General features: G+C 36.2%; 1 long non-coding RNA gene across 2 annotated transcripts; it reads right to left on the bottom strand.

Annotated features, from left to right (window-relative positions):
- Positions 1–29,554: 29,554 nt before the first annotated feature.
- LOC109119146 (uncharacterized) lies at positions 29,555–38,365 on the bottom strand. Of its 2 annotated transcripts, XR_002026364.1 has the most exons (4): positions 38,068–38,365; positions 31,336–31,400; positions 30,815–30,903; positions 29,555–29,752 (listed from the first exon to the last, which is right to left on the bottom strand). It is a non-coding gene; the product is annotated as an uncharacterized lncRNA (long non-coding RNA). The 2 variants fall into 2 exon arrangements; XR_002026363.2 differs by lacking the exon at positions 30,815–30,903 and having other exon boundaries at positions 38,068–38,358.
- Between the last annotated feature and the right edge of the window lie 33,724 nt (positions 38,366–72,089).

Raw genomic sequence — 72,089 nt, 5'->3', positions numbered from 1 at the left:
ATTCATGTCATAGTTCTTCAACAGATCCAATAATCTCTGCCGATATAAATTCTTCTCTCTTTATGTGAACACGTACAGGAGACTCTTATGGTGTATGAACACGTTAAAATGCACCCCATACAGGTAGTGCCTCCAAAACTTCAGTGCAAACACCACGGCTGCCAACTCCAGGTCATGAGTGGTATAATTCTTTTAATCGACCTTGAGTTGTGGTGACGTATAATATATAACTTTACCACATTGCATAATAACACAACCAAAACCAACCCTAGATTCATCACAATAAAAAGTGTAATTTTCACCATAATCAGGCAAAGTAAGCATTGTGGCTGAAGTGAGACTATTAGTGAGCTCCTGGAAAATCTTCTCACAAGCCTCCGTACATTCAGACTTGCCCTTCTTCTTAGTCAAACGTGTCAATAAGGCAGCAATGGAAGAAACCCCTCCACGAACCTGCGATAATAACTAGTCAATTCCAAGAAGCTATGAATATTTGTATGAGTAAGAGGTTTTAGCCAGTTCATAACAACATCAGTCTTCCTGGGATCTACCTCTACACCTCTGTCGGACATTACATAACACAAGAAGGACACTGATCAAAGCCATAATTCACACTTTTTGAACTTGGCATACAACTGTTGTTGTTTAAGTACCTACAGGGTTAGTCTCAAATGTTGTTTATGCTCTTTTTTGGTCATAGAAGAGATGAGAATATCATCAATGAATACTATGACGAACGAGTCAAGGTTTTCACGCAAGACCCTGTACATCAGATCCATATATGTAGTAGGTTCATTGTGAGACCAAATGACATAATTAGGAGCTCATAATGACCACAACGGGTATAGAAGATTGTCTTTGGGATATCTCCATCCCTAACCCTGCGTGGATGGTACCCTGAAAAAAGATCAATCTTGTAGAAGAAACTAGACCCTTGGAGTTAGTCTATCAAGTCATATATTCTGGGAAGTTGAACTTATTCTTTATAGTGACATTGTTGAGCTGCCCATAATCGATACACATTCTAAGGGTTCCATCTTTATTTTTCACAAACAAAACTGGAGCTCCCTAATGGGATATGTTGTGCTGAATAAAAATCTTATCAGTGAGATCTTTTAATTGCAACTTCAACTTTGTAAGTTCAGCTGGAGCCATTATATAAGGAGGAATTGAAATTTGTTTAGTATCGGGTTCTAAATGGATACCAAAGTCAATCTCTCTAGGGGAGTAACTCTAGGTAAATCATCAGTAAAATACATGTTGGAACTCACCAACTACAGGCACAGAGTCTATGGAAGGAATGTTACTATCTAAATACTTAACACTCACAAGATGACATAATAACCCCTTTGACACCATTTTTGGCACTAAGGTTCTAAATCAAGGGATTATGACAACTCGAGTTGTACCCCTCCCAGACAAGCTCTTGTTCATTAGGGAAACAAAATTGTACAACCCTATTACGGTAATCCATATAAGCATAACAACTATGAAGCCAGCCTATACCAATAATAACATCAAAATCCTACATGGGTAAATCAACAAAGTCTGCACAAATACTCTTAGCACTTACACATATTCGGAAATCCTTGTATACTCTATAAGTTCTTACATTTTCTCTTAAAAATGTACTAACTACTATAGGATCATGCAGAACTTCAAGCAATATCTCAAAAGTGAGAGCAAGAAAAGGAGTTACAACGGAAAGCATAGACCGTAGATCAATTAAAGCATAAACAAAAGTCTAGAATACATGAAACATACCAATAACCACATCATCGGACTTCTCCTACTCCTCTTTTCCCTTATGGGCATAGAACCTATTCCTTTTAGAAGGCTCTGTTGTTGCTTCATCCTAGTGATTAGTCCTATGCTTTGCATTACCTCTAGCCTAATTTATTTTCTGTGGGCAGTCCTTTACCATGTGGCTGCTCTTACTGCAACCGAAATAGGAATTAGTGTCATGTGTGCACTCTCCACTGTGAGCACCATCGCACATAGCACAGTCCTTTCTGGGACGCTGCATCTCACTACCGTTGTCCTTCTTGGGCTTGGGCCTGACTTCTCTAGGCACTTTACTCCTATGAAAGTTAAGACTTCCCTGAATTTTATTGCCCCTTTTTAAATCTGGGCTGCTCACGGACACCAAAGTTATTCTTGTTTCTCCCATTTCTAGGACCATCCTGATCATTAGGCTTAGACCTCCTAGCATCATGAACACCTCTGTTCTTCCGGATGTCCTCTACTTTCTGGACATGCACCATCAACCTAGAGAGGTCCATGTTAGCGTGGAGCATCGCATACCGACACACCTCCGTGAAATCTCCATTGATTCTTGTAAAGAACGTTCTCATATCATCCAAGGTTTTAGATACAAGGGAAGTAGCATACCTGGACAGTTCAAAAAACATGAGGAAATACAGCTCGACATTAATGGATCCTTTCTTATGGTTGATAAAATCCTTAATCTTGGCCTACTCGTCTCTTTGGGAAATAATATCTTTAGAAAGACTGTCTTAAACAAAACCCAAGTGTCTAGAACTCTTCTCGCAAAACTCGACTGTCATGCCACATCTTGCACCAAGTTTGTGAAACATCCTTCAGTTGATAGGAAGCCAACTCTACTTTAACATTATGTGTGGCCCCCATAAACACAAAAATGTTATGTAACTCATCAACAATGGGATCCTTTGATGTCTTAGACCCAATAAAAAAATGATGTTTTATCCTAGTAAAGTCGCTCAGCCTGTCAACCATACTGCGAACAGGTGGGTTCTCCTTTTGAACATTCTTCCTATTCACCTGATCAGTCATGGGCTAGGCCTGCATAGTTATAGCCTGTGCCATCTGTGCAAAAGAATCCCGCACCTCACCATTTGTCAACCATACAGTGTTAACCGGCATAGTCTCTTCTTCAGCTTGAGCCTGGGTGAAACCTTATTGCCCCTAGCAGCTACTCCTCCTCTTCTTTGACCAATTGTTCTTCTAGTATTCATTCATTGAAAAAAAAGGATTGATGTTAGACACTTATAAAATGAACAAAATCAGACATTAGGAAAGGCACGATAAGATGAGAAGATGGGAAATATTCCTACGCATGATGTAGTCTCTAATCCAGGATAGTGGTGCACTTCACTACCTTGACTTAGAAACTAATGAATGTGGTTGATGTGAACTAATTATACTGAGAATTTAACTTAGGGCATTAATACCTACATTGTCACGACAGGAATCTAGATCCCAAACGAGACCGACGTCGTTACCTCTTAAAGGTCGCAGACAAGCCTACAAACGTCATTCTTACTTCATGTTGGTTATTTTTGCGGAAAATTTGAACTTTTTGTTTTCTTATTTCATGATAATCATTTTAAACTTAACATCAAAGGTTTTCACAAATAAACCATCTAATATAGAGATAATCACATGTTGACACAGTTCATAATTGCATTAAACGTATTGTGCCCATGAAGGGACCAATACAAAATCTGAAATTAAAGTAGAAATAATCACTATGGGAACATGCTCCACTAGCTATGGCCTACATCTAAGATATATAGTAAAAGTTGACTTCCTCAAAAGCATGAGGGCTTACCATGTCAGTGTGAAAGCACCACGTTTGGATAGTTCTAACGTCAACTTGTAAGCTATAGCGTCTACCTATGCCTTCTCCTAAAATTGTTGGATTGTATGGGATAAGTACACACTTTTACTAATGATGGATATATGAAAGCATACACCAAGGACATGCATGAGTAAGAAAAACACTTTTATAACAACATGATATATGGAAAGACAAGTCAATAGACTTGCCAAATTTTGATCAGGAAAGTTAGTGGACCAACCAAATTATTATTAGGAATGTCATAAGACTTGCCAAATTTGATTAGGAAAATCATTCCATAATAGTAACATGCATCATCATAGTATCATATTGCACACAACACATAACGTCTTACACATAGCACATATCGTTTTGCATGTAGCACGTAACATCTTACACATATCACATATCGTTTTGCATATAGCACATAACATCTTTCATATTATTCAGTCATATGCCATGGAACCTTGGAATCATGGACTTGAAATTAAGACTTCCCATGACAAGGTTTCAAAATATGGGACATCAACTAGGGAGTATTCTTTAGCAAACACAGAGTCTGCTTTATTCATTCATACTTCATTTCATTTAATTCATAGGCTAGTGTGAACACCAGTGATGCCTAGGATGTAGTTTAACATTTTCATCGGGTTCTTTCTGCAACGATCGAGAATAACCTAGTTCCATTACATAAGTCTAGCTCACCTCTTGATTATCTTATCGTAAAACCTTTGGTATTATTCTTCATTTAATTATGTTCATCATTTAAGGTTGGCCTTATTTATTCGTTGGTAACTTTAACTTTAACCAACATAGATCATATGAGCATCATGAAATCCAGTGTCTCCTCCACACCGAAAAGAGGTGGAATCATCGTCCAAAGTGACTCAAAACATGCTAGCGTACATTTATATGCTCAAACTTACTTCTCAAATAAAAAGTAAAGCGGTCGTGTCAAGTAAATAACCAAACTAGTGAAGTTGGGATCATTGCCACGAGGAAAATAGTCTATACTTAACTTCAACTTGTTATTACTATTGCTTGGTCAATGACTTCCTTGGAAAGTAAAAAACATAAAAATGGGGGTTTCTATTTTGTAATGAGTGGAAATAAATAACAAACTTGAAAGAGACACTTAACAGCTTTGACAGTTGGATTTTAATCAATTAATCAAGGTAACTAGGGTTTACGTGTTCCCACAGGTTCATAACTTGATAATTCTAAACAATTCTTTCCTAGTATCTTGCATGCAAAGTGATAAGTTATGTATTTCTAAATCCTTGGTCCGGCATCTAGAAAATCTCACTCCGTACCTTGGTCCGGCTACATGTGTTGCTATTCTAACCCTTATCCTTACCTTATATTAAGCATCGTATTCGATATTTGACTAAGTTATTACCTTGTACAAATCAATACTAGCCTATTAGATAGTATAAATTAAATCTATGTTAATAATTCTTTTCCTATTATCTACCTCCTTGGTCCGGCAAGTAGCATTAAGGCGAGTTCTAACGTTTGCCTTCCGTTAAAATACTTTTAAGCGAAAGAATTATTAATACATGCAAGACACTAATCTAGACTTGTTATTTTAGTTAGGGTTTATCTCATTATTTTCCTATGGTTCCCAACACCCTAGTTATGGAGTTTAGTTACTCATAGCCATAAACACAATATTCAAATATATTAAATGCGAATTCATGTACTTACTTCAATGAGAGCGAATAAAATCCAAACTTCGCATGATTAATATCCAAAAATCACTTGCAAGAATCTAAAAATCTAACACTAATACACAAAGTCTAAAAATTTGATGTCTAATCTCATAGAGTCTAACCTCAAAAATGAGGTTTTTCAAACTATTTATAAAAAAACAATAACCGAATTAAACAAGGATTCTAATTGCTGGAAATCTGCCAAAACGCGGCTGGGTCGACGGACCACGCGACCGACTGTCGTGGTCACGACGGACCGTCAAGGACTCCGTCGTCCCATACTTATGCAATTTCTTCTACTGCTACCTTCATTCCCCTCGACGGCAAGTATGACGGACCTTCATAGGAACAACGGTCGATCGAGGGTCTCATTCCAAAACACTTCAACTCTTGTAATCTGGTACTGGGATCACATCTCTGAACTTCACGACGAACCTGCAAGACAGACCGTGATAGCCACGACGGATCGTCACAAGCTTCTAATCCCACACTTTGTCAGACTTCCCCAACTTCCTTCAGCAGCTGCACTACGCTGCAACCCACGGACCGTCACAAGCACGATGGACCGTCATCAGCTCCGTAGGTTGTCTCTTCTGCAATTCTTCACTCAAAATCTCCACATTCAGCTTTGGACAGATTTCCTGCAAAACAAAGAGAAACTTATATAAAAATTAGCACAAAAAGGATTTTGGATACACTAAACTTAAAGAAAAAGTATTAATAATACCGTGAAATCACGGTATATCAACACCCTCAACTTAAATTCGTTGTTTGTCCTCAACCGATGCACTATGGCGCACTACACAATCTTTGTACAATAGTATCCATGTTTTATCCTTTGCAATTATTTGGCTATCAATCCCGATTTATCTTATCACATCTATGCATGCTATCACTGTTAGGCTTGAATTTTGTGGGATCAGAACATGACACAGACTCACCACACACTAACACTTATCCTCTTCAATTTCTCACCGAGGTGCTAACAATTCTGGTATTGTGACTAGTGTCCTCACTTTAAAATAAAATCCTCCTTTTTCACACAATGATTTCAGTTTGAGTATAAGGATTACTTTTCAACACTCACTCTCAGAACAATGTCACACTCATTCATACCTTTTGCCATAAGCTTGCAATTATTTTCAGGTAAGGTATATTTTAGTATACTTTTGGTGACTTTTTGCCCTCCTTGACATATCGGCTAAACCTTTCACTGTCTCTCATTTCATTTTGCCAAGTTTCTCATATTCTTTCACCTTGCTATTTTCTCTTCTTTCTTCATTTGTGTAAGGGACACTCTTCTTTTCTTGCTTGTATTTCTTGTGTATTTTTCATTTTCTTGACTTATCTTTTCATCTAATTCTTGAGTCACTTTACTTTTGTTCTTTCTCTCTCTTCGTTCTTTCAATTCCACTTTCCAGAGCATTCCTCATAGTAGCCACCCTCAACTCATGGCTTTGCCATGGGTCAAGGTACACAATACCCAAAGTCTGGTTAGGGCCATAACGAAGGTTGTTTATGCATTAGCCACCCTCAATTTATGCTTTTGGCATAACATGAGGTGAACATGTCGAAGGAGGGACCAGGGCCAACAAATTGTCCCAGAAAAGATCAGTTAGGGTGAAAAAGAAAGGTCAAATTTTAAGTTGAGATTATTTGGATCAAAGAAGGATAAATTTCATTTGGTTTCTTTTCTTTAGGCTAGAAATGGGCTATATCGAATAAGGGCCTATGATCCTTTCCTAATTGTCTATTACAACTTACTTTTAGGAGGACTAACCAGGCAAGTTCTACCTCAGTACCAATAGTGGACTATTAAAATTTCCTCACACTCACTTGACATCTCATCACTATACAAGATTATCAGACACCTAGTTCGAATTTAAGAATTATGGTAATGCAATGGTGTAACTCTGTTTCATGCTTAGAGCCACACAACTATTAGTTACTATGCCTAGTCACGCATTATTTTCCAGTTTATCAGTATATCATTTTAGCCATCATGCTTCATACTTAAACTATGTATGAAAGATATAAACATGCTGGTTAAACAGAAAAAGTAATTAGTCTTTTGGGCTACTCAGACTTCACCCTAACACTCACTATCCATTTACCCCACCCCCAACAAAAAGGCATGCAATTGTCCCCAATGCATAAAAATCTAAATACAAGAGTGGTAGGTGAAGCAAACCTGTGGCGCAAAGCGCCGTCGATCAGCAAGATGGTGGGTCCGGTTCCTAGGAACCCACGTCCTCTGCAATCTGGACACCCTCTGTGGTGTCTTCTGAAACAACCACACCATCAATAGTGCCTCCTACTATCTCCATAGTGCGGGAGCTAGATGCCCCAGCCGCTAACTCAGATGCTCTCATGCGGTTCGCCTCCTCCTCAGCAAGGGAGGCTCTCCGTGCAGCCTCCATCTCTGGGCGCTCCTTCATCCTTGCTTGCGCCTCGTCCTCTACTTGACTCCTACGCCTCTTGGAACTCTCTCGAGGAGGAGGTGGTGGAACTTCTGAAGTAGCAAAAAGGGATGCCAACAAGGTGTCCTCAGCAGGATTGACAGAAGAGGAATCAGGCTCAGGCACCCTAGCCTCTAAGATCCTGTCGATGTCAGCACGAAGACTGTCGACTGCAACCTGAAGAGTCGACATATCCACCGGAGGGGCTGGTCGGGCTAGCACTCTCAACTCAAAGGCATCCAGACGCTTGTTAACCTCATCGATCTTCCACTTTGTAAATTGCATCATCTTCCTCTCTAGACTTTCTTCAAACTCAGTGATCGACCTCTGCATCAACGGCTGGATATGATGCAGAAGAGTGTCCATTTGTGCCTCTAGTTTTTGGACCCTTGCAAGTGGGTCCAGTGTCCGTAGAGGGGCTGTGAAAGAGAAGCTCGGGGCTCTGCTACTACTCGGGATAGACTCCACTGGGGTAGTGTCAGTGGATGCCTGTGTAGCTGTGTGGGCCTGGGCTACAAAATCAGCTAGATCATCATAAAGTGGGGGCAGCTCTTGACGGGGCCCTCTGCGTGGAGCAAACTCATTGGCCTCGTCTCTGATGAGGCCGACGTCTACAGTTCCCTGCGGGTCTTAAGTTGATCTACATGCCATATGGGCACACCTGTGGACCTGCAAAGGGCAAATATCATGCACGGGAAAGGGTAGGTAGTAGTGACCTTGAATGCCCTCTCCTGCATGACTGCCTTGAGAAGGCATGCGAAGTCCACCTCGAATCCGGCTATCATCGCCGCCATCAACACTGCTCGATCCCAGGTAACTATGTTATCAGCAGCTGTGGGGGAAAGGCAGTGACAGACTAGCAGCCACAAGAACTTTACTGTGAATGTGAGGTTGGCCTTCTTGATGGCCCCCTTCGGCTCAGTCACCCAATCGGCACCCTCTCAATCTACTGACAAGTGCAGGGCCATCCACCTCTTGGTGGTCTCTCTTAATGTTGTCTCGTGCAAGCACTGTCTATCCTTTACTATCTTTCAGCGGTAGTCAAAATCGGCAGTGATGGGGGTCCGAGTTGCATCTGCACACTCGCCGTATAGAAACCGGCGGATGGCTAGCAGGGAAATGTCAACCGGCACACGACGGACTCGAACCAGCTCCAGTAGGGCCTGATTAGCGGGGGCAGCCCGCCTATTTATTTGTGATCAGAGAGTATCTATGTAGGATGCGTAGAACTGTCAAACAATTTCCTTACTGAATCGTCCCAACGGACGTGTTGTCCACTCTTAACGATGCCTGGTGAAGAGGTTGTGGATCTCCGGCATCGTTAGGAGACTCCCTGCAAGTACCCGCCGCTCCAAGGTGATTGTTCGAGTCATCACTCCTTTATCAGTCAGGAACTTGGCGTCGGAGTAGACTTTAAACTGCGCATCAACACACCACCGGTTGGGCTGGTCAGTGGCTGGAGTTGGGACCTGAGCTGGAGAGCCGGATGTAGAGTCTGAACAGTCAGCCTCATCAGACGAGGCCGACGCTGCAGCAGTGGCGGGGGAGGGAACCTCAGCAGAGTCAGAGGCTTCCTCGGACCAGGATACTCCCAAGGAGCAAGACGCTACTTCATCATTTGTGGCTGACCCAAACGTTGTGCCGGTCAGTGTGCGCTCCTCATTAGACTGGGAGGCAGTGACTAAGCCGGACGCCACCTTTTTGGGTGTCGCTTTGGGAGCACGTGCAGCACGGGAAGGTGTGTAAGTGCCTGGTGGCACATACTCAGGGTCCTTCTCATCATCAGAGCCGATGATCATGCGTGCAGACGGGGCGACAGTCTTTGATCGCCCGCATGCGTAGCTTCTGTCTTGGTTGGGTTCCATAGTAGATAGTACCTGCAAAGGATCAATATTAGTACGAGTAGTGGCAAACAAGAAAAATGAAACCATACGAAATAAAACATTAAAAATAGTATGTCATTGCTGTAGAAGCAGTGACACACGACGGGCCAGGTGACGGCTCATCGCGACTATGTCGGATTGTCGTGAGGTCCGTCGTGTTTTACTTAGACTATATATATATATATAAAGAACCGTGAAGGAGAGTTTCTGACTAGCATGACGGTATATGCAAGACGGACCGTCAAAGGTACGATGGTCCGTAGTATATGTCCGTCGTAGGACACTTGAGAAAAAAATGGAGACCCTTAGGAGAGGGGTCTCTGACCGTTATGACGGTCATGCAGGATGGACCGTCGTGGGCATGACGGTCCGTAACATGTGTCCGTTGAAGAACACTTGAAAAAAAAAAGAGACCCTTAGAAACAGGGTCTCTGTCAACAAGAACGGTTTTGCAGGACGGACCGTTGTGAAGACGACGGTATGTCACGTGTGTCCATTGGGGAACACTTGGAAAAAAATGAGAGACCCTTAGAAACAGGGTCTCTGTCTAGTATGACGGTTGTGTAGGACGGACCCTCGCACGTACGACGATCCGTCATATGTGTCCGTTGGGACAAGGGTGCTAGGTATTTTGCAACGGACCCTACGACGGTCCGTCGTAGGTACAACGGTCCGTCATCGGGGTCTCGTTCTAAATAACACTGAGAGAATTAAGGGTATCCTAAGAATCCCCTATGATCCCACATCAACCTTCTAGTGTTTTGGACTTACATGTGACTAACCCAACTACCTTGGAAACTAGAAAAGCAAAAGCACCTATGTCGAGGGTGGTAAACATGGAAATTTCAAACATTTGTGACCTAGGTTAGAGAGAATAGTCTAAAGTAAACAACATACGATGAAGAACTCAGAATAATACTAACTAGTAAACAACAAGTCAAGATAAATGAGTATAAATTTTGAGACATATACCTTAGAAATGGAGAAAAAACAAACGCACACGTAATCGGTGGCAAGGTAGACACTCACAGCAGCAGTTTCCACTAGTAGATAACAAATTAGAGCTTTGGAGAATTTTGAAAGGGCAATGATCGGTGGTTGAGAGAGTGTGGAAGTTGAAAAGAGAGGGGAGATGAGAGGAATAAGGAAGTAATAGGGTGAAATGAGGTGTTGAGGGGGTTTAAACGTTCTAATTTTTAAAAAGGGTTACGCCGGGTCGGGTCGAGTATACCTCATTAATCACGCGACGGTTCCATGACGACGCACTGTCCCAGTTGTGACGACCCATCGTTTGTTCCGTCGTGTGTGCCGTATTTTCAAAATAACAGAAAAACATACCTGGTACTATTGATACATACGACGGTCTGTCGATGTCTCTGTCATTGACTGCTGCGTAGTAATTTTCTGCAGAATTTACTGGTGATGTGCCTGCAAATTTAAAACCCATTATTAGAGAATGCTACCATTACTAAAAAGACTGTAAGTATTGGGTTGCCTCCCAACAAGCGCCTGATTTAATGTCACGGCATGACTGGGGACCCTCGATTACTCAAACTTCATCAAGTTGGTATGCCTCTATATCTTTATTCCCCGATGCTTTTTGCCCAAAGTAGAGTTTTATTCTATCTATGTTCCTCTTAAACCGCACTCCCTCCTTTGCTTTTAACTCAACTACTCCGTGAGGGAATACTTGGGTAATCAAGTAAGGGCAAGTTCATTCAGACTTGAGCTTGCCTGGAAGACAAGACACCCAGAATTGTCTACAAGAGCCAAATCCCCAACCATAAACTCTTGTTTTGCATTTTTGTATTCAGTCTCCTTCTTCATCTTTTCTTTGTGGGATACGGAAGATACCGATTGGAGCTCACCACTCTGCCTCATAGTCCTACAAATGTTGAAGGTCGCTTCTTCATTATTGAACCTAAATGTCATTTGTCCTTTCTCCATATCAACTAATGCTCTACCTGTAGCAAGGAATGGCCTCCCAATAATAATAGGCACTTGAATATTAACCTTACAATCAAGAATAACAAAATCAGCTGGAAAGATGAATGACTCCACTTTTTACTAGTACATCAAGGAGAATCCCTATAGGCCGTTTCACTGTGCGATCAGCCATCAGTAGCCGCATCGCAGTGGGTTTTGGATCCCCCAAACCCAACTTCTTGTAAATTGAGAAGGGCATGAGATTTATTCTTGCCCCCAGATCACACAATGCTTTCGCAAAATGTAAAGACCCAAGTGTACAAAGAATAGTGAATTAACCAGGATGTTCTTTCTTTTGAACGAGGGATCTTGTAGTAATAGCACTATAAAGCTGCAGTCTATCATCATCCTCAAAAGTGACCGATCTTTTCTTGGTGACCAGATCTTTCATAAATTTGGCATAACTGGGCATTTGTTCTAGACCTTCTACCAAAGAGACATTGATAGAGAGATGCTTCAACATTGTCATGAAGCGCCGATATTTACCATCCTCGGTCTTTTTCACAAATCTCTGAGGGAAAGGTGATCGTGGCCTAGGCATGAGAATTACCTTTATAGGTACTTCTGCATCTTTTCCATTACTCCCCTCTGCTTCACCACTATCCTGTACCACATTATCATTATCCTTTCTCACATTTTCCTCAGTAGATGGCATAGGTGGTTCAATGGTTTGCCTACCACCCCGAGTAGTGATTGCCATACAGTGCGCATCATTCTTTGGATTTTGGACAGTGTTGCTACGAAGAGTGCCCGGTTGCCTTGTGTTCACTGTCGCACATAATTGGGCCACTTGCAATTCGATCTGTTTAATAGAAATTGCATGTGTATAAACCTTTTGCCCAATACTATCTAAATCACACCTCAACTCTTTAACGTGTTCATCACTAGTGCCAAACCTCCTCATCATTTTGTGCAACATATCCTCAACTCGTGCCATACTATCTCCACCATCCCTAGGAGTAACTTCACGATTTTGAGGAGGGACATAGGGCCCATTCATGTCGTTTCTATTTGCATAGTTACCCCTGTTAAAGTTGTTGTCGGGGTTGTATTTTCCATCTCGGACATAATGACCCTCACGGTTGTAGTTACCATAGTTCTGACCTTGGAGCTAATTATCCTGATATGAGCCTTGGGCGCTTGGTCGGAAACCCCCCGTCTGCTCATTTACTGCATAAGTGTCCTCTGCATAATAGCACTCATCATTAGGAGGTGGTGGCTTAGCAAAGTATTTGACTTCATTTATCTTTTCTGCACCCCCTGTTACATGTTTTAGTACCAACCGAAGCTCAGTTCTCATCTGAGCCATTTCTTCTCGAATCTCATTTGTGGCTGGGTTGTGAGTGGACTGCTCTGCGAAGGTGTTTCTCCCTGTATCAGACTTCCTAGTACTCCAAGCTTTGTTATTCCGGGAGATTTTTTCTAATTTTTCGGCGATCTCAGCATAAGGGCATTCTCCATAAGATCCACTATCTATTGTGTCCAACACAGATTTGTTGTTGTCATCCTGTCCAAGATAGAAGTATTCCTTCAGTGACGCATCATCTATACGGTGATTTGGAACACTTCTCAAGAATGAGGTGAATCTATCCCAAGAACTACTAACTGACTCTCCTGGTAGTGCCACAAAGTTGTTCACTCTGTCTTTGTGGTTTAGTTTCTTGGAGACCGGATAGTAGCGTGCTAAAAATACATATCTTAATTTGTTCCAAGTGAAGATTGAGTTGTATGGGAGCTCAATGAACCATATAGCAGCCTCTCCCGTCAGTGAGAGAGGAAACACTTTGAGACCTATTACGTCTACATCCACATTAGGCCTCCCCACATAACTTTTACACACTACCATTACCTTAGCTATATGGGCATGTGGATCCTTAGAAGGTAGCCCTGAAAACATACCTCTGGCAGTGAGCATTTGCATCAGGCTACTAGTTACCACAAAAGTGTGGCCTGTGGGTAGAGGGGGCAAGACAAGTGGCCTATTTGAGTCTTCTATGTTATCATACCCTCTGTAGTATGCTTGAGGCCGTGGAATGAGATTTTTTCCTTTCTGTTGATGTTCACCCAGAGCATCGCGTAACATCTGACCATGAACATCAACCACAGCTGGAATGTTCTGGTTCGTGATCGTAGGAAAACAAAGGTTCTATTCCTCTCAGTGTATTTGGCATACAAGGAGGATAGTTCTGAAAAGAAATCAAAAACAATAAAACAAAGTAAAATCAAGAAAATATAAACTAAACTATAGTAATAGGTTCAAGTTAATCTAAAAGTTAAAATCCCCGGCAGCGGCGCCAAAATTTGATACGCTCAAACTTACTTCTCAAATAAGAAGTAAAGCGGCCGTGTCAAGTAAATAACCCAACTAGTGAGGTTAGGATCGTTCCCACGAGGAAAATAGTCTAAATTAAACTTCAACTTGTTATTACTATTGCTTGCTCAATGACTTCCTTAGAAAGTAAAAAACATAAAAAGGGGTATCTATTTCTAAATTAGTGGAAATAAATAACAAACTTGAAAGAGACACTTAACAGCTTTGACTGTTGGATTTTAATCAATTAATCAAGGTAACTAGGGTTTACGTGTTCTCCACAGGTTCATAACTTGATAATTCTCACTATAACAATTCTTTCCTAGTATCTTGAATGCAAAGTGATAAGTTATGTATTTCTAAATCCTTGGTCCGGCATCTAGAATATCTCACTCCGCACCTTGGTCCGGCTACATGTGTTGCTATTCTAACCCTTATCTTTACCTCATATTAAGCATCGTATTTGATATTTGACAAAGTTATTACCTCATACCAATCAATACTAGTCTATTAGATAGTATACACTAAATCTATTTTAGTAATTCTTTTCCTATTATCTACCTCCTTGGTCCGGCAAGTAGCATTAAGGCTAGTTCTAACGTTGGCCTTCCGTTAAAAATACTTTTATGCAAAAGAATTATTAATACATGCAAGACACTAATCTAGAATTGTTATTTTAGTTAGGGTTTATCTCATTATTTGTCTATGGTTTCCACAACCCTTGTTATGGAGTTTAGTTACTCATAGTCATAAACACAATATTCAAATATAGTAAATACGAATTCATGTACTTACTTCAATGAGAGAGAATAAAATCCAAAGTTCGCATGATTAATATCCAAAAATCACTTGCAAGAATCTAAAAATCCAACACTAATACACAAAGTCTTAAAATCTAATGTCTAATCTCATAGAGTCTAACCTCAAAAATGAGGTTTTTCGAACTATTTATAAAAAACAAAAACCTAATTAAACAACGATTCTAATTGTTAGAAATCTGCCAAAACGCGGCTGGGTAGACGGACCACGCGACGGACCATCGTGTTCACGACGGACCGTCATGGACACTGTCATCCCATACTTGTGCAATTTCTTCTGCTGCTATCTTCATTCCCCTCGATGTAAAGTATGACGGAACGTCTTAGGAACAACGGTCCGTCGAGGGTCTCGTTCCAAAACACTTCAACTCTTAGAATCTGGGTTCTGGGATCACTTCTCTGAATTTCACGAAGAACCTGTAGGACGGATCGTCATAGCTACGACGGATCGTCACAAGCTTTGTAATCCCACACTTGGTCAGACTTCCCCATCTTCCTTTAGCAGCTGCACTACAATGCCACCCACGGACCGTCACAAGTACGACGTACCGTCATCAGCTCCGTAGGTGGTCTCTTCTGCAATTCTTCACTCAAAATCTCCGTATTCATCTTTGGAAAGATTTCCTGCAAATTGGTTGTTTGTCCTCCACCGACGCACTATGACTCACTACACAATCTTTGTACAATAGTATCTATGTTTTATCCTTTGCAATCATTTGGCTATCGGTCCCAATTAATCTCATCACATCTATGCATGCTATAAATGTTAGGCTTGAATTTTGTGGGATCAGAACATGACACAGACTCACCACGCACTAACACCTATCCTCTTCAATTTCTCACCGAGGTGCTAACAATTCTGGTATTTATTGTGACTAGTGTCCTCACTTAAAAACAAAATCCTCCTTTTTCACACAATGATTTCTGTTTGAGTATAAGGATTACTTTTCAACACTCACTCTCATAACAAAGTCACACTCTTTCATACCTTTTGCCATAAGCTTGCCCTTATTTTCACTGCCTTAAGTTCGCTATACAACCCTTAGGATCACGATAGAAGGTATTTAGCTAGTAACATAGACTTGGGGTAAAGTAAGGTATATTTTAGTATACTTTAGTGACTTTTTGCCATCCTTGACATATCGGCGAAACCTTCCACCATCTATCGTTTCATCTTGACCAGTTTCTCATATTCTTTCACCTTGCTATTTTCTCTTTCTTCATTTGTGTAAGTGACTCTCTTCTTGTCTTGATTGTATTTCTTTTGTATTTTTCTTTTTCTTGACTTTTCTTTTCATCTAATTCTTGTGTTACTTTACTTTTGTTCTTTCTCTCTCTTCGTTCTTTTAACCCCACTTTCCAGAGCATTCCTCATAGTAGCCACCCTCAACTCATGGCTTTGCCATGGGTCAAGGTACACAATACCCAAAGTCGGGTAAGGGCCATAACGAAGGTTGTTTATGCATTAGCCACCCTCAACTTATGCTTTTGGCATAAGCTGAGGTGCACATGTCCAAGGAGGGACCAGGTCCAATACATTGTTCCCATAAAAGATCAGTTGGGGTGAAAAAGAAAGGTCAAATTTTAAGCTCAGATTATTTGGATCAAAGAAGGATAAATTTCATTTGGTTTCTTTTCTTTAGGCTAGAAATGGGTTATATTGAATAAGATCCTATGATCCTTTCCTAATTGTCTATTACAGCTCCCTTTTAGCAGGACTAACCAGGCAAGTTCTTGCTCAGCACCAATAGTGGAGTATTCAAATTTCCTCACACTCACTTGACATCTCATCACTATATCATATTATCAGACACCTAGTTCGAATTTGAGACATAGGGTAATGCAATGGTGTAACTCTGTTTCGTGCTTAGAGCCACACAACTATCAGTTACTATGCCTAGTCATGCGTTATTTTCCAGTTTATCAGGATATCATTTTAGCCATCATGCTTCAGACTTAAACTATGTACGAAAGATATAAACATGTCGGTTCAATGGAAAAAGTACTCAGTCTTTTTGGGAAAAAGGACACAGGCAAGAAAACCCCAAAAGAGGATAGTGAATTGGGGTAAAATGATAGTGACTGTTAGGGTGAAGTCTGAGTAGCCCAATTCACTATCCTCTTTTGGGGTTTTCTTGCCCTCTCTACCCACAAAATTTGATACGCTCAAACTTACTTCTCAAATAAGAAGTAAAGCGGTTGTGTAAAGTAAATAACCCAACTAGTGAGGTTGGGATCATTCCCACGAGGAAAATAGTCTAGACTTAACTTGAACTTGTTATTACTATTGCTTGGTCAATGACCTCCTTATAAAGTAAAAAACATAAAAAGGGGGGTTTCTATTTCTAAATGAGTGGAAATAAATAACAAACTTGAAAGAGACACTTAACAACTTTGACTGTTGGATTTTAATCAATTAATTAAGGTAACTAGGGTTTATGTGTTCCCCACAGGTTCATAACTTGATAATTTTAACTATAACAATTCTTTCCTAGTATCTTGCATGCAAAGTGATAAGTTATGTATTTCTAAATCCATGGTCCGCCATCTAGAAAATCTCACTCCGCACCTTGGTCCGGCTACATGTGTTGTTATTCTAACCCTTATCCTTACCTCATATTAAGCATCGTCTTCGATATTTTACTAAGTTATTACCTCGTACCAATCAATACTAGCCTATTAGATAGTATACACTAATTCTATGTTAATAATTCTTTTCCTATTATCTACCTCCTTGGTTTGGAAAGTAGAATTAAGGCGAGTTCTAATGTTGGCCTTCCGTTAAAAAGACTTTTAAGCGAAAGAATTATTAATAAATGCAAGACACTAATCTAGAATTGTTATTTTAGTAAGGGTTTATCTTATTATTTGACTATGGTTCTCACAACCCTAATTATGTAGTTTAGTTACTCATAGCCATAAACACAATATTCAAATATATTAAATACGAATTCATGTACTTATTTCAATGACAAAGAATAAAATCCAAAGTTTGCTTGATTAATATCAAAAAATTACTTGCAAGAATCTACAAATCCAACACTAATACACAAAGTCTAAAAATGTGATGTCTAATCTCATAGAGTCTAACCTCAAAAATGAGGTTTTTTGAACTATTTATAAAAACAAAAACCTAAATAAACAAGGATTCTAATTGCTGGAAATCTGCCAAAACGTGGCTGGGTCGACGGAACACGCGATGGAGAGTCGTGGTCAAGACGGACCGTCATGGACTCCGTCGTCCCATACTTGTGTAATTTCTTCTGCTACTATCTTCATTCCCCTCGACGGCAAGTGTGATGGACCATTATAGGAACAACGGTCCTTCGAGGGTCTCGTTCCAAAACACTTCAACTCTTTGAATCTGGGTAATGGGATCACTTCTCTGAACTTCACGACGAACCTGCAGGACGGACCATCATAGCCACGATGGACCGTCACAAGCTTCTTAATCCCACACTTGGTTAGACTTCCCCATCTTTCTTTAGTAGCTGCACTACGCTGCCACCCACGGACCGTCACAAGCACAACGGACCGTCATCATCTCCGTAGGTGGTCTCTTCTGCAATTCTTCACTCCAAATCTCCGCATTCAGCTTTGGACAGATTTCCTGCAAAACAAAGAGAAACTTATTTAAAAATTAGCACAAAAAGGCTTTTGGAAACACTAAACTTAAGGAAAAAGTATTAATAATACCGTGAAACCACGGTATGTCATACATGGGTATTAAACTCCGCTAGATCCCTATATTGGCAGTATAGGTTCGAAGACTAGGAGATATTAGGAGACCCATACCTTGCATGTCCGAAAATCTCATCTCGTAAGAGTTACCTGAACCTCTACCCTTCTCAAAAGAAGGCATCAATGCTCATAGCTAGTTTATCGGTGCTCAGTATAAAGTTCCATTACATTCAACTCATACACCGTGGAAGTTGGTTTCTAATATGAGGACATCATAGCTCAATAGATGATTTCTCATCTCATCATTACTATTCAGTGTGTTCTCTTACCTGGTTTACTAATCCTAGAAAGTATTGTAATTTCTTTTTTGTATCTATATTTTCATCAATATTAATTATTTTTTGTACTATATGAGTTTGCATTTTTATTCCATTTTTATCTATTTGTATTCCTAGAAATTCTATTTGTGATTTCATAATTTCTGCCTTTCTTTTACTCAAACTTATACCTGTATTTTTTACTATATGTATAAATTTTTCAATAATCTTATATGTTCATCTTGTGTTCTAGAATATAACAATATGTCATCTATATATACAATATAGTTTTCTAGTTGGTTAAAACAGTTATCCATAATATGTTGGAATCTACCTGGTGCATTTTTATATCCAAAAGGTAAAACATTCCATTCATAGAAACCTTGCGGTACTGTGAATGCTGTTAATTGTTTGGATTCGTCTTCTAGTTTTATGTGGTAAAATCCTGATTTGCAGTCAAATTTGCTAAAATAATTATATCCTTGTATTTGTCTTATTTTTAGTATTTTGTTTGGTATCGGATAATTGTATGTTTTAGTTTTAGCATTTAGATTACGATAATCTATGACCATTCTACTTTTACCTCTTTTTTGTTCACTGTGTTTTATTATTATAAATGCTGGACTTGTATGTTTACTATTGCTTTTTTGTATGTAATTATTTTCTAACAATTCATTTATATGTATTTTAAATTCTTCTAGATTATCAAAGTTATATTTTAATGGTTTCTGTGTTATTACACTATTTTCATCTATTAATTTAATTTTTACTTTTGTCTTATGTTTTTCCCAACCTTGTAATGGATCTTCACTATATAATTGTTCTAGTTGTTCATTAATTAATTTGACTTTGTCTATAGCAAATATAATAATTTCTAATTACGTTATTTGTTTATTATTTATATTTTTCCATTTCTTGGTTTATCTTTTCACTTCCTTTTATCCATTCCATAGGTTTTCGTTGTTTATTATTTACTCTTTTTTCTCCTATCTTATTTCCGCATGGTGTAGTAAGCCACCAATGTGTTTTTGTTATTATGTGTGGATAATATCTATCTAGAAATTGCATTCCTAATAACATATCTTTGTAGTAAATTCAAAATTATACATTTCTTCTATTGTTAGTATTTTATCCAATATTTATATTTTTATATTTTTTGCTTTGTATTTAATCATACTTCCTTCATTATTAAATCCCGTTACTACCATAGGTGTTTTAAATTTTTCCCATTTATCTTCTGGTAAGCATTTATATTTACATATATTCGCTTCTGCTCCTGTATCTATCATAGGGGTATAATATCTGTTGTGATATCCTTCTACTATAATTTTTGCAAGTATAAATATTTTCATTAATCATTTTGTCCTTTTTATAATTATTTTCTTATTTTGACAAGTTATTGTTAATTGTTCATTTTCTATATTGTATGGTTTGACTTTTTCTAACCATTTTATTCCTAATGTAATATTATGATTTCCTTGGTATATTTTAAATTGTATTACTAAGGGTATTCCTCCTATAATTATTTCTTTTTCGGTTGTTTTTTCATTCGTGTTCACTATCTCACTAGGTAGTCCAGGGCATGTATGTCCTATTCTTATAATTTCTTCTTCTAATACTAACTCTCTTGTTATATAATTTTCTTCTTGTCCTGTATTTATTAATATTTTATATTTTCTTTGGTCTATTATTCCTGTTATGAAATAATGATATGGTGTTATTTCTTCTTTATCTAATAAGCTTTGTGGAATTTCATATTTCCTTTTAGATGTACTCATCCTTGATGAGGTAGCTCTTGTCAATGTATTTGGTACGCTTGAAGTGCTTAATCTTTCTTTTACTATTTCTAAATCTTCTTCTATATCAATTTCTTTATAGCTATAGTCATTATTGTCTATTATAGTAATTATTTTTTCAAAAGGATTTTCTATTTTTATTTTATTAATTTTATTTCTTGCTGTTATTTTATGCTTTGTTGTTAATATATACAAATTTTTACATCTTGCTGTAAATAATTTGCTTCCTGGTGCTAGTTCTATTCCAGACATTTTCCAATATAGAACTAATGATCTATCTATATTTTTATCTGTTAATGATACTGTATAATTAGCACTTATTGTAAACTTAAATTTTTTATATATTAAGTTTCCTTTTAGTGCGCTAATTATGCTTTTTTCTATAGGGTGTACAATTCTATCATCTGCTAAATATATTTCTATAGGTGTATCTATTCCTTCTCTAAAGCAGGCTTTTATTAATATTTCTGTTCCTCCTAAATGTACATATTTTATTGGTATTTTAGCTTTTATATCTTGTATTTCTTTGTTTATCATTCTTTTTTTTATTATAGGTATATTTGCTTTTCCTCTTGTGTATTTACAATCTATGATATGTTCTTTTTGACTAACTACATAGTATTCTTCTTGATTTGAACGTCTGGTATGACATTATCTTCTCCTTGACATTTTGAACATATATGGTCGGGGTATTTTTGTCCAATAATTTTGCAATATATGGTCAATAATTCTTCCGAAATAAACCCTTTTCTTAATGCTCTTGTTGTTGTTTTTTGCTCTGGCTTGAGTAGACTACTTAGGCTCATTTGAGATTGCTCTCATCTTGTATGTTAGACTCATCATGTTGTCACCACAATCATTAGTATTAGCACATTGGATCTTCATAATTACACACCTCTTTTTACGTGAATGTTCTATCATAATATGCCAATGCACTTGGCCATTTAGTATGTTTCACACTAGTACATAACCCTTCTAAAGTTTCATAATTTCATTGTTCATATCATCATTTCATTACATTAGGTTCACTTACTTGTAATGTCTGCTACAATTATGGGTCTCGATGCATACAACCCATGAGGCTCCAATCGTAATTCATTTAAGTGATTCATATCTTTCTCAGATCATGTGGTACAACACTTATGCATCTTGTATATATGCCAAGAACTCGATTTTAATCTAAGTAGGCAACATTAGTTTTAAAAATTTAATTCACGTATGACTTATGTATCCATATGGAATCGGGAAAGGGAACCCGATTTCAAATCCCTTGGACAACAATTATCTGTTTTTTTAATTCGGTGTTATACACACGACTTAGGGACCTAAGGTCAAGACCCGACGCCTTCATTTTATTTTTCCTTAATTTCTCTCTTTTTTCTCTCATTGGGACTGAGAGGATGTGGGATCGAACCCCCACAACCTGATTTTCTTTTTTTTCCCTTCTCATTAATATCTCTCCATTTGGCCGAGGGGGTGTGGGTTCGAACCCCAACAGAACCACTTTAATTTTCTCTCCTTAATTTTCCTTGGTTCAGCCTAGAGGTCATGGGTTCGATTCCCACACGCCTCAATTATTATTACTCCTCCTTATATATGATTGAGACGTGGTGGGTTTGAATCCCACTCATCTCATTTCTTATTTGTTTACTTCATTTCGGATCAAAACACATGTGTTCGAATCCCACATGCCACATTCTCTTTTTCTTAAATTTTTTCAATGAATTTGAACAGGGTAAGGTCACGGGTTTGATTCTCAGTGGCCTCACATATTTTAATTCATTTTTACATAGCATGATAATCCCATTCTCTTGGCCCAAACTTATCAATAAGATGCTGGAAATTTTTACATCATAGTTTCTCACCTCTTTCACATTAAATGTTTAGACGTTTCAAGTACTTTGTACTGAGTTCCTTAGGTGCATTTTCATGGATTCATTTGACTATTAGTTTTCACTCAAATAAGCATTTTTACATCACTTATGAACATCACCATTTCAGAAAGTGTATGCAAATGAAATACAACCATAAACATGTAAGTTTTTTGAACTTTTATGCAAAAGTGTATATCACTTAATTTTGAACAACATTCCCAATATTCACCTAATTCCGAACATACACACAAAAACATAAACCTTTATGAAAACACATTACATGTCTAATTTGTACCAGCAAACATACCCAACCTATCATTTAATGGGAGCTAGTGACAACGACATGCAACCGAGAACAACCCTACTTTTTGGAATACATTCGTCGAAATCTTAAGGGTCTCTTGGGAAAGGTATACATTGAGAAGATAACCCTTACCTTTTTGACGTTCAAACCACGACTTGTTGCCCAAAAAACTCCAAACAGACATCCAACACCGAAATTTAAACACCAACTCGACCGACTACCTTCTCTTTGCCTATATGATTGATTTCGTTGTTTGTTTTTATCTTTCGTGGTGAGCTCTTAAAGTGTGAAGAACATGGTTTATTGTTATGTTCTTGAATTTATTTTGGCATTGATACTGTGAAAGAGAAGAGAGATTGTTCGTGAATGTTGAGGAGGTAAACGTGAGAGAGTGAGACTTTTATTAGGCTTAGGAGTTTAGCTTAGGACTTAGTCAAATAAGGTTTTATTAAATGATAAAATTCTTATTTCCCATTTTATTAAAATCATCTAATCAATAATAAATATTTATTAATTACATCAATTTACCAACTTAAGTTAAAAACAATTTAGTTCACTGCTTCCACCTATGTTCGAACCTGGGTGGAGAAAGACCTCATTCTAAGAGCCAATTTTTCGTCCCTCTCTCCACAAAATATCCCTCCACCTTATTAATTAAAAAATTAATTATATATTTAGGGTAATTAGAATACTACCCTTAGCCTGGAAAAAGACCATTTTATCCCTATACCCTCCAAACCTAAGATTTTCCTTTTTTAAATCCTGTAAAGACTCATTAAGCTAAATCTTCATGTTCGGGAACCCTACATGTCTGGACCCAACCTTTCCTAGCTAAACTAACTCCCCCTGTTAGTTGGCTTGGCTGTTGTAAGGGTTAAGAGGTGTGGTTCTACGCACATCAATCTGTGTGAACATTTCTAATCGTAGCTATTCTAGACACACTAAGCATTATTTAGCATAGCAGTTTTTTTAGGTTTGTTACAATATAAAAAGGCGTGGACACCTGAGACACATAAGCAACTAGTTGTTGAACCTTTTGGTCATCCCTTGACGTTCGACTTCCAAATCACTTCAAACATTACACACTGCCTCTAAACAGTAATATAAGCCACTTTACGACCTTATAACCTTGATACAAATATGTTAGGATTTAGACACCCTAAATCTTTTTAGGGTCTTACAGTCAACATCACACGGTGATAAGCTAAGTTCCATTTATTGAAAAGACTTTATTAAAATTACATATATTATTTATGCCTGGAAAGAGTCATCTCCTCATATGCTAAGCTTATAGGTCATATATGAGAATTCATCAACCTATATCATGTGAGAAACCCTTTCACATGGACATATCATATGTAAGCACCTATATAGTGTAAGGTACATTTGAGAACACTTTTCAAGGCCCTTCTATTTCATATATCTTCATACATGTGTTTGTGTATACTTATATGCGAGCAAACCTTTCACATTACACATAAATGTCACACAAGTTCATATATCAACGCATAAGTCTCTTGGAGTAACTATTTGAGAAAACCTTTCATATCAATACTTTAAGACACTATGAATATTCGTATATCATCGTATCATATTTTTAACATCATAAAATATTATTCATATTTATAGCACATTCATAGTATGTTGTTTATGTACTTGGAAGACCAGCCTAGGAACTATCCTATAACGGCACACATGTGCAATGTATAGACGAGGTCCCATACCCTAGCCCGTACTAATACACCTATCAAGTCATCCTAGTTAATGATATACATAATATGTTTCACACACATGTACCTTACATGCATAGTAGAAGACATTTAGTGAATATGAGATAAACCTTTCATTAGACACAATGAACCTTTACTACATTGGAAGCATGCATAATGTGTGAGTGTGTGTGTAAGTTGGTAAACATGATATTATAATGGCTATCAACAACATATTGAGGCAGCCACCCTCATAGTAAAACAATGCACCAAGAAGCATAGACCACGCAACACAATTAAGCATAGGAGACTAACTAACTTCATATCACATTCAAGACTCCTAATCATAGCTATTCACACATTTAAAAAGGGTACATGGGTAAGTTATTATTAAATTTTAATAACTCATCAATTTAAGAACCTACACTTTACCCTGACAAAGATATACGCATGCTTATACAATAGCCATATAACCTAGATAAAATTTAGAATAAGAAAGTAGGCATAAGCTTCATATAATGTGATCATCATAACCACATATTCATAAAATCATCAAGTTGCCTTCATGGCCATAATTATCAAATACATATGACAATAAACTAAAACACCACCTCCATAAGTGGACCATTCCATATAATCTCATACAATGCTTCGTCATTTATCAATACTACAAGAAAAATAGAGAGGAAGAGCCATTCTTACCAAATCATGAACATAGGATCATCATTGATCAATACATCTTTTTAATCATCAATTCATGTATAGGGGAGTATTTAAATTTACTTTAATAATCAAAGAAACCATGTACAAGTCGCTACAAGATCATACTACAACCTAATACAATACGTCACCAATATACTAGAAGATTAAGAGTCATAGATCATCAACCAATTTCCTTAGAATTGTTCATAAATCATAGTTTACAAATAACATATATTTTGGGCAGTACCTACAGAGATAGAACATCACTGACTAATGCTTCATCTACAATAGAATATAGATCACAACATATACATTACTCAATCAAGTCTATAGGTTAAAAGAACCTTAATCAGTTTTTACCAATTCAATTTGTTATCTATTAATATTGGATCAATTATACCTAATTAGAATCACATTATACATATAGGAAGTATCTAAGACAATTAACCATTATCGAGTCACATAGCAACTATCTTAACGTTAACATCAAAATTACTACTTGATAGACTAGCCTTGTTCAAAATCTTCAAACCTGACCATCATTGATCAGTTCTCAAAAATTTGTCATCAATACACATACTAGGAAGTAGGTATAATCATATTTACATGATTGAATCACAATTTGATATAGATGAGATCAAGATCATAAAGCCATACATAGGCTAAAATGAAGTTTATGAGAAAACATGGGTTCATCATGCCATTGTATTAAAATCACTACTAAATCAGTAGATAATAATCAATAAATTAATATTATGTCTTTGAAATCAATTTGAGAAAGAACCCATGGCTAGATTGATGAAAAAGAGATTTCATCATGAAACTTCTTTGAAAACTTTGAAGAGGATTCTCTAGACGAAGTATTAACTAGAGATGAAGGATAATCGTACCTTTATTAGCTGGAGAAACCAATAAAAATATGTTAATAACCCATGGAAATTCCATCTACTAGCTTACCTTGAATTTGTCCTTCAATGGAGGTTTCTAGGGAGGATATTTAGGGAGAGGGAGGTTTTGATTTTTAATGGACAATTGGGTATGGGCGATTCACGTTTTTAACAAACCTAATATACCAAAAAATAGGTAAAAAAACCGCTTATGATTAGGTTAGCACGTGGGGGGAATTTCGCATTCACCCCATAATTAGGCAGTGTGCATGGAAGTAATAGAAACCTGCATCCACGGGCAGCCATCTAAGCCACGTTAGCCCATCCATGGACCGTTTGTGGCTTCTGCCGTTTAGGTATTAGGTTGTTCTTTGGGTAAGCCTTCCCCATGATAAGATTCCATAGACGCCTCCCCATCGACATGGCGTCAGTCAACTAACAAGGAGTCGTTTGACTCAGTTCATTGTCATTGCCAAGGCAATATCTTGACAAATTTTGGGTTCTTCTGAGTGCTTCTTGCGGGGTCCTTGGGGAGTCGTTCCCTGAAGTTTCCAACATATAAATGAAAATTAAAAATTCAAGGAACGTCCACATAAGTTTTACCCAAAACAATTACACGCAACACCTTCAAGATATGCTAGGCACACTCAAGACACAAACATGCATGTCTCAAGGGAAAACTATTGAACGGCTTCGACGTTCTTAACTGTTTGAACGCCAAACTTAATAAACTAAAAATACTGACTATAAAAATCATTATAACTCATATAAGGACCTCATAAGATTGTGACACACACATAAGCACATAAAAACATATAAGTCCCCTTAGATGACTAGTCGTTGAACGTCTTGGTTTTCCCTTGACATTTGACTTCTGAATGACTTCAAATCACCCATTCATACTTAAAAAATATAATTAACCTTTTAAACAGATCAACGTAACATGTGAGGCGCTATAAACCTTGAATCATTTTTGGAATCTTAAAATATCCCACAATTGGGAACATCCGTACTCGAATGACACTTTGAACACTTTACTTACATCAAGGACATCAATGAATCATAAAGCATCTCAAAACATTCATAACATGATCATATAGAAGTTAATGCACCAAACATACAATGAACACAACTTCAAACCATTTAGCACTTAATGCAACATAATCAAGAAAAACCTTTATTCACTTAATCTTTAATGCATCAAACACATAGGCTCATATCATGTTTATAGGAGGAACATTTTTCTCATAATCATAAAATGGTATTTATATTTCATTTATATTAAGATCTCATATTGAAACAATTTTTAATCACACTTAGGCAGTTTCAACAACACTCAAGAAACAATTAGGCACTCATACTTCAATGCACATAGACTTTAGTAAGATAGATTGACAATGGATTCTTATTTTTTAGACCTAATGCCATGACATTCATACTCAAACATACCATGTCTAGTTGTGTCCATGAAAGAATGTCCTTCTCCTCAACACACTTACATGTCTCATGAGTTCAAAACCAAGCAAATGCACAAAGGTCAAATTTATTGTAACATGGCAATTTCTCTACTATTTATCATGGCATGCACAAACATCCTTCTTAGTGAAGCCAAAACGGTAATTCACAACACACATATGCGAAAAACAGTATGTCATTTCACAAACTTTCAATTTCTACTATAATACTAGCTTTTATAGACACGCATCATTTACGAAAAGTCTTATACTTAATAGGCACACACACAAGGACAATAGCTAGACACTTCACTTTGCACAAGTGAGCCTACAGTCATGTTTTACGAACAATACATGTCACACAATTTTGAAGAAACTCATTATTTTTCATTTTAAAAAATATTAATTTCTCATTATAAGAAACTCATTATTTTTCATATTAAAAAATATTAATTTCTCATTATAAAGCTAAACATTAGAAAATATTAGTGACTCCAAACATGATTCTTACATTATCTCATGAAGTCAAATGTACAACTAGTTTTTATGTTCTTCCAAATCTTAAAAATACTCTTAAGATAGGTTCAATCAAGACATATAAAACATATAGAGGTCATGCAATTCATACTTTAGACAAGACTCCTGTCATGAACAACCTTACTATGAATTCATTAGTTTCAATCTCAAGTAAGAATAGGAGAGCAAGGTAGAAATATCTACAACCTTATTACTAACATAACAATCAAACACTTAGGGTAAACCCAATTGAGAGCAACTTAGCCTAACCACAAGACGATCTTAACTTCACAACCTTCATTTTCATCACTTAAAAGTGAATACCACTTTAGAAAGAACTACAGTAAGTCAACATAGGAACATCAAGGAATTCTAAACCCTATATTCATTGAAATTTATCCCCTAAATATAAATTTACATCATACTATCGAACCTCATAAGGTTTTTATGAAATACAACAGACACCAAGGTCATACAACATTAGGGGAAACAATAGAAGAGACTTATCCATAAGGCCTCTTTCTTTTCTTTCAACATTATAGTAAGGTAACTTCTAGGTCAATGAAACCCACATTATCACCCTACAAGGACAATCATGCTACCCTTAGGACAAATCCCATACAAAAGACTCCAATCCATGCAAAAAAATAATAAAGTTTAATACATATAAACAAAGGATACATTTGAACCATTATACATATACTTAGGACACATTCTTCCATCGGTAGTTACTAAGCATTTCAAACTCAAATCATAACATTAGGCTACCAGTATGCAAAACTATATAGAAATACATATGGCAATACACCATTCCATAAGAGATTCATAATAACCATAATAATTTCTAACATTCTTTAACTAAATCATGACACACATTTCTCAATGAAACATGTCATTTCACATAATTCTCATTTATATATATATATATATATATATATAGAGAGAGAGAGAGAGAGAGAGAGAAACAACAGAAATCATATCATCATATCATATCAAAGTTCACCTTTACACATATTCATGAAACCATAAAACAAAGATAAACACCAAAACTCACCTTTTATCCATCATGATTAAAGATGCCATCTCATCCAAACAATATAATCTAAAAGACCACTAGAAAAGAAAACATAAGAAAGAGATCTTGTTAAATAAAGTTCTATGGAACGACATGAGAATGATAAAGAAGGGAAACTCAATCGTCCTATAGCCTCTTGTTCATAGATGTGTTGCTACTCACACCGATGATCGAGACTCTACTAGACATGGTAATATGAGACTTTTAGAACCTAAAACCACTTTCATAAACCTCATGCTCTTATGCAACATTTTTTTATATCCCGGGAGCACCCCTAGAAGTAATAGGGCATATTTTACCTCTCGGAGGTCTTATACAAGCTGATAGTCATTATTCGTCACATTGTCATAGGTAAATATAGCTAAATATTTAAAATTGTCTTAGCACATCATATGCTAGAACATTAATTTATATATATATACATAAATTAAATATTCAGTTTAAGACTGTAGTTTAAGACTGTAGTATCTTTTGTCAAATTAGACTCAACATTATTAGAATACTTAGGGACATGGTTCTTACAGCATAAAACATAGTAAACTATTACATGATTTTACAGTAAAGTAAGACTTTGCATATCCTTGGACTTATGGACTCCATTCCTTGAGCTTGGGAATAACATATCAAGCTCGTCATCATCTAAATACATCCTTAAAGCATCCACGGCCTACACTTTGTGAAAAAAGGTAGAGAAAAAAGGAGTAAATACAAGAATGCACCATGTTTGACAACCATGAAGAAACATGCATTTAAAACGGATATTTAACATGAAATCATATTTCATGCCTTGTTGAGAAAATATTCATAAACCCTTCATACAGTAAGCATTATAGCATTTTCATACATCATATAAACATTTTTCATGGCCAAACATAATATTTAATCATTCAATGCATTTAAGACATTTTAGAGTCACATTACTGTGAGAACATTCGTTATTTATAGTGAACTCTTTTCTTCTTTATTCCATATTCCCCGAAGTAACACTGTAGTGACTTTTGGTTCAATGCATCACCATAAAGCCTCAAAGAAGTCATATATACAATCCTTTCAACTCAACAATTCAACCATAGGACCATTTCATATAACAAGGCACACACTTCACACTAGGCTTAACATATGTCTTTTCCCACAATCCTATTCTAAGTCTACTAGTCCAATGTACATGTGAATCTCCATAACGTCACACATATTTAGTAAACCTATCATAAGACACAAGCCTTAACATGAAATTCCCAGATTAATAAAGAAAACATAGACAACCTCATTCATGCCATGCAAGACCTTCGTTATATATTCATTAAGACGAACATTATGCATATGATAACAATATCACACCATATAGGCTCATACCATGCACATCTTTATTACAAGTAGACAAACACTACCATGCCCTACATAAAGACATAACTTTCATATCTAGGGAGCACCCTAAGAAGTAACATGGATTACTTGATCTCTTGGAGGTCATATACAAGCCCATAGTTATCATTCATTGCATTATCATAGTAAATTTAGCGGAACAAATAAAACTTTTCGTGGCATATTATATGCTAGAAACTTAACTTCGCGTATATAAAATATAAGTCATAATATATGTTTAGACTCTAAATCTCTTTGTCATCTTAGAATCAGCAAAATTAAAACACATTCGGGACACAATCCTCAAAACATAAGTCATAACTAAAAAATATTTAATACACACTAAAATAAGAAAAAATATAAGTACATCCTTGGACTTAAGGATTCCTTGGAATGATCTTGGGTATTATCTATCAAGCTCCTCACAGTTTAAAACATCCTTTATGCATCCATAACCTACAATTTGTGCAAAAAATTGAGTAGAATGATATTTGTACATAAATGCACAATGTATGGCAACCATGCAATAACATGCATTTTGTCACTTCCCACAAGTACACCCTAGAAGTTAGAGTATCCTTGCGATGTCACACGGGAAATGAAACTTCAAGAAGACTAATCTAAGTCACTCGTATAATTCATTGCATAATAAACATAACTAAAAAGAATAAAAATTTAAAACTTTCTTCACACACGAAGAACCCTTTAAAAATCAATACGCAAGAGGAAAACTTTCATTTAAAATTACAACTATATATACAACATCTTATTGAACCATCTAGTCTTTAGACTTTACAATACTGGGACTAATACCTAATAAAACATGAAATAAAGACTTAAGACGTAAAGGAACATGTTGCTATTGTCCTGAAATTGATGAGGACTTACCAATACTTCATATTCAAGCCTTAGAAACCTATCCATTCTTTATGGCACATCAATATTACATTTCCCTACATTTTAGTCAATAATAAAAAGAAGGGGTTAGCACATTAAATGTACTATGTATGGAATCCATGCAAAAATCATGAAAAGGGACATTTAGTATATAACAATCTTTTAATAAATTTCGAATAAAATCTCATATTATAATCATAAGAACTATACCTAAAAACTTAGAAATACATAAGAAATCATTTAACAAAAATTCACATTTTTAGCAAACACTACAGTGAAGTCAATTCACTCTTACACTTTAGTTCCTCCACTTCACTTTAGACACCTTTTAGCTTGTAATCTTCTCACGCAAAGCTATCCTAAGTTTCACATATGTAACACAAAGAGAGACGGCCCATACACCTTCAATAGATGTGCCGAAAAGACCCTCCAGATTACTTATAATGAGTCACATACACATTTAAGAGATATCAACATTAGAAAATGAGATTTTTCCTACCAAGGTGACTCTTAGGTTCACTTATGCGAGTTGTGAAGAAACCGCCCATACAATTCCTTACACACACACTTAACAAATCGTATAGACTACCTATGTTAGAATAATTCTCATTTAAAACATTAGCATATAGGTGATACGATATTCTCTTTCTAAACTCTATCAAAAGACTTACTTAAGTAAATCAAGAAGAGAAAATCCATAGTTACCTCTTAAAGATTACCTAAATAATCCTTAAGATTACCTAAGGCGTCGATCATGTCCACATAATCAACCAACTTCCCAAACTAGAGTAATTCTTAAGACTTATCTACGTAAGATAAGAAGTGACCATTCTTATGCCCTCTTTACACCTTAACTAGACAATCCTCAATTACTCTAGATAAGTACCACTTCATTTTAACATACTTCCGTAGCTTGAGTAATTTTATTAATTATTTCATTCAGAAAAATTCATCACATAAAGGACATTCAAGTAATGGTCTTATACAAGACCTAGGGTCTCCAAAAAACGTTTTCAAAGCCTATTGTGGAATGGCTAGAGAACGTCCTAAACCACCACCTAAACTGTATAGAACTTCTTTAATGCTTGTAAGTATCCCATATGAAGAGAATAGGCATTAACCAACACAGATCATGTTAGCAACTCATGGAATCCTGAGTTCTAACCTACTCCGATGAGACTGGTCTACTTTCCAAGGGTAGAACTAGGATAAATCCCATATATGCACATGGTTAAGAAATATGAAGGGTGTGCTTTGTATTTCAGTCTCAAACATAACTAGGACCACTTCTGTTACTATACTCACTTTGTTCTAGCCTTCATTCTCATAGAGTAATTCACATTAAAAAATCACATAAGAGGGTTCCATAACAAGTTGATAACCCAATTAAATTTACCCTAGCAAAAAGGTCTTCTTAGGGCTACCTTCAAAATGGCAACCAGAATCTCAGTATGATTTTCCTATGGTTTGGTATGATGCCCGTTCCATCAAATCAACCTTCAGTCCATCATCCTTTATTTTGAAGGAAACCATTACAGCTTTCGAGTTCAACATACATAACCTTATGACTAGGTTCAAGGATTCACATAAAAGACCCTCTTAACATCATTCAAGGTCACATATCTTTCATACATTCAATACTAAGAGACTATATCACCCTAAGTCAATACATCACATATTCATGTTCATACAAGCAACAAGTAAGGGACACAAGTCAACCATGACAAGACACCACATACTTCACCTTAACACATATTAATAGTCATTCTATAAGCACATAGGAACAACCATTATCATCTTAAAGTAATCGTACACACTGCCATATCATCCACAATATAACTATTATAGACTCATATAGACAAGTATGAACAACCATGCATCAACCTTAAGACTACACATAGAAACACATAGTCATAATTTACGTGATTTCCTAACATACATAACAAGAACACATACTTTCATATTCCTTAACATATAGATATATATACTCATATTTCACAATATATAACTATAAAAAATATCATAGTACTTAAAGTAGTGCCGACAAGGCCATGATCATCGTATTGCATAAGGTTATGCCGACAAGGCCACATCAATTGCAAGTAAAGCACTTAACACTGCCACCACAAGTGGATCATACAAATCACAACATAATTGAAGTATAACTAACATCAAAAAAAAGGAATTAGGGCAGCATACCCCACTCCAAATTACAACTTCAATTTCAAGTCTAAATCATCCAATTTGATAGTGCAATGACCTTACCCAAGGCCATAATAAACAACTCAATACAATTATATCAATAATTAATAAATGTAGGTTAATTCATTACATATTTATCAATATAATACAACCTCGATATATATTGAATATAATTATTGCATAATTATAAAGCCCATAGAAAATTATATTAGAAATTATAAGAATTAATTCAATATCAATTAAATATGCTTAGCATGTAACAGATCTATGATAATCCATTACTCAATTAATCAAATTGAAACAGCCTATATACCATACATACATAATCTATACAAGAATCAAAAGCCCATAACAATCTACACATGAATTCATGAATATCAAAGCATAATCAATTCACCCATATTTTTGTGAAATTTAGATATTTGAGAAGATCAAGGGTTCATGGAGAATTTAATTTGAAAATATCAATTAAAAATTAATAACATCATATCTTAACATTTGGAAACCATTTATTCTAGAACCAATGACCTAGAGTAGAAATTAAACTTCTTGATCTTTTTGAAATCTTTGAAAATCATCATTGAAATTGGCTCAAAGGTGATAGAAATCCTTAGATGAAGAACTACCATACCTTATTTGAATAATACAAATCTAATTAAATAATAAACTCCATTGAAGACCCAACTTCAAGCTTCATCTTCACTTTTAATTCACATGGAGGTTTTTTGAGACACATAAGGAGGGAAAGTGTTTTCATTCAGGTGTTAGGGTTATAATGAGAGTTTAGTGACTTATATACTCTTAAAATGCCCATAAAAAACGAAAATAATAGTCCTCTTATTTTTAAAATATGGGGTGAAATCCCAACATCACCGCTAACTTTACAGAAAGTTGGCAGAAAACTGCCCAATATATTAACCTTCGACGGGGCGTATGCCCATACAGGGACCATGTTGGCAACAGTCGATCCATTCAGACGCTTTTCAAGGCTCCCATAATAACTCAAGACTGATTCCCTAAAGACGAAACACATCGACAGGGCGTCGATAGTCCCACGAGCCGTCGATGCCTCCGTAGCTTGGGCCTACCCCGGAAAGTCTTGACAACAAGTTTTAGTCTTTCCTCAAAGACCCTTTGTTGGTCCTTGGGGATGTTTTCACGGACTTTTACAACCCAAATAAGATCGTCAATGAGTTTAGGATCTATCACATGAGTTTTTTTCAAAACGAACACGTAAAACTCAACGAAACATACATAGATACACAAGGTCATTTCAAGAAAAACCTTTCGAACGTCATGGATGTTTGACCTCCATACATCACAAAACTTGACACACTAAATTTCAACACCATATAGACTCATTCAAGAACAAGATAAGATCATTAATTACCGACAAAACATAAAACCACATATGAAGTACTTAGGTGACTAGTCGTCAAACATCTTGGTTGTCCTTTGATGTTTGACTTCCAATGCATCAAAAATCTAAGATAATTCCTCTATGCCATATTATATACAAAATTAGGACATTATATAACCATTTCAACCACGTTAGGCTCTTGCTTTACATAAATAATTTTCGGAGTCTTACACATTTAAAAGGGACATTTTCTTGAAATCATACTTCATGCCTTTTTTAGTCAATCTTTATAAAACCATTAGAAAGTAACAGTTATATCATTCACATACTTCATATTGAAAAATTAAAGTCCAAACATCACATAAGATCACATATACAATTTATGACCTAATTGAAGTCACTCCACAGTGAACTAATTTCCCTTAACAGTGATGATTTTATTCGTTTATTCATTAACCTCTCATGTAACCCCCTAATGACACTTTGTGCAATGCATTATCTTATGGTCACAAAGAAAGAATAACTACAACAAAAATAAACCAAAAAATTTCCCCATATAAGCATAATACATCAAAGATACATTAAAGTCAAGACTGCTTAGAAACATTACAGTAAGCTACTCCAATTTTTTTACATATTTTTAATTTTTTTCATATACATATTTATTAGACCTTGTTCATGACGCCAATCATATTCTACTAGTGAAATGCACATGTGAAGACCCATAACGCCACACATGCTTAGTAAACCCTTCATGAGACCACGAACCTTAACATTCATTTCATACATCAAAAAGTAAGTGAAGAAAACTTCATTTGTTTCAGTACAAGACCTTCATCATATAGTCATTTACACCAACATAGTCCATATAAGGATAAGATCGCATCTCATAGGTTCATACCATGCACACTTACACAATAAGTAGATACATACTACAATTTCATGCATAAGCACATAAGCATAATCATATACATTTGGTCACCTTTCAAATATTTCCTAAGGAGTTACTTTTGTAATGTCTAGATGGGTTCATTATTTCCACCTATAAGAAGTAACCTCCCTTAAGTCCTCCTAGTAAGTATCTTATTCTTTTTCTTCCATGTCCATTTTACTTAAGGGAAACTATAGCCTTAACCGACCCTAAATCCATTGGTGCTAAACATGTAATTAGGTGTTGTCTTTTCACACAAAAAAGAGGGCATGTTACTCTCAAAGGTAAGACATGAGTATCATACTAGCATATTAGGTGATATCACTTGATAGATCCTATGTGGCAAGCATAGTTTATGAAACATGGGGGAAAATGTGAAAACCCTATTTAAGCCAATATGGGTTATTATGGTTGTTCACAAATTGAAACATCACACTACCACCCTTTTTGGTCATGAGGTTGTTTACCCCAAGAGGTTTATGGTGACCTACCTTACCCAATTGAGAAGGGATACAGACTACTATTGAGTTCACTCGGCGCTAAGCTAATTTCCCTTTATTGAAAGTCCATTAAGACATAACTTTATAAAATATAGTCTTAGGAGATTCATCCCCTCACATGCTAGATCATAGGCCATAAATGAAATTTCATCAACCTAAATCATGTGGAAGATCCTTTCACATGGACATAGCATATATATTTGAATTATCTAGTTTTGGATACACTTGAGCAGAATTTTATAATTCCCATATCATTGCCTATGCTAGTTCATCTATCAAGTCATCCTAGTGAATGATACATCACACAACATTATTGAATAGTTAACATAACATAAGACTTATTTATTTAAGACTTACAACATTCTTACAGTAAACTTTAGTCTTTATGTAGTTATCTTATCTTTATATCACATATAGAATTATAGAACCTCATCAAAGGCAGCAATTGCATATATCCCTTACATAACCGTTTATATGCTCATACAATAGTGACATCACCTAGATTCACCACTAGAGAAGAAGACTAGGCACAAGTTCCACATAAGGTTATCATCATAACCACTCGTTCATTTAATCATCAATTTTCATTAAAGGTCATTGTGAAAACATATATAATGGCAATAAAGTAAACACCACAAGAATAAGTGGACAATACCACACAAATCCATACAAGGCTTCATCAACATTATATACAAAAGTAGTGAGGAAGACTAGACCTTACAAATTCATCAAACCATATGATCAATATTGTACAGGAAATTCACTAATTGTACTTTAAACAAGAGAGAAACCATATACAAGTCGCTAAAAGATCATGACACAACTAGTGCAAAATATTACCATAGTTCTAGAGAATAGAAAAGCATAGATCATCAATCAACCTCCCCTAGTCATTTTTATCAATCAAAATTCATCAATAATTTACATGTAGATCAGTATCAAAATAACTCATAACCTAAATGAAATCCTAAAACAATTTCATATAATGTTGAATTCACATCATGGAACATACATCCACATAGGTTAATCCTATTCAACTATCATTCATTGATGCACATTAGATCTTTTACATACAATTCATGATCATATTACATCATTGGAAGCATCTATATACAATTAATCATGATCGGTTCATATAACAACTAACTTAACGTCAAGATCACAAGTTACAATTTCATAGACTAGAAGAACCTATTTCAATTCATATAATCCTTTTTTACTTTAATCGTACAATATTCATATCAATAATTCAAGCATCATATTAGACTAAAATGGTAGACACAAACAACTTAAAATTATTGAATCCACATTTGTACAATTAAGAACCCACATTACAGTGATCCCATTGATAATTAGACAAGGCATGTTCAAACATACATACATTGATTCTTCATCATTAATTAAACATAAATTCACATAAATAACATAATTTATAAACACTTCAATGTAATAGAGTTACAAATCATTTGATGACAAACAAAGATCACAAAGCCCATGCAAGGATTAAATCGATTTAGGGAGGGAACACGGGTTCATCATTCAATTGGATTAAAATCACGTTCAAAACAATACAATAACATCAATTAATCATGATTTAAACATTTAAGAAATATTGAAGAGGAAACTATATATAGATTGAAGAAGAAGAGATTTGTGAATATTTTATCTTTGAAAACTTTTAGATTAACTCTCTATATGGAAGGATAAATAGTGATGAAGGACTACCATACCTTTATATTCATTAGAAAACTTAAAAATTTATGAATAAAATATGAGAATCCAATCTACAAGCTGTTCTTTAGATCAAAAAACAATGGAGGTTTCTAGAAATAATTTGTTTTGAAGGGAAGGTTCAATTTGAGTAAATGGAATGGAGAATGGGTTGGTCACGTTTTAGACTACTTATATGCAACAAAAATAGGTAAAATTAATCAATTATAGTCATTTTAGAATGTGGGGTAATTCCCCATTCACCCCTTACATAAAGCAATACGCAAAGAACAACTGCATGCTACCATAGACGGACCACCATCGAAAGGTCATTGGTGAATCGACTGGCCATGCTTTGGCTTTTGTTGATTGGACCTTGGCCTATTTTTTTGTTGATACCTGCTAAGGATAAGTGTACATCGAATAAACCTCATAAACGGGCCATTGTTCAACAAAATGACCATCATTTGGTTCGGTCGATTGACTATGTCAAGGCAATGTCTCAACCACTCTTGGGTCCTTTTTGTGGGCCCTTTTTCGAGGCCCTTTAGAAGTTGTACCCTGATGTTTCCAACGTAAATACAAACCTTTAATTTTTTTATACCTCCCACCTCAGTTTAACCCAAAACAAATGCACGTAACACGTCCAAACAGGATAGGCCCCATCAAGACACACATTTATCGTCTTAAGGGCTATCTTTAGAAAGTCTTGGACGTTTCACTCCAAACTTCAAGAAACTTCATATAATACAATTAAATATAATTATAACTAATTTCATGACTTCTTAAGCTCATAACATACACATATAGGCATAGGAGGCACATAGGCGACTAGTCGTTGAACATCTTGGTCGTCCCTTGATATTTGACTTCCAAATCACCTAAAACTTTAAAAAACTGCCTCTAATCAATATTATAATTAATTTTAGGACTTTATAACCTTAATACAAACATGTTGCATACAGACACCCTAGCTCATTTTGGGGGTCGTACAATATCCACTAATTTAAAACATTCATCCACAAATGACACTTACATTGATTTAATCACAACTATTATTTTAATGAATCATATAGACTTTCATTACATTAATAATATTATAACATTGAATATAAGTAAATGAACCACTTATAAAGAACACAAGTTCAAATTATTTTATAACTTAATGCACACAAGCAAGCAAAACTTCCATTCGCTCACTCATTAATGCATTAAACTCAAAGGCTCTCATCATGCAACCTTCTTTATGTCATACCCAACAATACCATGCTTAGTGGTGTCCATAAAGGAAGGTCCTTCTCCTCAACACACTTACATGTATCATGAGTTCACACCTAAGCAAAGTACAAGGTCAATTCCCTTTTCAAATGAGAAGTTTTCATCTTTTTAAACCAAGGAATGCTCATGTTTCCTACCTAGTGAAGCCAAAATGGTAAGTCACACCAAGCACCTTAGAACAATTAGGAAGTAATTTTTAAAAAATGTCAATTTGTAACATAGTACTCACCTTCAGAGTAAGCATATTTTAAGAAGAATAACACACATCAGAGGTACACACATTAACACTTATCTAAACATGCTTTGACTTTTCAAATATGAGCCTACAATCATGGTTCCCAAACCATACAAGTCACATCATTATTGAAGAGACTAAAAATAGTTTATTTTAAAGAGACTCAAATTTTCATTATAAGGCTCAACATTACACCTCTCAATTGACTTCTACCATATTTTCTATCTCACCTCATGAAGTTTATTCACAACTAGCATATCAAGATGCAAATCAATATTAGAAAAGATGGATTTTATCAAAAAAATTCTTTCATGCACTTTGGAATCTTAATATATCCTTAAAGTAATGTGAATTAATACATCAAAAACATATAAAGCTCATGCGATTTATACATTATGCAAAACTCAATTCATGAACAAGCTTACTAAAAATTCTTTACATTCAAGCTCAAGTATGAATAGAAGGACAAGGTAAAATAATATCTACAACCTTACTACTCCATCACAACCCCCCACTAAGGGTAAACCCAATTAAGAGCAAATAAACCCAATATTAAGAGGATCTTAACTTAAAAACCTTCATATTCATCATTTAAAGTTATTATAACATTAAAAGGAATTTCAGTTTTCAACGAAGGCATTCTAAACCTTATATATGTAGGCAAATTATCCTCCAATTATCAATTTAGGTCATACCATTTAACCGCATAAGGTCTTTATACAATACAATAGACACAAATGTCATACATATTTAGGGGAAACAACAGAAGTTACTTAGGCTTAAGGACTCTTTGGGTTGAAACAATACAATAGACACAAATGTCATACATCTTTAGGGGAAACAACAGAAGTTACTTAGGCTTAAGGACTCTTTCCTTTCTTTCAACCCTAATGTAAGGTAACTTATAGATCAATCAAACCCATATCATCACCTTACATAGATAAAAGTTCTACCCTCAATTCTTGGTAAATGTAAATTCCACAACATCAAGGGACTCAAAAAGTAATAAAAAGGTTAGAAACAATTCTACAACTCGTCATTCCATAAGACTCTCATTCTTCATTACAAATAACAAATCTCCTTTTACATTCATTATAATGTTCATATGAATCAATTCTATATGCATTTCAACAACTTCTAATCTAAGAACAATTTAGTTGGACTCCTATTAATAAAATAGTAATTTGCCTAGCATTACAGTGAGCATGCTTTCAAATTCCAAAAATGCAACATTTAGGCAATTGATGGATAAAACATGACAATATTATATACAAAAGTTCACCAACTCATCCTACATAAGAATGCACGCTATAATCACAACTAGGATCCAGTTTATACAAAGAACTCCAAGATATACTAGGCAACTTATCAAGGACCACATATATATAAAAAGAAACATTAAGAACCTTTAAGCACATATTGTTACGGTAGCATGATTCCATAGCTAGTCACTAAGCATTTTAGGTTCAAATCATATCATAAGACTACCATTATGCATTACCATATAGGAACACTTTATTTCATAAGAAACTCATGTAAATCATAATAACTTCTAACATGCTTTAACCATATCAGGACATACATTTGTCTATATAACATGTTAATTCAGACATATCCATAATTTGCATCACATGAATAAAACATACCTAAATTCACCTTGACATATACTCATTCAAACCATAAAACAAATATAAGCATTTAGACTCACCTTTTCTCTCTCAAGTATAGAGAATAATCTCATCCAAGCAATCACATCTAAAAATACCACACGACAGGAAAACATAAGAGATAGATCTTAGAGGGTTAAGTTCTATGGCACGATATGGGAATGATGAAGAAGGGAAACTCTATCGTCCTAAAGCCTCTCGTACCAGTTGTTGTGTCGCAACTCACCACCAATGATACAAGACTCTACTAGACGTGGCAATATATGACTTCTTGAACCCTAAACCACTTTCAAAAACCTCATGCTCTGATACCACGTTTGTCACATCCGGGGAGCATGCCGTAGAAGTAACATGGAATACTTGACCTCTCGGACGTCATATACAAGCTCATAGTTATCATTCATCACATTATCATAGTAAATTTAGGGAAAATTTAAAACATTTCATAGCACATCATATGCTAGAAAATTAACTTCATATATATAAAATATAAGTCATAATACATATTTAGGCTCTATGTTTCATAGATATAATAAACTTAACAACATTAGAATATATTAGGGACATGTCCATTAAACATAAGACATAACTATATAATATTTAACACACTTTACAGTAATGAGGGGTCTTACAGATACCTTAATCATACACCTATGAACACAATCCTATAACACCCTAAGGAGCTGCTTGTGCAATGTCTAGGTGGGTTCATTACTTTCACCTATACAAAGTAAACTCTCTTACGTAATCCTAGTTAGGGTCCTAGTCATTTGCATCCATTGTACATTTTACTTTAGGGAAATTGTAGCCTCAACCGACATTAACACCATGGTGCTACATGGAATTTTGTGTCGGAGAGACTTACACCAATGCAAAGTGTTATTACCTAGTAAAGGTAGAACAATAACACATTCTAGAATACTAGTAAAATCACTTGATAGATCCTATGTGGAAGCATGTTTATGGAAATAAGAGATACACATGACCCTCTACATGCTCATTATCATTGGAACCTCAACTCATGAGAAACCATGGGCAAATCTCTTCAAGGAAAGTCAACACCTCATGTGGAACCATAGGTGAATGTTCCTCCAACGGAAGCCAACACCTTATGAGAACCCAATAGTGAATCTTACTTAAATGGAATCTAACACCTCTCATGGTCAAGTTCAGTCGGTGCTAATCTAAGTTCCCTTTATTTAAAATACCTTATTAAAATTACCTATAAAATGTAAGCCTTGGGAGAGTCATCTCCTCATATGCTTAGCTCATAGGTCATAGATGAGAATTGATCAACCTTTATCATATGATAAACCCTTTTCACTTGGACATAACATATGTAAACACCTATCTAGTTTAGGGTACGATTAAGAAAACCATCCAAGGTGCCTATATTGACTAGATCTTCAGATATGTGTTTATGTATATTTATATGTAAGAAAACCTTTCACCTAACAGATAAATGTCACACATGTTCATATATCAATGCATAGGTCTCTAGGAGTAACTATATGAACAATCCTTTCATATCAACACTTTAAGACACTATGCAGAGTCATATTTCATCGTATCATATACTTAACATCACAGCATATTGGTAATATTCATAACAAGTTCATACAATCTTATTCATGTACTTGGAAGACAAATCTAGGAACTATTCTATCAAGGCATACATTTGGAATGTATAGATAAGGTCTCATACCCTTGCCTATACTAGTAAACCTATCAAGTCATCCTAATTAATGGAATACATAACATGCTTCACATGAATGTACCTTACATGCATAGTAGTTGACATTTAGTGAATATGAGATCAACCTTTCATTAGACACTATGAACCATTACTACATTGTAAACATGCATAATGTGCGACTGTATGTGTGTACATTGGTCAACATGATCACATAATGTCTATCAACAGCAAATTGGGGTAGACACCCTCTTAGGACAAAACTGCACAACCAAGCATAGACCACACAACACAATTTAGCATAGGAGACAAGCTAACTTCACATTAAATTCAAGACTCCTAAATTTAGTTATTCACACATTTACAAAGGGATACATAGGTAAGGGATTATTAACTATCATAACTTATCAATGTCAGAAGCTACACATTACCCTAACATACATATACACAAGCTTATAGAATAGCCATACAACCTAGATCAATGCTAGAATAGGAAAGTAGACATTAGCTTAACATATTGTGATCATCATAACTACACACTCATAAAATAATCAAGTTTCATTTAAGGACATAATCAACGCATATATATGACAATAAACAAAAACCTCAACCATAAGTGTACCATACTATACAATGCCATACAAGGCCTTATCAACTATCAACACTATATGAAAAGTGGGGAGGGAGAGTCATTCTTACCAAATCATCAACATTTGATCATCATTGATAAGTACACGTTATTTTTTCATGAATTAATATATTGGTCAGTAGCTATATGTATTTTAATCAGGAAACAAACTATGTCAAGTCTCTACAAGATCATACAACAACTTAACACAATACATCACAAATATACTAGAAGATTGAGAGCCATAGATCATCAACAAAATTCCATAGTCTTGTTTATCAACCATATTTTATAAATAGTAAAAATTTAGGGAAGAATATAAAGATATAGAGCATTACTGAATCATTCTTAATCTACCCTAGAATATATATCACAACATATACATTACTCTATAAGGTCCATAGGCTAGAAGATCCTAAATCAATCTTTACACAGCCAATTCTTATCTAATAATATTGGATCAATTAATCCTTATTATTATCACATTACACATATCGGTAGTAGCTAAGCCAATTCACAATGATCGAGTCACATAAAAACCATCCTAACGTCAAGATCACAAGTTACTACATGATAGACAAGCCTTATTCGAAACCTTTAAACTTGACCCTCATGAATCATTCCTAAACAATTCATCATCAATAAACATATTAGGAGGTAGGTACAAGACTATTAACATGATTGAATTATTATTCTATATACATGAGATTAAGATCATAAAACCATACATACGCTAAAATCGAGTTTATGAGAAAGCCTGGGTTCATCATGAAATTGGATTAAGATCACGTCCAAATCATGTAATCATCAATAAATTAATATTATTCCTTTAAAATCAATTTGAGAAAAAACCCATGGCTAGATTGAAGAAGAAGAGATTTGAACATGAAACTTCTTTTTACACTTTGAAGAGGACTCTCTAGGTGAATGATTAACTAGATATAATGGATTAGCATACCTTTATAAAATTAAGAACCAACTAAATATTGGTAAAGGATCCATGTTAATTCTATATACAAGTTTACCTTGAATTTTACTTTTAATGGACGTTTCTAGAGAGGATATTTTGGGAGAGGGAGATTTTGATTTTAAATGGACTATTGGGTATGGGCTATTCACGTTTTTAACCTGACTACTATACCCAAAAATAGGAAAATAAACAGCCTAGGGTCAGTTGGCACGTGGGGGGTGAATTTCCCACTATCCTAATAATTAGGCATGCAAGGCAGTAATTGAATCCTTCATCGACGGCCAACCATCGACACAACATTGGCCTATGGATGGACCATTTGTGGCTTTCGCCATTTCGGTCTTAGGCTATTATTTGGCTGATCCTTTCTCAGTCTAAGTGTCCATCAACGCCTCACCATTTACGGGTGTCAATCAACTAAGGAGACTTCATTTGGCTTAGTCTATTGACACTGCCTAGCCAATGTCACGACCGTCTTTGGGTCCATTTTGAGGGATTCATGCGGGACCCTTGGGGAGTCATACCATGATGTTTCTAATGTATATATGAACATTAAAAAGTAAAGGACCTTCCACATCAGATTCAAAATAAATAATTGCACGCAACACCTTCAAATATACGAGGCACACTCAAAACACACACATGCATGACTCAAGGGGTAGCTTTTGAACGTCTTGGACATTTGACCTCCAAATATCAGAAAACTCAACATGCTGACTATAAATAACATTATAAGTTATATAAGGACCTCATAATCTCGTGACACACACATAAGAACATAAAAACACATAAGGTTCCTTAGGTGACTGGTCGTCGAACGTCTTGGTTGTCCCTTGATGTTTGACTTCCAAATGACTTCGAATCACCCATGCATACTTTAAAAAATTTAAATCAGATGTTAATATTATTATAGGAAAATATAAGACTCCATACGCCCTAACTCATTTTAGGGGTCTCATAGAAGCTAAATACAATTATAACAACTTTTAACAAGGTATAACCATAGCATAGAATAAACCTTCACAGAACATATCATTTCACCCAGTTCACATATTTAGCTATAAATTGCATCACATCATCAAATAATGAAAAAAATTCACCTTCACATGTACTCATCAAACTATAAAAGCAAGATAAGCATCAAACTCACCTTTTCTCAGTCAAGCATAGAGATATCATATTGTCCAAACAATCATATATAAAAGACTATTAGACAAGAAAGCATGATAGAAAGATCTTATAAACTCAAGTTATGTGGCACAACATGAAAATAGTGAAGAAGGGAAACTCTATCGTCCTATAGTCTCTCTCCCATGGATGTGTCGCCAATCATAGCTGATTAACGAGACTCTACTTGACATGGCAATATGAGACTTTGGATCCAAAAAAACTTTTGTAAACCTCGTGATCTGATACCACATTTGTCTAGAGCGGGGAGCACCCCCTAGAACTAACATGGTGTACTTGAGATCTTTGAGGTCTTATACGAGCCCATAGATATCATTCAACGCATTTTCATAGGTAAATTTTACAAGAAAATTTAAATCTTTTATAGCACATCATATGCTAGAAAATCACTTTCATTATATATATCAAATATCATAATATATAGTTAAAGACTCTAAGCCTCATTACAATATTAGACTTAACATAATTAAAGTTTAATAGGGACATGGTCCATTCAACATAAATTCATAACTAAAACTGTAACAAGACTTTATAGAAACTTGACATAGGAAATCCTTGAACTGAAAGGATCCCTTTCATTGATCTTGGGAATCACATATCAAGTCTTTCACGTTAGAGACATCCTTTAAGCATCCATAAGATACAGTTTGTGCAAAAAGTTAAAGAATAATTGTAACGACCTGTTTAGTCGTTTTGAGCAGAAGATTTTATTTCTGGAAAAACAGGCTGAGACGACAGAACCCACGACAGAACGTCATGGGCACGACGGACCGTCGAGGGTGTCTCGTTTCAAAACACTTAGAAAATCTGAAATTTGGTACTGAAAATTGACTCTCTGAACTTCGTAACGAAATGGCAGGACGGACCGTCATAGATGTGACGAACCGTCACAGACCCTTGGTGGAAATTTGGGTCTCTAAACCTTGCGACGACCTGCAGGACGGACCGTCGCAGGCACGATGGCCCGTCACAGGTTGCGCAATCCCAGTCCGGGTCGGATTTCTTAATAAGTTTTATGGGACGTTTTTGACTATTCTTGCCTTAATTATAAAGTTCGTGGGTTTATTATATTAATAAGTCTAATTACTTGGGTTTAAAAAAGGTAACCTTAAGTTAATTAGTGGGGCAGTATTGCCATCTTTTATTCTTAATTATATACCAATTAGGGTAAAAGAAAGAGGGTTGGAATAAGAGAATAGAAAGAACAAGAAGGGAGAGAGAGAAACGATCGAGAGAAGAGGAAAGCACTAAGCTTTAAGGATTAACTTGCTTGATTTCAATTTTTCGGTGGAGGTAGGTTATGGTTTTCATGCTATTCATAGTAAACTCTTAATAGTGAATGATATGTGTTAGTAGTATTGTAAACCCTTCTATATGCTTAATTGTATGCTTGCATGAATGATGTGATTATGTAATTATGAATAAATAAGCATGATGAAGCTACTGAATCCCAAATCTTGAAAAGAAACCCTAATCTACTTTGTTAATGATGATGCCTTGGTATAAAAGAAGGCTTGATGAACGAAAGTGGTGAGATTAGGGGATCGGGTGCCACGTTCCGGTACCAGGATAGAATATGGATCGGGTGTCACATTCCGACACCAGGATAGAATATGGATCGGGTGCCACGTTCCGGTACAAGGATAGCATATGGATCGGGTGTCACGTTCCGACACCAGGATATAATATGGATCGGGTGCCACGTTCCGGTACCAAGATAGAATATGAATCGGGTGTCACGTTCCGACACCAGGATAGAGTATGGATCGGGTGCCACGTTCCGGTACCACGATAGTATATGAGGATCGGAGTGTCACGTACCGACACGAGGGGAATAAAGATAATGAATCTTGAAATATGTTAATATATCCAATCTAATGAACTAAATTCCCAAATGAGTATGATGAGGAGGTGTGAGTCCTCATTGATGTGCTTGGTGTTGTAACCAAGGGTTATGGTAACTGTAAATGCTGCATGCTAAGGATATTAGTTGATTTTATGATATTGCTTAATACATACTGTTTTCTATTTTGAGTTGGCCGATGATATCTACTCAGTACCCGTGTTTTGTACTGACCAATAAAAGACTACTTTTATTGTTTTCTTCTTGTTTATTTGTGGAGTGCAGCAAACGTGCCGTCATCTTCGACTCAACAGTAACTCAAGCCAGTCTTACTACATCGGAAATTCAAGGTGAGCTAATGCTTCTAGCTTGGACTGGATCTTCTTCTTCAAGTCTTGATGCCTTGAACTTCCGGCATGGACTAGCTTCTTATGTATTTTTAGCTTTTAGAATACTCTTAGTTTAGTCATTTGATCGTAGATGTTCTTGTGGTGATGACTTCTAGATTTTGGGAATAATAATAGTTACTGATTTTATTTATGAGTTTAAGTCTTCCGCATTACTTTATGTTGATATTACATTGAAATGTTAAGGTTTAGATTGGTTGGTTCGCTCACATAGGAGGGTAAGTGTGGGTGCCAGTCGCGGCCCGGATTTGGGTCGTGACAAACTTGATATCAGAGCATTAGGTTCGTTGGTCTCATCACACAAGAACAAGTCTAGAAGAGTCTTAAGGAACGGTAGGGGGACGCCTTTACTTTTTTTGTAGAGGCTATAAGACTTTAGGAAAATTCCATTCTTTCATTCTTTCTTTCGTGCTACTACTTCGGTCCAATTGGTATCTAGGTTATACAAATTGGTATCTGACCATCTTCACTCTATTTCGCAGATGGTTAGAACTAGAGCAACGACTACGCCAGCACCAATATCAGCACCGGTGGGACAGGGTGCGTCTGAGCCAGCCAATGGGGCTGTAGCTCGAGGAAGAGCAGCGGCAAGAGGCCGTGGTAGGGTTCGTGGGAGGACGTCCTCTAGGGGAAGAGGACGAGCACCTAGCTAATCTGATACTAGGGCAGTGACTCCTCCACCGACTGAGGAAGTAATAAGAGAAGGGGAGGATGGGGAAACTGAACAAGTGCAGAATGAGGGATTGCCACCCCAACCTACCCCAAAGATGATTAATCAGGTTCTCACCTATCTCAGTGGGTTGTCTGATCAAGGTCTGGCACCTCCAGTGTTTTCTGCGCCAACACCTCCGGTTTCAGAAGTGCAACATGCAGCCACTATGGCTCCTCGTATGGATGCCTCATGGGACATAGGCACATTTCCACGTCTGACTACTGGGCCTATAATGACAAATGACCAGCATGAACTTTTCAGTAAGTTCTTGAAATTGAAACCTCCGGTCTTCAAGGGTGCTGAATCGGAGGATGCTTATGATTTTCTGGTTGACTGTCACGAGCTACTATACAAGATGGGTATAGTAGAACGATTTGGTGTGGAGTTTGTGACTTATCAGTTTCAAGGGAACGCCAAAATGTGGTGGCGGTCACATATTGAGTGTCAACCAACAGAGGCACAACCTATGACTTGGGCCTCATTCTCTAGCTTGTTTATGGAGAAGTATATCCCCCGAACTTTGAGGGATAGGAAAAGGGATGAGTTCTTGAGCCTAGAGCAAGGTAGGATGTCGGTCAATGCATATGAGGCTAAGTTACGTGCATTATCCCGGTATGCCACCCAACTGTGTTTCAGTCCACAAGAGCGAATTCGCCGGTTTGTGAAGGGGTTGAGGTTAGAATTGCGGATTTCGGCCTTACAGATAGCGGCAACGGCAAAATTCTTCCAAGAGGTGGTAGACTTTGTGATAGAAGTGGAAGGAGTGAAGCCAGATGACTTCACCCCGACATCAACATCAAAAAGGTTTCGAAAGGGAGGTGAGTTTAATGGTGCTTACACTAGAGGACAGGGTTCGGGAAGTTACTCAGTCCGACCAATTCAGTCTTCACTACAGACTGTAGTTGGGGGTCCACCTCCGACCGGTCAACACTTCTTTGAGAGACCTATGCATGAACCCAGAGAGTGCTATGGATGTGGGGAGATTGGACATATTAAGAGATATTGTCCAAAATAGAGTTACAGACCTCCAAATGCTAGAGGTAGAGGTGGTCATGGCAGAGGCTGTTATTCTGGAGGACGTAGTGGTCAAGGAAATGGTGGTCACCAAAACGGCCGAGGTGATGGGCAAACTGGAGCCACTACATCACAACAAGGTAGGGGCAACGGACAGACGAATGATAGGGCCCGTTGTTACGCTTTCCCTGGACGGTCTGAAGCGGAGGCATCTGATGTTGTCATCACAGGTAATCTTTTGGTTTGTGATTGCATGGCTTCTGTATTGTTTGACCCTGGATCCACATTTTCTTATGTATCTTCCTCATTTGCTAATGGTCTAACTTTACATTGTGAATTTCTTGATATGCCTATTCGTGTTTCTACTCCAGTGGGTGAGTTTGTGGTAGTTGAGAAGGTGTATAGGTCTTGTTTGGTGAACTTTGTGGGGAGCAACACTTATGTAGATTTGGTTATCTTAGAAATGGATGATTTTGATGTAATTCTGGGTATGACTTGGCTTTCTCCGCAATTTGCGATCTTGGATTGTAATGCTAAAACGGTGACGTTAGCCAAGCCTGGGACAGATCCGTTAGTGTGGGAGGGTGACTACACTTCCAATCCGGTGCGTGTCATCTCCTTTCTTTGTGCTAAGAAAATGGTTAGTAAAGGGTGTTTAGCTTTCTTGGCACATCTCAAGGATGACACTACCCAAGTGCCTTCGATTGAGTCGATTTCAGTAGTCCGTGAGTTTTGGATGTGTTCCCTGCAGATCTTCCTGGTATGCCACCAGATAGGAATATTGACTTCTGTATCGATCTCGAACAGGGCACACGCCCCATTTCTATACCCCCTTATAGAATGGCTCCCGCAGAGTTAAGAGAGTTAAAGGCACAACTTCAAGAGTTATTGAACAAAGGCTTTATTAGACCAAGTGCATCTCCTTGGGGTGCTCCGGTTTTGTTTGTAAAGAAGAAGGATGGGAGTTTTCGGATGTGCATAGTCTACCGGCAGTTGAACAACGTAACCATAAAGAACAAGTATCCTCTTCCTCGCATTGATGACTTGTTCGATCAGTTACAAGGTGCTTGTGTCTTCTCTAAGATTGACTTGAGATCCGGTTATCATCAATTGAAAATACAGGCAATGGATGTGCCAAAGACTGCTTTTCGAACGAGGTATGGGCATTACGAATTTGTAGTGATGTCTTTTTGTCTTACGAATGCCCCTGCTGCGTTCATGAGTTTGATGAACGGGATTTTTATGCCATATTTGGATCTTTTCGTGATCGTATTTATTGATGATACATTGGTATACTCAAAGAGCAAGAAGGAACATGAAGAGCATTTGAGAATGGTATTGGAAATGTTGAGGGAGAAAAAGCTTTATGCCAAGTTCTCTAAGTGTGAATTTTGGCTAGATGTAGTGTCCTTGGGGCACGTGGTTTCTAAGGATGGAGTGATGGTGGATCCTTCCAAGATTGAGACAGTGAAGAATTGGGTAAGACCTACTAATGTGTCAGAAATAAGGAGTTTTATTGGGTTAGCTAGCTACTACCGTCGATTTGTCAAGGGATTCTCTTCTATTGCTTCCCAATTGACGAACTTGACTAAGCAGAATGTTCCATTTGTATGGTCGGACGAATGTGAGGAAAGCTTTCAGAAGCTCAAGACTTTGTTGACTACCGCACCTATCCTTACCTTGCCAGTAGAGGGCAAGAACTTCATTGTTTATTGTGATGCATCCTATTCTGGTTTGGGTGCAGTACTAATGCAAGAGAAGAGTGTAATTGCTTATGCTTCAAGGCAACTAAAGGTGCATGAACGTAACTATCCGACCCACGATTTGGAATTGGTTGCGGTAGTGTTTGCACTAAAGCAATGGAGACACTATTTATATGGGGTTAAGTGTGAGATCTATACGGATCATCATAGCCTACAGTATGTCTTCACTCAGAAAGATTTGAACTTGAGACAGAGGAGATGGATGGAACTACTGAAGGACTACGACATCACTATCTTGTATCATCCGGGAAAAGTGAATGTTGTAGCGGATGCTTTAAGTAGAAAGTCGGGGAGCATGGGAAGTCTAGCTCACTTGCAAGCTTCTAGACGCCCACTGGCTAGAGAAGTTCAGATTCTGGCTAACGACCTTATGAGGTTAGAAGTAAATGACAAGGAAGGATTATTGGCTTGCGTGGAGGCAAGATCTTCTTTTCTTGACAAGATTAAGGGAACACAGTTTGATGATGAGAAACTAAGAAGAATCCAAGATAAGGAATTGCGAGGAGAGGCTAAGGAAGCACAAATCGATGAGGAAGGTGTTTTGAGAATCAAGGGAAGGGTATGTGTACCCCGCGTCAATGATTTGATCAACACTATTCTGATAGAGGCTCATAGTTCAAGGTATTCTATACATCCGGGTGCAACCAAGATGTAACGTGACCTAAAACAACACTTTTGGTGGAGTAGAATGAAGCGTGATATTGTTGACTTTATTGCCAAGTGTCCAAACTGTCAACAAGTAAAGTATGAACACCAAAGGCCCGGAGGAACACTTAAGAGAATGCCCATTCCGTAATGGAAGTGGGAAAGAATTGCAATGGACTTTGTGGTTGGTCTTCCAAGGACAATGGGTAAGTATGACTCTATTTGGGTGATTGTTGATAGGTTAACTAAGACTGCTCATTTTATTCCGGTTAAGGTGACTTGTAATGCAGAGAAGTTAGCCAAGATCTATATCTCAGAAATCGTTCGATTGCATGGGGTTCCACTATCCATCATATCAGATAGAGGTACGTAGTTTACTTCTAAGTTTTGGAAAACATTGCATGCGGAATTGGGTACTAGGTTGGACCTTAGTACTGCGTTCCATCCTCAGACCGATGGTCAGTCTGAAAGGACGATTCATGTGTTGGAGGATATGCTTCGTGCATGTGTGATAGAGTTTGGTGGCCATTGGGATAGCTTCCTACCCTTAGTGGAGTTTTCATACAATAATAGCTATCACTCAAGTATTGATATGGCCTCATTTGAAGCATTGTATGGGAGGAGATGTAGGTCTCCCATTGGTGGTTTGATGCATTCCAGGTTAGACCTTGGGGTACTGACCTTTTGAGGGATTCGATAGAGAAAGTGAAGTCTATTCAAGAAAAGCTTCTAGCGGCGCAAATTAGACAAAAAGAATATGCATATCGAAAGGTTAGAGACTTAGAGTTCATGGAAGGTGAACAAGTCTTGTTGAAGGTTTCGCCAATGAAAGGGGTGATGCGATTTGGTAAGCGAGGTAAACTTAGCCCAAGGTATATTGGTCCATTTGAAGTACTTAAGCGAGTAGGGGAGGTGGCTTATGAGTTATCCTTGCCTCCAGGGCTGTCCGGAGTGCATCCGGTATTCCATGTGTCTATGTTAAAAAGATATCATGGGGATGGAAATTACATTATCCGTTGGGATTCAGTTTTGCTTGATGAGAACTTGTCTTATGAGGAGGAGCCTGTTGCTATTTTAGATAGAGAAGTTCGCAAGTTGAGGTCAAGAGAGATTGCATCCATCAAAGTTCAATGGAAGAATTGACCCGTTGAAGAAGCCACTTGGGAGAAGGAGACGGATATGTGAGAAAAATACCCATATCTGTTTACAGATTCAGGTACTCCTTTTCGCCCTTGTTTTCCTTCTTGTGATCATTCGGGGACGAACGATGGGTAAATTGGTATCTAATGTAACGACCTGTTTAGTCGTTTTGAGCAACAGATTTTATTTCTGGAAAAACAGGCTCAGACGACGGAACCCACGACAGAACGTCATGGGCACGACGGACCGTCGAGGGTGTCTCATTTCAAAACACTTAGAAAATCTGAAATTGGGTACTGAAAATTGACTCTCTGAACTTCGTAACAAAATGGCAGGACGGACCGTCACAGGTGTGACGGACCATCACAGACCCTTGGTGGAAATTTGGTTCTTTGAAACCTTGCGACGACCTGCAGGACGGACCGTCGCAGGCACGACGGCCCGTCACAGGTTGCGCAATCCCAGTCCGGGTTGGATTTCTTGATAAGTTTTAAGGGACGTTTTTGACTATTCTTGCCTTAATTATAAAGTTCGTGGGTTTATATTAATAAGTCTAATTACTTAGGGGTTAAAAGAGGTAACCTTAAGTTAATTAGTGGGGCAGTATTGCCATATTTTATTCTTAATTATATACCAATTAGGGTAAAAGAAAGAGGGTTGTAATAAGAAAATAGAAAGAACAAGAAGGGAGAGAGAGAAACGATCGAGAGAAGAGGAAAGCACCAAGCTTTGAGGATTAACTTGCTTGATTTCAATTCTTCGGTGGAGGTAGGTTATGGTTTTCATGCTATTCGTAGTAAACTCTTAATAGTGAATGATATGTGTTAGTAGTATTGTAAACCCTTCTATATGCTTAATTGTATGCTTGCATGAATGATGTGATTATGTAATTATGAATAAATAAGCATGATGAAGCTATTGAATCCCAAATCATGAAAAGAAACCCTAATCTACTTTGTTAATGATGATGCCTTAGTATAAAAGAAGGCTTGATGAACGAAAGTGGTGAGATTAGGGGATCGGGTGCCACGTTCCGGTACCAGGATAGAATATGGATCGGGTGTCACGTTCTGACACCAGGATAGAATATGGATCGGGTGCCACGTTCCGGTACCAGGATAGAATATGGATCGGGTGTCACGTTCCGACACCAGGATAGAATATGGATCGAGTGCCACGTTCTGGTACCAGGATAGAATATGGATCGGGTGTCACGTTCCGACTCCAGGATAGAGTATGGATCGGGTGCCACGTTCCGGTACCAGGATAGTATATGAGGATCGGAGTGTCACGTACCGACACGAGGGGAATAAAGATAATGAATCTTGAAATATGTTAATATATCCAATCTAATGAACTAAATTCCCAAATGAGTATGATGAGGAGGTGTGAGTCCTCATTGATGTGCTTGGTGTTGTAACCAAGGGTTATGGTAACTGTAAATGTTGCATGCTAAGGATATTAGTTGATTTTATGATATTGCTTAATCTATATTGTTTTCTATTTTGAGTTGGCCGATGATATCTACTCAGTACCCGTGTTTGTACTGACCCCTACTTTTATTGTTTTCTTCTTGTTTATTTGTGGAGTGCAGCAAACGTGCCGTCATCTTCGACTCAACAGTAACTCAAGCCAGTCTTACTACATCGGAAATTCAGGGTGAGCTAATGCTTCTAGCTTGGACTGGATCTTCTTCTTCAAGTCTTGATGCCTTGAACTTCCGGCATGGACTAGCTTCTTATGTATTTTTAGCTTTTAGAATACTCTTAGTTTAGTCATTTGATCGTAGATGTTCTTGTGGTGATGACTTCCAGATTTTGGGAATAATAATAGTTACTGATTTTATTTATGAGTTTAAGTCTTCAGCATTACTTTATGTTGATATTACATTGAAATGTTAAGGTTTAGATTGGTTGGTTCGCTCACATAGGAGGGTAAGTGTGGGTGCCAGTCGCGGCCCGGATTTGGGTCGTGACAATAATGGTTTTAGTGTAAGAATGCACGAAGTATGGAAACCATGCAAGAAAAATGCGTTTAAACAGGGATATTTTCCATTGAAACCATGCACAAGCCTTTTTGTGAAAAAATCATAAAACATGATATATTAAGCATCATACAATATACATAATTCATTTTGGCATATACAATAGTCATAGTATAAGATAAGATCATGCACTATTTTAGGCATATTTTGCATCATTTTACAATAACTAGCTTTTCCTTTATAGTAACCTCTTTTCTAGTTTAAATTGAGCTCCCTTTTTTAAATTCCTTTACGTAACCAAGTACCTCTATTGAAATGCTTGGTGAAATGTATAGATAGTGTCCCATTACACTATCCACACTCAAGCATCATATTAAGACCACAAGGTAGTCATACGTGCACCCTAATTACTTACTAAACACATATACATATACATAGAGGCATAGCATATCATGATAGCACAAACTTAACAAAAAACTCAAAATAATGCATAAACCTCTTATAATACTTAGCCCAAGACATCATGAAATTCACACTTTCAATAACATCATTCTAAGGAATGGTCAACAACACATACTTGGACTTCACTTCTTAAAGCATTATAGAACATTACTCATAACCTCATCCTAAGCCTACCAGTGCAATGTACATGTGAACTCCCATGATCTCACACATACTAAGTAAACCTACATGAGACTATAAAACATAACATATACTTCATACATCAACAAGACAAACATAAACTTTCATCATAGGTTCATCAAGACCTGCATTATGCATATGAGGAAAGACCACATCTAATAGACTCATTAGGACTCCTACCATGCATATCATAAAAAAAAATATAGGAAACTACAATGTCATACATAAGAAACATAAACATATACATATACATTATAATACCTTCCTAGAACTCCCTTCAATAGATACTTATGAATGCATAGGTAAAGTCTCATGCCCTCACCTACACTAGAGAACTTCCCTAAGGTTATCCTGTAAGGCTCCTTAATTTAATTCCATTGTATATTTTACCTTAGGGAAACTATATCCTTAAATAGAACGAAAATTATGGGTTATATATTGAATTTGATGTTATATAGCATTACACCAATGGAAGGTGCTCTACCTTGCCAAAGTAGAACATTATCACATGCTAGCATATTAGGTGAGATAACTTGCTAGATGTTATCGGTGAAACATAGTTCATGGAACTTGGAGGAATATATGGAAACCCTATTTGTGTCTATTGAGGACATTGTAGTTATCCACCTCGTGTGAATTATGGTGAACCTACCTTCCCACATTTGAAAGGTATACCCCTCAACTTCAAGTTCACTAGATGTTAAGTGAAGTTCCTTCTCTCTTTTTTTTTGAAAATTATTTATTATAATTACTTTATAAAATTAGTCATTAGGAGATTGACTCCCCATATTCATAGCACATAGGTGATAGATAAAAGTCCATCAACCTAAATCATGTGAGAAAGCCTTTCACATGGAAATATCATATTCAAACACTTTCTAGTTTAGGATACTCGTGACAACACCCTTAAAGAACCTCTATATTGCCAATATCATCATACATGCATAATGGACCATTTTCATGTGTGTTTTTATACATAAATGTGTGAAAACCTTTCATATCAACACCTTTAATCCACACATGTTCATGCTTCTCTTCATTTAAGAGTAAGTATACAGGTTTAACTAAATGAGCAATTATTTCATATAAACTCATTTAGACACTATGCATATTCATACTTCATCATATCATATACTTGATATCACAGCATATTAGATAGGTTCATAATATACTCATGCATTCATATTCATGTACATATATCACAAATCTAGGAATTATCCAATCAAGGCACACATGTGCAATGCACAGACAAGGTCCCATACCCTTGTCCATACTAGTACACCTATGAAGTCATCCTACTTAAGGAATACATAACATACTTCATGGTCATATACTCTAGATCCATAGTAGTAGACATTACTACATATGAGAATACCCTTTCATTAGACACCATGAACCTATGCTAGTTGTAATCATGCATGAGGTGTAAGTGTGTGTACATCAATCAACATGATCATACAATAGATATCAACAACACATTGAGGAATCCACCCTCTTAAGACAATAATTATAATTCAAGCATAGACCACATGTTACATAATAGCTAGGAGACAAGAACACTTCAACCATTACATTCAGGAATCATAACAGTAGTTAATCACACCTTCAAGTGGGGGTACATAGGTGAGGGTTCGTTAACCATTATAACTCATCAATGGAAAAACCTAAAAAACCCTTACATTGTCATTCACATGCTTATAACAATTTCCACACAACCTAGACCATAACAGGAATAGAAACTAGGCATAAGCTTTTCATAATGTGATCATCATAACCGAACATTCATATAACATCAATTCGACTTCAAGGAAATAATTAACACATATATAGATTGACAAGACGCAAACACCGCCACCTTAAGTGGACAATATCACACAATGCTATCCAAGACCAATCATCTAGCATTTCTATAAGAAAAGTAGAGAACGTAGGCGATCTAACAAATTCATCAACCTTTTATCACCATTGATCAATACTATATTTCATCAACAATGCAAGTATAGTGCAGTAGCTAAATGTATCTTAACAAAACGGAGTCATGCTTCATCTATCATATAATTAAGATCACATTATGTATATTGCATTATAGATCTATAAAGGATTGAAGAACATAGATCAATCTTACCAAATCTCCCTTTCTTTGACCATCATTAATCAATACTGATAATTAATCAATAATAAAATATAGAAAAGTAGTTAAAGAGATCATAACCTAAATGAAATCATAATTCAACTGCCATAGAGTAAAACTCATACCATGTGCTCTACAATAACAATCAATAGAAGAAAGAAAAATATAGGTCAATATCATTTATATCTTCAAACCTTGATCCACATAAATCACTCATCAACAATTAACATCAATTAAGTATAAAACAATAGTAATAGATTATTCAACATAATAGAGTCACAATTAAATAAACACATAATCAAGATCACAATGCCTATAACGTAGGCAAATTTTAGAATTTGAGCGAACATTTGGTTCATCATGAAATTGTATTGAAATTCACTTTTACAGTACATCAACATCAATTAATCATAAGGAAGTTTTTAAAAATATTTTGTCAAAGAACCCATGGCTAGATTTGAAGATTAGAGTTTTGATCATGAACATTCATTGAAAAACTTAGAAAGGGAATCCTTAGAAGAAAGGTTGACTAAGGATGAAGTATAACCATACATTATTGTAGGAGAAAAACACGAAATCTTCTTGAAGAATCCAATATCCAAGTTGTCTTGAGCTTCAACTATAATGGAGGTTTCTAGAGAGGTTTCTTTGAGAGGGAGAAGCCTAATTTTGAAATATGAATTGGGTTTGGGGTTTTAATCCTTTTAACTAAATTAGGAAACCTAAAAATACATAAATTAACTGCCTAGGGTCAAGGTAGGACGTGAAGTGAATTTTCCGTTCACCCCTTAATAAAACAGTGTGTCTGGCAGTTGGATTGTAGCTATTTCAACGGAGCAACCTATGCCCCGTAAGCAAATCGACGAGCAATTTTTCTGGACGTCGTTTGGGTCTGAGGCATGGTAGTGGTTGCTTTGGGTCCTAGGATAATTATGTAATGAGTCCCACCTGTTGATGTGGCGTCACCACACCTACTTGCTGTCGTTTTGTAGGCATAGGTAGACAGTGCTAAGGAAAGTCTAGGTAGACTTTGGATCCCCCTTGACGTCCTTTTGTGGGACCTTGAGAAGTTGAACATGGATGTTTCCTATGTAAATAGGGATAATGCCCAAGTACCCCCTCAACCTATGCCCGAAATCTCAGAGACACACTTATGAGAAATGTCTATGTGTTTAACACATTAGGACTGAGGAAATGATATTTCTACTTACTTGTGTTGCATTGAGTGCATAATTATATGAAGTTTGTGTTCCTTGAAAGTTTAGTGCATTGAATTTTATTATATACTAATTTTTAATGTTGTGAGCTGTGAATTGGGTCATTGAGTCTTTGGAAGTGTTTAAAGTGTTCAAAGTGTCATACGAGGATGACTATTCCCATGTTGGGGACACTTTTAATATAGAGCCTCAAATGTGCTTTTAGAGATAATAACATGTTCATAAGGTGTGTCAAAACTTGTAATGGTTTGTTTGAAGTGGGTTGATGTCAAATGTCAAAGGTCTACCAAGACTTCCAGAAACTAGTTATGTATGCTAGTGTGCCTTGGTATGTTTGCCTAGTGTTGGAGTGTTGTTTGGAGTCCAAAAAGACAGGAGATTACCCTAGTATGTATATGGTCGTGTTTAGAGTCGAAACAATTGAGAAACACTCCCGAAGGACCAACTGAAGGATCCTTGAGGAACACCGAAAGGTTGGCAATAGGCTGCTAAAACAATGTCAAAGCACGACCATGGTCGACTCCCACTAGAAAAATTGATACCCCGTCAAATTAGGGAGTTGATCCACACATAGTCGTGGGATATTAATCCCAAAATGAGGGAGTCACATTCACAATGAATGGAGAAATATGACAGCTTGACAACGAGATGACGACCCATCGTTTGAAGCCGTCAAACGAGTCTGCAATTAATTTTTAAGATACGGACAACGAAGGGGTGAATTGGTAAATTCATCCACATTTAATAAGTTAGTGGATAGTTATTTTGGGTATTTTAAGTTATTTAAAAGCTTGAAACCCCAAATTAGAAATCATTCTTCAAATCAAACAGTTTCCTCCCAAACAAGATTTTCTCATAACCTCCATTGGAGACCGAGCTCAAATCAATCTAGTGTATTTATATGAAGTGCTTTCTTCAAAAAATTTTATGGGATTTTCTAATACTAATGTCGCATAACAAAAATTCGTTCTAGAATGTATGGCATTCTCGGATTGCAACCGGCACACTTGACCTCTCGGAGGTTTTATACAAGCCCTTTTCGCATCGTTCATCACATATACATAATAAAAAGTAGTGCGGAATTAAAAAATTTTACAAAATATTACAATATCTTCAATAACAACTTTCATTAGAAATCAGAGAAAATACAATGTCTCAATCTCATCAAACTGTAGACACGAGAATACTTGGGAGAGGAACCATACTTTAAAATATAGAAATAAATACTATAGTACAATACTTCGATTAAGGAAATAAAAGACATCGTATGCCCTCGAGTCAAATGAGGACACACTTCAACTTCACTTAATTGAATGATGATACAATCCAAGTCTTGCATCCCAAATGTTGCTCATCTAAGTAGAAAAAAACATGAAATTAATACAAACACAACTACTATGTATGGCATACTGCATAAAATCATAAAAATAGACATTTATTAGAAATTTGCAAATTTTCATTCAAATATCATAATATAACCATAATAATAGCATTTAACAACTTAGAAATAAATAACAATAACTAAGACCATTTATCACATTTTTAGGAGTTATAGTACAGTAACCCACTTCACTCTACAGTGAACCACTCCACTGTTACAGTGAACTTTTCTTAGCTTCACTTTAGACACCTTCTAGCATACAATCCCCTCACTAAAAGAAATCTTAAGACACACTTAAGTAAGACAAAGAGAGAACGCCCATACATTCTCTCTAGGCACACCCAAATGATCCTTAAGACCACTTATAATAAGATCAACACACACTTACAAGACATTATACACATGAACATGACATTCCTCTACCAAAGGTAATTCTATGTCTCAGTTGAGTTAGTTTTGAAGTGACCACCCATACAATCTCTTGCACACACTAATGAGATAATTTAGACTACCTAATATAGAATCATTCCCAAATAATATATCAACACATAGACAATATTACATTCTCCTTCCAAAGGCTATCAAAAGACATACTTAAGTAAATGAAAAAGCTAATGTCCATCATTGACCTCTTCAAGATTACTTAAATAATACTTAAGACTACCGGAGGCTTAGATCATGTACAAATAATCAACCATCTTCCATAACTAGATTAATTATTAAGACTTATCTAGGTAATATATGAATTGACCATTCTTATCCCCTTAACAACTTAACAGGACAACCCTTAGCTACTCTAGATAGGTACTTATTAATTTAACATGGTGTCTTAATATATGTCATTTCATTCATTAGTTTATTTAATACTCATTCATAACATAAAGACATTCAAGTAATGGTCTTGGATAAGACCTAGTGATTCTAACTAACACCTTCAATGCCTATTGTGCAATGTCTACATAGCGTCCCATACAACAACTTAAACTTTATAAAACTTCTCTAATACTAGTAGGTATCCAATGTGATGCGAATAGGAAATAAACGACGTAGACCATGATTGATAGACATGGAATACGGAGTACTAACCTACTACAATGAGGTTGCTTTACTTGCCAAGGGTAGAACTAGGACACATATCATGTAGGCACATGGTTAAGAAATACGAAGAGATTTTATTCACTGTAGTCTAATTGTCAAGTAGAGTTACATTGTACTTTAGTCTCCTTCTCTAGTATAGATACTTCCCATGACATAATCACTCGGTTATATACTTTATTTTCATAGAATTACTGACATTAAAGGTTCGTACAAAGGGGTTCCATATAAACTTCGTAACCCAATTACATTCAACCTACCAAAGAGGTCGACTAGGTCTACCTTCCAATGGTGACTAAGATAGATCATTATGACTTTCCTAAGGATTATATGATGTCTTTCCAGCAAACCAACCCTAAGTAAATTATCATTTACATGAAAGGTACAATTATGGCTCTTCAAATTCAACATTAATAACCTTACCACTAGGTTTAAGGTTCCACGTACTATACCTTCTTAACACCATCTAAGGTCTCACATATCATTCATTCATATATGAAAAGGGTAAAATAAGACTACCTAGTCAAGACATCTCATATTCACATATCATTGATATATTTATCAAGTAAGGGCACAAGTCTACCAAAACAAGACACAACATTTGTTACTTTACTCCATATACCATATCATTCATTGAAGCACTTAGGAATAACCCTTATAATCTTTATTTCATCGTGTACAGTAACTAAATAATCATAAATATAACCATCACCACTCATATAGTCAAGTAGGAACAAGCATGCATCAATACCAAAGAGTACACATATAAGTGCATAGTCATAGTCTCCATGATCTCCTAACATGCATAGAAGGAAGACATACTTTAACCTTACTTAACATGTAGATATATTCTCATACTTCACATATATAACCTACACAAATTATCATAATACTTAAAAGTAGTTTCAATAAGGTCATGATCATCATAGTACATAAAGTAATGCGAACAAGGCCACATCAGTTTCATGTAAGGCACATAACACTTTGAAAATAAGTGGACCATACCAATCACAACATAATTGAAGTCTAATTAACATAAAATAAAGAGAATTATTTCAGCGTACCAACACTGCATTCTCAATACTTCAATCCAAATGCCAAATCATTTAAGTTAATACCATAAGGCCCTTACCCTTAGACATAACCAATAATTCAAGATATAAAATATGGTATTCAATGAAACTAGGTCAATTAAATATAGATTCATCAATATGAGATAACCTAGATATCAATTAAATACATTTATTTCATCAATCAATAGCCCATATAAAACTACAGTAGAATTTATAAGCATTAAGTTCAAATCACTTAACCCATAGAGTAGTGAAAAACTAAGATTCATCAATTTCATAGGTTCATAGGTTAATTGAGTAAAAAACATGTAATTCACTACAATTCAATCAATATTCAATGTTTTAAAAACTTTAATGCAAAACCTATAGATGAATCATAAAATTGAATGATTCATCTTTTAAAACATAGAAATCTTCTTTGAAAGTTGGGCTCCTTGATGAATAGACTTTCAAGGATAAAAAATCATACCTCATTGAATATAATCATCAAATTTGATGAAGAATATTCACTCAATTCTCCAATCCAAGCACTTCCTTGAGTTTTGGCTCTAATGGAGCTCTAGAGAATTTCGAAGGGGAAATTGGTTTTTGAGTTTGACGAATGAAATCTTCTAAGTGTTAAAGACTTATATATGTTTAAATAACCCAAAAGAACCTTTAGTAACCGCCCAAAGTATTTTTTGGAAGTGTGGTGAATTTACCAATTCACAATTAACTTGACAGTAACTACGCGCAGGAGACAGACCCAATCGAAAACTTGACCATCAACAAGGCGTCAGTCCACATACAAAACGTCCAGTCCTCTGTAAATATGTTCAGAGGCTGCAAAATGGGATCTTAAATTCCTAATCTAAGTACCAAACGACTCCCTCGATCTATGGAGCATCGACCAGACCACTGGATGTCGTTTCCCATCCATTGATGGGACTATCATAGGCAATTTCGGCAACCAACATGGGTCCTTCCTAAAGGACCCTTGTATGGTAATTTGGTATTTTTACTTGCACGTTTGCACCCCGAATATGTTTTTATACAAGTATAGGACTTCTTTCATGAATTTCATCCAAAACAAACACGTAGAACTCAACGGAATATGCCAAGACACAGAAGGTCGTTTCAAGGCAAACCTTTCAAATGTCATTAACGTTCTTTAATTTTTGACCTCCAAACTTTACGAATCTTGACACACTGCCTATAAAAACAATAATAAATAATTTAAGGACCTTACATGAATCAAACATATTAGTATATAGCCATATATGAGGCACGTAGGTGACTTAGTCGTCGAAGGTCTTGGTAGTCCCTTGACGTTTCACTTCAAAATAACCTAAAAATCTAGAAACTACCTCAATACCACATTTGAGACAACTTTAGGACCTTGAATCATCATTAAAAACAATTTAGTATCTATAAATCTATGTCATGTTTGGTTCTACTTTTGCCGGTAGACCATCTTCTTTCGGTGTGGGGTTTTATGACACCGGATTCCATATTTAGCTCACTTGTTCTATGTCGGTTAAGGAGATTGTTACCTCATCTAAAATTGAAGAAAAGTAAATGAATGTTGACTAGGGTGACTGGACGAGTCTACATAGTGGAGGTAGGGGTATGAGACTCTACCTAGACATTGCCCAAGTTGACTCTAAAGGAACTCCTAGGAGATTTTTCTTATGTAATATGATAACATGGAACATGTATGTTTATAATACATGATGTTAATTTTATATTATGTTGTTCATGATGATGAATATTTTATTGGGTTAAATGAAGTGATTAGTACTATGTTATAAGGTATATGAAGCAAAGCTTTACTCATGGTCTCTAATCTTATCTACTTGGTTGTGTGGGGTTATGAGACTCCACATGATCATTGCACTACTAGATTAGGTATGGGATCATTGCAATGTTTTTTGTATGCTATGTATATGTGATATATTGAATATGAATGTTAACATTACTCTATGATAATATGATTTCAATTATGATCATGTTGTATGTTGATGAAATATTTAACTTATATATGTAATATGGTAATAGAATTTAAGTTTTTTACATTACCTAACACGTCGTCTTAAGAAATGATAAATGATTATTTTTCATGCATGTCCTTATATGTTATTTGAATATACCCATAACTAGTACATGTGGTGTACTAACCACATTACTCCATATTACTACAACGGTTGGTTCCGTCCATTGAAGTTTAAGGAAGTCGATTTGAAGAAGCTTGGAACTCTTTCTACAAGTCATGGTTGGTCCTCGTGTTCGGGGATTCTATATATCGTATTGTAGCTTATGCAGTTTTTTAGTACTTTTAAGAATACTCAATATCCATTATGTTCTTTGGATTATTTTTAAACTAAGACCTATATGAAATAAATATCATTTATTGGCTAAGTCCGGATTCTTACTCTTATATGGATTTATATATGTCAGAGAGACTTTTTGAATATTGTATGTCTTTATGAATGTTAAGTATAATCCAAGTATACTTCAAATAGAATGCAAAAGTATTTAATTTTCCGCAAAATTTAACTAATGACATATTATGATAAATGCTAAGAGACTTGTTTCTGCCCTCTTAGAGGATGACGACGCTGGTTACAATTGGGGTGTACTCTTTCTGTGTGACAAGCTTCATATCAGAGCATGAGGTTTCATATCCTTAGGATTAATGTCTCACTAAAGCAAGTTACATAATATCTTGTTTGTGGTTGGGCAGCACCACATTATGGATGAGAGGCTAAGTGATGACTAAGAAACTTCTCTTTTCTTGATAATCCGATGTCGTACCTTTGGAGTTTTGACACTATGTGTATTTTAGAATCTAATCTCTTTCTTGTGGTTTTAGGCAATGAACTCAAGAAGGAATGTCGTGAGGAGAGTAGGATATGAGATTGCCCATGCGGGAGCTACTCACCAAGGCAATTGAAATGCTCCACAAGTACAAACTTCTATGAACAAACAAGTTCTAGTGAATCCTCCAGCTATGATGGATGGTTAGGTGAGGGCAGCACTGCTTCAAATGGCCCAAGCCATAACCACCCCGCTCATACAATTAGGGCTCAAGATAACCGGGAGGTTGTACATCGAGAAAACCATACTGCTAGTACTATGGAAAGACGTTTGAAAGTTGATGAAGACCAAAAATATTTCCTTGATGAGGCCTACTAGATTTTATGTACTATGGGGTGAGCACTACTGAGAAGGTTAAGCTTGCTGCATATCAACTTAATGACATGGCTCAGTCATGGTACAATCAGTGGAAAGATAGTAGGGCTTAGGGAGGTTGTACAATGACTTGGGAGATCTTTAAAAAGGCCTTTATTGACTTATTATTTCTAATGGAGCGAAGGTAAGCTAGGGTAGAGCAGTTTATCAACTTTCTTCAAGCAGGTATGAGTGTCAACGAATACTCCTTGAAATTCATTAAGATGTACAAGTATGCTTCTTCTTTGAATTCTAATGCTAGGGATAAAATGAGTTATATATTGACGGCCATGTCCGAAGATCTTAAAGATGAATTTCATGTATCCATGATTCTTGACAATATAAATCTTTCTAGGATTGTGGTTCATGGTCAAAAGGTTGAGGATAGTCATCTAAGGAAGAAGAATAGGGAAGCGAATAAAGCAAGGTCTTTTGAAAGTTGTTTGTCTAAGAATAAACTAATGTTCAGTACATCCTAAGTCGAAGAAGAGGTTTTCAAATCAATTTCCTTCTAATTTCTCCAAGAATCAAAATGATAGAGGTTCTAATCCTTAAACTCAAAACGGGAATAATGTTGATCCACCAGAAGAGAGACCAACTTGTGGTATGTTTGGTAAGAAAAATGCAGGTGATTATCTTGTTAGGACTAATAGTTGCGATTGATGGGGGCAAGGGTGTCCATATGGTAAACGACTTCCTTAATGTGAGAAGCAAAAGGAAGGGGAATGGCCAAGCTCAACTAAGCGATCCTAGTTTCCAAGATCCAAAAAGAAACCATTTCTATGCACTAAAGATTAGGGGTTAACAAGAAAGCTTTCCAAATTTTGTGACATGTATGTTACAAATTTTCCCTGTTAATGTTTATGATTAGCTTGAACCAGGTGCTACCCTTTCTTTTATTACACCTTTTATCGATAGGAAGTTAAATATACATCCCAATTTTTTGAATGAACCTTTTTTTGTTTATACCCCAATATGTAATTCTGTAGTTGCAAAAATGGTCTATTGGAAATTTCCTGCGATTCTACCCAATAGAGTTACTCTTATTGTATTAGTAGAACTAAACATGTTTAATTTAGATATTATTTTTAGAAATGAATTTGCTTCATGAGTATTTTGCTTCCATAGATTGTAGAACAAGGTTAGTAAAGTTTCAATTCCCTAATGAACCTATTTTAGAATGGAAGGGTGGAAAGTCTATGCAAAGGGGCCAAATAATTTCTTGTTTGAAGGCTTGTAAGATTATAGACAAGGGTTGTTTATACAATGCCGTGAGGGTTAAGGACCTGAATAAGAAACTATATCTATTGAGTTAGTCCCTGTATTGAGAGAATTCACGGAAGTATTTCCTAATGACCTTCTAGGAGTTCCTCCCTAATGGGAAATTTACTTAGGTATTGACTTATTACCGGATATGAATCCCATTTCAATTCCTCAATATAGAATTTGTCCGACTAAATTTAAATAGTTGGAGATCCAACTCAGAGATCTACTGGTCAAGGGTTTTATTCAACATCGTATTTCTCTATGGGGCGCTCATTTCTAGTTTGTTAAGAAGAAGGATGGGTCTCTTAGAATGTGCATTCATATCGCCAAGTCAATAAGGTCACCATAAAGAACAGGTATCTTCTCTCAAGGATTGATGATCTATTTGATCAACTCCAAGGTGCTAGTTACTTTTCCATGATTGAATTAAGGTCAGGATATCACAAACATAGTGTGAGAGGCGAAGATGTTCCCAACACAGCATTGCGAACTAGATATGGTCACTATAAATTTCTAGTGATGTATTTTGGGTTAACAAATGCCCCAACAACGTTTCTGGACCTAATGAATTGAATTTTCCGATATTACCTCGAACAAGTTGTGATTGTGTTCATTTATAATATTTTTATATACTCCAAGAATGAAAACAAGCATGAGAATCACTAGAGGTTGGCCTTACAAGTCCTCAAAGACCACAAACTTTATGCCAAATTTAGCAAGAGTGAATTTGGTTGACGTCGGTTGCTTTTCTTGGCCATATTATCTCAAGTAATGGTATAGAGGTTGATACATAGAATACCGATATGTTCATAAATCGGCCTAGACCTTTGACTGCCACTGAAATAAAGAGCTTCTTGGTTCTAGCCGGCTATACAAGGTTTGTTGGTGGATTTTCATCCATTGCTTCTCGTTTGATATCATTGGTTTATAAGAAGGTTATATTTTAGTGGTCGGAAGCTTCATAGAATGGTTTTCACGAGTTTAAAGATCATTTTACCTCCTTTCCGGTATTACCTTACCGGAGGGTATTGAAGGCTTTGTACTATATTGTGATACTTCCTGAGGTGATAGATTATGCTTCTATGAAACTCAATGTTCATGAAAAGAATAACCCAATTTATGACCTTGAGTGAGTTGTTGTAGTTTTTGTCTTGAATATATGGAGACATTACTTGTATGGTGTGCATGTTGATGTATTTACTGACCATAAAGCTCTTCAATATATGTTTACACAAAAGGAGTTAAATTTCGCACAAAGAAGATGACTAGAATTGTTGAAAGAATATGACATGTGTGTCCTTTATCACCCTTGAAAGGACAATGTGATTGTAGATGGTTTGAGTCATATAACTATAGGTAGTGAGTCACATGTTGAAGAAGCGAAGAAAGAACTTGTAAAAGATGTTCCTAGGTTGGCTCAATTTGGTTTATGGTAGGAAGATTCCCAAAATAGTTGTTTTATGGTCTAACATAACTACGACTCATCATTTGTGGTGGAGGTGAACTCTAAGAAACATCTTTATCCACTATTGATAGAGTTAAAGAAATAGGTACTTGGTAAGCTGAATGAGTCATTCTCCCTAGGGGGGATGGTGTTCTTATATTCTAAGGGAGATTATGTGTACACAATGTTGAGGATTTGAGAAATCGAATTCTAGAAGAAGCTCATGGTTCTTGCTATTCTATACATTCGGCTACCACCAAAATGTATTATAACCTTAGAGAGATCTATTGGTGGGCTAGTTTAAAAAGGGACATTGTAGAATTTTTGCTAGGTGTCCAAACTGCCAACAACTTAAAGTTAAGCATCTCAAACGGGTGGTTTATCCTAAATCATGGATGATCCTACTTCTATGTGGGAAGCCAACAGTATGGACTTTGTTGTTGGGTTGCCTCAAACCTAAAGGCAAAATAATTCAATATTGGTTATTGTAAATGGGTTGACCAGATTTTCCAACTTTATTCCTGTTAACTCTACTTACACGACTAAAGATTAAGCAAGGATCTACATTAATGATATTCTGAGTCTTCATGAGATTCCATTGTCCATCATTTTTTATACGGGTGCCAAATTCACTTTTCATTTTTGGAAGGCTTTTCATAAGGGTTTGGGTACTTAAGTGAAACTTAGTGTCGCTTTTAATCCTCAGAAAGATGGTCAAGCAGAACGTACAATTTAGACCCTTCAGGACATGTTAAGAGCCCGTGTCATTGATTTCAAGGTTGCTTCGGATGATCATTTACCCTTGATGGAATTCTATTACACTAATAAATATAATTCGAGCATCTCCATGGAACCATTTGAATCTCTTTATAGTAGAATATGTAGGTGTCCATTTGGATGGTGTGTGGTTGGTGAATCCTCTTTTGTTTGTCAAGAGATTAACTATGATTCTACAAAGAAACTTCAAATTATAAGATATAGGTTGAAGACAACCTATAGTCGGCAAAAGTCTTATGCCAGCAATAGAATAAGAGATCCTGAGTTTGAAAAAGATGCTCATGTCTACTCGAAGATATCACCTATGAAAGTGTTGATGAAATCGGCAGAAAGGTGAAATTAAGTCCTCGTTATGTTGGTCTTTATAAGGTTTTACAATGGGTTGGAAAGGTTGCCTATGACTTAAACTACCTAGTGAACTAGCTTTGGTTAATCCGGTGTTTCATGTTTCTATGCTCAAGAAATACATCGGTGATCCGGTGTCTATTCTGCCTATTGAACGTTTAGGGGTGGATGAGAACCACTCTTATGAGGTGGTTATTGTTGAGATCCTGGACATCCAAGTCAAGTAATTGAGAAACATGGAAGTTGCCTCTGTAAAAGTTTAATGGAGGAACATCTTTGTTGAGGGTGCAACATGGGAGGCTAAAGCCGACAAGAAGTCCTGCTACCCTCATCTATTCACTCTTTAAGGTTATACATTCTTATTAATGGATAAAGTAATGCATAATAATGAAATTGAATTTTCCTATATAGGTGAATGTTTTTGTATAAGATATTACCAACTAGAGTTTTAAGGAAATGCCTTTGTACTCTATTCTTGCACTGATGTGAAATGTGTATGCATGTGTCCTCTTGAGATTTTGATGATTTGTTTTTGTATCCATATGAATTATAGGTCAAGAAGGAAATTCCTCACTATGTGTTAGGAAATATTGATCTCCTACATGTGAGTGCATCATGAATTGAGTGCTATGTTTAATGTTATGGTATGTTTTGAAATGAGTTGGAAAGTACTCATATAAGATGTTAATCATTATGACGTTATGTTTTTTATTGATTGGGATGCTAGTATTGAGTCTATTCCTATCCTCCAAAAATTTTTAGTGTCATTCAGAGATGACTGTACCTCGGGGGGGATGATGTAACGCCTTCAAAAATGTCATGGCATAGACTACAGCTTAATCTATTAAATAATGTTTAAAATTATGTTTACATACATCTATTAATGTAATAAACACATTTGCAAAATATTAGAGAAAAAATGACTAACAATGACCTTGACCTCCAGAAACTAGGCAATTAAAACTACTTGGTATCCCTATGTTTGGTGAATGTTTCGAAGTGTCAAATGAAGTTCAAAACATTTAAAGAGACATTGTATAGGTTGTATGTAGAACAAATCATTAAAAGTCCGGTAACAAAACCCCAAGACCACCCGAAAAGTCCTTGGGGAGGACCCAAACATGGGTGGTGTCAAGACCGAAATCTAGACCCCAGACGAGATCAGCGTCGTTGACTTCTCAGAGGTCAAAGACAAGCTTTCAAAAGTCTTCCTTACTTCATCTAGGTTAATTTTAGAGGAAAATTTGAAACTTTATATTTCTTAATATATATGTATACATAATACTTAAAATCATAGGCATTCAAAAATAAATAATCTAATAAACAGATATTCAAATGAAAGAATCAACTCATAATTTTATTAAACGTATTTTTGTTAAAATGGCACTAATATAAAGCCTGCACAAAAGTTGAAAGAAACACTAGTTGAGCATGATCCACTAGCTATATCCTACATCTAACTTAGATAATAACGATAGACATCCTTTAAATCATGAGGCTCTACCAAGTCAGATGAAAGGTCCACGTCCGGATAGCTGCAACGTGAACCTTTAAGCCCTACCATCAACCTGTGCCTGCTTCTAAAATTGTATAATTGTATTGGATTAGTACACACTTGTAATAAGTATGGGTATATGCAAGTACACACTAAATACATGCATGAGTAAGAAACACTCTTTCCTAATAACATAATAATGGAAAGTCAAGCCAGTGGACTTACTGAAATGGGATTAAGAAAGTTAGTGACCTTTCCAAATTTAGATTAGCAACGTTATTCCATTAGAGTAACAATGATCATTATACTTATCATATTGCACACATCACAAAACGTTTTACACATAACACATAACCTTTCGCATATAGCAATAACATCCTTCATATAATTCATCCATCTACCATGAGACCTTGGAATCATGGTGTCGACATTAAGAATCCCCGACATAAGGGCTCAGCATATGGGACCTCAACAAGGGAGTCTTCATTAGAAAACACAAAGTCTGCTTCATTCATTCATACGTACTTCATTTCATTTTGTTCATAGGCTAGTGTGAGCACTAGCTATACCTAACATTCATTAACTCCTTCTTCTCATTCTCAACGTGGGTTGTACTTCCCATTATCATCCTACTCAAAGAATCAGCTACAATGTTAGCCTTACCTAGATGGTAGTGGAGATTCATGTCATAGTCATTAAACAGGTCCAACCATCTCCGCTGATATAGATTCAACTCCCTCTGTGTGAACACATACTGAATACTTTTGTTGTCTGTGAACATATGCACATGCACTCCAAT

The sequence above is a fragment of the Solanum lycopersicum genome, chromosome 12 (assembly GCF_036512215.1).
Source record: "Solanum lycopersicum chromosome 12, SLM_r2.1".
Classification (NCBI taxonomy): domain Eukaryota; kingdom Viridiplantae; phylum Streptophyta; class Magnoliopsida; order Solanales; family Solanaceae; genus Solanum; species Solanum lycopersicum.
Note: the sequence above shows the minus strand (reverse complement) of the source record. Positions and strands in the feature narration are given on the sequence as shown.